This window comes from Silene latifolia, chromosome 9, assembly GCF_048544455.1.
Source record: "Silene latifolia isolate original U9 population chromosome 9, ASM4854445v1, whole genome shotgun sequence".
Lineage (NCBI taxonomy): Eukaryota > Viridiplantae > Streptophyta > Magnoliopsida > Caryophyllales > Caryophyllaceae > Silene > Silene latifolia.
In genome coordinates this window covers 121,843,890-121,915,251 of record NC_133534.1, presented here as the reverse complement: position 1 = coordinate 121,915,251, position 71,362 = coordinate 121,843,890, and the positions used below count along the sequence as shown (strand labels likewise).

Here is a 71,362-nt window from a genome sequence, read left to right as displayed (position 1 = left end):
TTTATTTCACATGTGTAGTTAGTTGAATTTAAGTAGCTTTTTATATTGTAGAAACGGCCCTACATTCCCTGAAGCCTTTAATTTGATTAATATGTTAGAATTGGAAATTTGTATTGAGGATTCTGTTGGTTTATCTGCTGAATAGACATTTATATAGCCTTTCACATGATAGAATATTAGAATTTATGTTGGTAAGTTGGACTTTTTGCCCTCTTATGGTTAAGTGGGTGTCTTAATTGACTTGTGTGGTGAGTCTTGTGTGGTGTGGGCTAAAGTATTCAAGCTGGGACTAGCTGGGACTAGGTCCTAGGTGAGTACTTCGGCCTTCATCATAGATAAGTCTTTATAGTCTTTGACGAGTATATGTTCACTGCTTGATAGCCTTTGTGTTCCTGACTAGTGGATTTATATCCAAGTTGGGGCATGACCTCAGGTACTTATTTTGATAGTATGGGGTCAGCTTAAGTACTAGCCAACCCTTCGGTGGTGTCCTTAGGGTACTCACTTCACTTTGTTTTAAAAAAAGTTGTGGGTCTTGGGTGCGGTGGTGTGTATCCGCATGTCTAGGTCTCAAGCAGATTTTAGGCTAGGGTTGTGTTGTCTCTTGGCCATGTTTTATTAATATTAACCGCTGAGCCAAGATACCGGTTCGATTACCTTCCCTACCTCGTGGTATAGACTCGAGTTACAAAGTGACTATTGACGGTGCTAAGAACTTATGCCTGTCTTTGATATATTGCCCTTTCTTGTATGGTGATTTTATGAACTCGTAATAGGTGAGATGTAAGCGGGTTCTGATTGATAAAGTTTGGATTACTACTTGTTATATGATTCACATGATAGTTTAGTTTGGTCAGTTTAGGGGTCATTTGTTAGAATACATGATAAGTAAATGGTTTATCAAATTGTTTACATGTTACATTACATGTTACATTAATTTTGACGATTCGTGGCTGGGAGGACTCGAAGTTACTCCCCATTGAATTGTGGCTTTCGTGTTTGTATAAAATGCGATTGACAGGTTGTTGATGCTTTGTTGGGGGTCACAGACGAGCTAGTGAGCAAGGAACCTTGGACCTAGTTTGGCTTTCTTTTGTAGAAACCTTTTATCTTTTGGTTATGTATATAACCTTTTAACTTTTGGTTTTGTAAATAATTTGGAGGGACATATGTCTCCCTTTTCTATTTTGGGTTGTATCATTATGTAATTTTCTTACCTTTAGCGGTGTAAGTAAGTTAGATTGTTAGCAATTGCAGGTGTTGGCACCCGTCTATTGGGAATGTTGGACTTCTTGAGTTGGATTGGTTGTGAATGGTTTAGTTAGAAAAATTTTTGAAATTGCAGGTTTTTGACTAGTTGAACCATTTACAAACATATCCTACCAGTTTTTCTGTAGAATTTACGTAATTAATTTAAGGCTAGATTTAAGGGTGTCAAACATATCCGTATCTACTCAAATCGTCCGTGAAAGTGATAAAATATCTATAGCCATCTCTAGCGGTAATTGACATAGGTCCACAAACATCAGTATGTATGAGTCCTAATAGGTCACTAGCGCGCATTCCAACACCTTTGAAGGAAATTCGAGTCATTTTGCCAATGAGACATGATTCACACGTGCCATATGTAGAAAATTCGAATGCGGGAATAGTCCCATTATCGACGAGTTTCTTACGCGTTTCTCATTTATGTGTCCCATTCGACAATGCCATAAATAGGTTTGATCTTTGTCACCAACCTTTAATTTCTTATTATTCATGTGTAATACTTCAGTGGTTTGATCTAAGATGTAAATTCCATTCATGGAAACTGCTTTGCCATAAATCATTTCATTGAATTAGAAAATACAGCTATTATCCTTTATTGAAAATGCAAAACCGTCTTTAGCAAGTACGGAAACAGAAATAATGTTCTTAGACAAACTGGGTACATAGTAACAGTTATTTAAAAATAACTCAAAACCACTAGGGAGTTGGATTACATATGTTCCCTTCGAGACAAAGAAGAACTCGTGCTCCATTCGACTCGCAGTCCACATCACCTTTTTCGAGAGGTATGATGTTCTTTAGGCCCTGCAAATGATTACACAGATGAGAACCACAACCAGTATCAAGTACCCAAGTTCCGAAACTTGCATGGTTAATCTCAATCATATGAATATAAGATGACATACCAACAGGAACGAAGCGGCCTGCTTTGATGTCCTCACGATAGACGGGACAGTTCCTCCTCCAATATCCAGTCTTGTGACAATGGTGGCACTCAATGTCATCGCCCTTGCTCTTTGCCTTGCCCTGTGAGCCACTAGTCTCACCGGGCCCACTCTTACCGTTTCCTGGCTTTTTAAACTTTGGCTTACCTACAGCTAGGTCGCCATGAGCCTTGCCCTTACCTTTACCCTTGTTGGAAATCGTGAGAACATCCTGCTTCATGCTCCCACTCAATTTCATATCCTTCTCGGTCTGTATGAGAAGGGAGTGTAGCTCATGAAGACTCTTTTTCAAGTCATTCATGTAGTAGTCCGCCCTGAAAAGGGCAAAACCATCATGAAGAGAATGAAGCATTCGGTCAATGACAATGCTCTCACTGATTTTGCAATTAAGTGCCTCCAGCTTCTCGACATTCTCAATCATGTGAAGAATGTGTGGGCTAACCGGTTGGCCCTTCTGGAGTTTCGCATCAAAGAAGCGACAGATATGCTCATATGTAACGATTCTCGGTGCTTTTGAGAACTCGTTAGTGAGCGTGGTAAAAATCTTGTTCGCACCTTGGGCAATGAAGCGTCTCTGCAAATTGGTTTCCATTGCAAAGATGAGTACGTTCTTTATCGCACCCGCTTCCATAACGAATTCACTATAAGCGAGTGACTCGTTGACGCCTGCATTGGGGCCTGGGTTTACCGGTATTGGCTCAGTTAAGTACCTGAGCTTACCGTCGAATGGCAAGATTCCGTAGTGCTGCCTCCCAGTCCGCAAAGTTGGACCCGTCGTTTTTCAGACGTGTGAATTGATTCATTTGGTCCATGAATATTTTCAGCCATGACTCGCGTCCAAGTGTGGCACTAGGCATTTGGATTGCGTTATTTCCAGACATTTTGTTGTAACAGTAAAAAACGTGTTCTACACTGCGAAAAGAAGAATAAATAATAAGCATGTGCATCGATTTTAATTTAAGTCTAATGATCTAATGTCATAACGCGAAGACTCAAAATATTTATACAATTGACCTTTCTCAAGAATTATATAAATGATCCCAAGACTCAATTATCTGTAAATTTATAAGCTAACCTTTTAGCTAATTCTACCGTTAGAATTCTTGGTCGATAAATTTCTGTAAATTCTATCTTTAGTCCATCATAATCACGAGAAACTCTTCGGACTATAATGTTGAGATAAACTAAGTCAACACAAACTACTTACCCAACGTAGAAGGGGTCATATTATGCCTACCGACGAAGAAGGGATTCATAGTTGTTTGCCCTTATAAAGACTAATCTCAATTTTCGTTTTAGAGAAAGATCCCATCAACTTTATTTCAATTCATTTTAAGTGAACTAATATCTAGCATGCGTGAATGATTAAACTAAGATGATGGCTTAATAAACATGTGACATTTGTATGTCTATGAAAACTAACATACAACCTATATGTGTCAATTTTCATGCATTTTAGTAGTAGGTGGTTTGGTTTTAGGCGGAATATGATGCATAAACTATCATGTGAATGTAAAGCAATAGGAATTAAAAACGTAAAAGCAATAATAAAGTCCTAGTGTGGCCTATCCTATCAAAATGAACATTAAGTACAAGTTTGGAATCCATCCTTGGACCCGAGATGCTTGTCTTGATGTTCCGTCTTGATCCATGTAGCGGGAGTGAGCTCCAATCTCCATCTTTAGTCTTCTTCGAAAATTACAATAAATAAATTTACATAATAAACCTATTTATTACATTCTAATTTCAAAACCCAAAACTAAAGGAAAAATAAAGGAGATTCGAGATCTCATAATTACATAAAAAAATTATGTTTCCTTCATTACGAAAACATAATTTGACTAAGGCCACACTAAGTATTACAAATTACAACCGATTGCACAAAAAAAAAACGTAAATAAATTCAGTCAACGATTCATTCAACAAAAAAATGCATCAACTAAAAATAAATTAAACATACATGACACAATTCCTTAATTATGTTGATTAATTTATCCAAACCACCTATTTAAATTAACAAATTAAGTGACAATTCTCCAATTAATCACATTAATTTCAATCTTAATTCATATTAAACTTGTAATATGAATTTAATCCATCAATATTTTAAACTGCTTTAAAATAATTAGGTATCTTTTAATTATGAACCGCTTCATAATAATTAATTGGCCAAAACAAACAAAAAAAACAAATCCCTTTTTCTTTTAATGTCTCAGCTAAAACAGAAAAAAAACAAAAAAAAACAGTTTTTTTTTCTCTTTCGGCTGAAAAAAAAACTAAACAGCCCGGTTTTTTTAAATTCGGTAATTGCAAAAAAAAAAACACAGAATTCCCTTCTTTTTTTCCGGTCATAACAGCAAAACAAAAAAATAACAGTTTTTTTTTTATTTTGTCTCGGCTAAACCTAAAAAAAAAAAAAAAAAAAAACAAATTTTTTTTTTTTTTTTTGCAAAAACATTAAGATGAACAAAAATCGTTTATAGATGCTATTAGAACGAGATTAGCATATGAATTAATGAAACATGATTAATGTATATGCCAAAACTATATAGCAAAAACAAATTTTTATATCATCAACATGACGATTCCATTTACTATTTAACTTAATCCTCATTAAATCAAACATCTACAAATTTATCATATGATTATTTTAACTGATTAAAACAACAATATGAAAAATAAAAATGGAAAAATCGTATCAAAACAAGAACAAAACCACACGGCAGGAAAAAAAAAATTTAATCGGCAAAAAAATTTCAGCCGTGTAAATGATTTTTTTTCGAAACCCTAATTTGTTTACAAACAATTTTATGAGAATCATCAAAATTAAAATTCGTGGCCTTGGCTCTGATACCACTTGTGGGATTTATCTGTATGCATCCCTTTAAATTTTAGGACTATAACGAATTATAACATGATGAAACTAGTCATAAAATAAATTGCATAAACAAAATTGTAAAGGATTAAGAAATAACCTTCGGTCCTAGCAAAAACGGCCTAAGAACAATATCAAAGTTTATATTCGCCTATCAGTTGCACCCAAGACGATATGAGAAATGCCCTTTGATTATGCTAGAATCGATCCAAAAATTAACTAATTAATTTTTAGGTTTTTGTGTTTTTCTTCTGATGAGATGGAGGCAAGAATGGGATAGGAAAAATTAGGTTAGAAAAAGATACTCCTAATCTACCTATAAACCGTGTAGGTTGAGCAATTAGGGTAGATTTTTATTTTTTTAATTTCCGGCCCATATCCGAAAATAAGAGAGTATAATTTCCTTATTTTCGGTTATTCCAAAAATGTATAAAATGTGTTATATATAAATTGTCATCTAGTGAGGATCGAACCCATAAACTCTTGGTTTGAGTACCCTCACTATTACCACTATGACACATTCATCTTGTTGATATTAAATATAACCGATTACATTTAATTACGAATTAACATATTAATTTGTCCAAGCTAACATTATATACATTTAATTAAATATAACTTATTATATTCAATTTACGAATTGACAGTTAATTCGTCTCAACTAATATTATTTAATCTTCATTAAATAATTGTCTCATCAACACATTGACTAACTGTTTAGTCATATAAGGCATCAATGTGATTATATTTTTATAACCACATCTCTCAAATACATCCTATAGGTGTGACCTTTAGGGACCAGTTGATCACCGCCATCTGTATGATAATAACGTCAAACTTTCTAGCAAGCCAACCGTTATTAGGTAATCGTTAATCAACTGATTAAAATACGAAGTATACCCTTGTGAACCTGTAAGAGATTTACAAATGTTATCACACTAATTTGTGGAGGACACTAGCTCCAACAGTAACATGGTTGGAAAAGCACTTTAACCGGGATTTCAACAAAGATGGGACTTACAAGCCGGTTAAGGGAGGCCGCCTCATTGATCTAGCCACTATGGTTCACAAATTCCATTGGGTCAAGAATGACAACCTTCACAACAAATTTGAGTGGCTTACAAAAGATGCCAAGTCCTTCATTCTACCAAACAAGATTTGTCGACTCAATGTCCGAAGCACAAACTATCTTCTTCCACTCTCCGGTGAAGCCGAGATGATCATACAACAACAAAGGGAATTCAATGCTGAATCCTCCTCCTCCATTATTGTGACTCCACCTTACCCGTTCACCTACCAAGAATTCCGACCTGAAAGTGTTGCGGTAGGTAACGATTACTTGACTCAATTAATGCAACACATGCATAAGCAAGCTTATGAAGATCGAGTCAATGCCTATAGAGCTCAATATCCGCCCCTCTTACACCTAGCTAGGCAAGGACTTCTTGACCCATCATGTCCTTTGCCTAGTTGGGCGGATAGGGAAGTGTTCTTTCCTAATGCTCTTAGGGATGCTATCATGGGTGGTAAAGAGATTGTTGTTGAGAGTGAAGAAGTTGAAGAAGAAGAGGAAAATGAGGAAGAAGAGGATCAAAGTTCAAGTGATGATGGTGAAGCCTCCGGGTCTATGGAGGTAGATGATGATGATACTAGTGAGGAAGTTGATGATGATGATGACAATGGAAGTGATGTCGCCATGGGTGACAATTGAGGATTAGCAAGCTTTTTGGAGGATGCCACAATCCATTGTGAGTTTCCTACACCTCCTTTAGCTTTGTTCATTTCTCTTGTTTTTAAATTTTTATCTTGATCATTTGTTTGAGTCCTAGGAACACTCAAAGGACTCCCACCTCGGTCCCATTGAGGTGTCTTTTATTGTTCCCACCATGTAAAATCCAAAATGACAAAATTAGTTTCATGCATAGCATTCTTGTGCATGAACTTTCCCATTTTTGACATTAGCAATAGTGTCTCATTTGGCTTGGGGAAGTTCAAGCGTAAGCATTGGGAGTTAATTCAAATTATGCTCTCCAACCAAACAAATTCATGCATCATATAGTGTAGTGTAATTTGAATCACTTGTTTGTATGTCATATAGTTTGCATTTAGAAATCATGCACTCTCATATAGCTTGCATAATTTCCTATCGTATTGGCAATTGAGGACAATGCCCATACTACTGTGGGGATAGGAAATTCTAACATGACTTTTAAAACAAAAATGATAAAAATTAAAAATATTTAAAAAAATACAAAAACATGTCTTTTTATTTCATAAACAAAAAAACCATAAAAATTTAAAAAATTGAAAAACCCAAAAACATGTTCATTTCCTTTATAGTTTAGAATTGTATATATTGTATATACTTGTTTGTTTGCTTGTTTGTTTATCTTTTTTCACATTGATCGACTACGCCACATCCAAAACATGAGGATATTGAAGACCGGATGGTATGATCTTTCCAATCTCCTTTTTCTTCTTTATGTTAATGACTATGTGGCTTTATTTTGATTGATGCGGTATAAACAATGTGATTATAGGATTGCATTTAGATTATTTGGCATACTAGTTGGTAGAAGCATATGCATTAGGTTGTATAAATTCTAGTTGCATCACGGCATATAGTTGCATTTAGGAAAAATTTTTGAAAACATCTATTTGGGAAGCTTGACAAGTGTATATAAGGCTCTTGTAGATACTTTTTCTTCTTAAGACTTTGCTCATTAGAATACTTGTAAAACACCCTAAGATGTGTCATGCTAGTATCCTTTGACCCATGGATTAAGGCCTAGTCAAGAGTACCTTGTGGTGTGATAACTTCCTGACTACCATTTATTCCAAGGTGACCCTTGAAACCATGCAACCATCTTCCATATTCTACAACATTTTTGTTATCAAAAAGGGAATGGGCACAAAAATTGTTCAAATTTGAGTTCAAGAAATGAAAAGAAAAGAAAAAGTTTGCAATTGCATCAAAAGAAAAGAGGACAAAAATTAAAACTCATATGCTTCAAATATAAGCACCCTCGCTATAAATGGGGTGACTTTGAAAATGTTCAAAAGAAAATGCAAGAAAAAGTTGAAAGTTGTCAAGTATTGAAATGCCAAACATCGAAAGAAATGGCAAAAAATGTTCTCAAAATGTCAAATGCCACAAGAAATTGGGGGAAAAACAATAACAAAAGCAAACTCCCATATGAAACTCAAAATACAAATGATCCCTTTATCCATCGAAGCCACTTTTGTGCATGGTAGAGAGGGGACGACCCTTCTTCTTGTCTAGGCAAGAAGGGGAATTCCGCGATCCTCCAGTGTTTCTAACACCATAGGGAGTCTACCCTTGACGAAAGCATTTAACGATTGAGGACAAAGGTACCCTAGCTTGACACAACTTGGAGGTGATTTATTGGAATCCTTCTAGGCTTAGCAGTTTGAAAAAACCATATCTATGAAGGATTGTGTACCCTTAGATTGCTTCCCTTTTAGATAAATTCCGCCACTTAGATGAGGAAAGTGGCTATTTATTTTTGTAGATGCATCCATTACTTGTTTTGTGTGCTTTAATGCTTGGATGTATTGCCATTTTGGCAAGACCCACCTTGCCTTGCAAGAAGGCATCCTACCTCATGGTTGTCTTGTTGTGAGTTGAAGGGGCGGAGTGAGACCCGCTAATTATCTCACAGCGGCTACATTACTAGGTTAGTTTAAACAAGGGTCCTAGTTTTTGTCACCTCTTTACTCGGGATGAGCAAAGGTTCGGTTTGGGGATGTTTGATGTGACTCATATTTGATCACATTTAGTCCCCGAATTAACCTCGTTCCTATGCTTTATAGTGCATAATTGGGTCATTTACTATCTTTAGTTTCCCATTTTGCGTATTCTTTGAGGTTTTGTCCCCTTGGTAGGTAAGGAGTGCTAACCTTGCATTTACATGGCGAAATGGAGCTAAATTGATCGTATCTAATGACCAAGCATCAAAGAGAAGACGATACTAGAAGGCCTATGTAGATAATAAAGTAAAATGGGCAATGACGAAAGGATCCTTGCATCCTCAACAAGATCCCCGTGGATTGTTGAGGAACGAAGAAAAAAGAAGCCGTCTGACCCAGGATCCGAGCGGATTGCCACCAATCCGGGGGTCTTCCTTCAACACCATCCGAGCGTCCTCCAGTCAAGACGCTCGTCTTGAAGCCTAAGGATCCAAGCGTGTCCTCAATGATCCGCTCAGATCACAGGACAGAACCCACCGTGCCAAGACTCAAGCCGCTCGAGACGAGCATATCCATACGGGACTAGCAAAACGGAAATGCTCATTTCCTTGGACAGGAGTATTTCCTCAACTTTTCTTAAGGGTCTTAATAGTCATTTAAGCCCTTAGTAACCCTAATTTTTGTACTTTATCTTTAGTATAAATACCCCTTTGTACTACCTAGATTATCATCAAGTTGTAATCAATTAGTAATCAATCTTAATGCTATCTTAATACTCTCTTAATCTTATAATCAACTTTTAATCTAGTCTTAATACAAATCTCAATACTTAATCTTTTCTTAAATTCTCTATTGTTCTTCATTTATTTTGGGTAATTAGAAGATTATTTGGGTTTATTTGGAGGATTGACAACCTTCCATCAATCATCAAGTACTTCTATTATTCTTTGCATTATTATTTGGAATCATCTTCATAGGTATAATTCTCTCTTAATCTTGTTTAATTATTGTTAATCATTTTCATTTATTCATCATGTTTTGCCTTGCTAGTATGATTGACAACCTTGTTAGCATGATAAACTTGATAATGAGTGAGTAGTTTCCTTAACTAGGGTTAATGGGGAATTAGGGGAAACCAACATGGGGATTGATTCATGCTTAATCTAATATGTTTTCATAATTAATTTGCTTGCTTGTTGTGATTTCAACTTATGCACATGTTATGTTTGATGAAATGCGAGCCTATGAATCCTTGCATTTTTTACCCATCACCTATCTTTTCAATGAGACTTGTAAGCTTATACACCAACTCGAGTCTCATTAGACCATGCATATAGTTGGATAGGAAGGACTAAGTCGACTTGTAGGTGTTGTACAATCTAATCGATTCGGCTCCGGGACCCAAACCTTCTTAGGGATTGTAAGCTTATACACCAACTCGATCCCATCATAACAATAAGTGCTTGCATCTAGTAGAGAACATGTTTCTATGATCAACTCCCATGAACCCCCTATGAACCCATGACACCCTAGTGCTTTTAATCAATTGTTTACATCTCATTTTAATCACCTTGCTTGTTTTTATTACTTTGCTTTTATATTGTTAATTAGTTTAATTGATCTCCTATCTCAACCCAAATTGTGACACCCTAAGACACAACCATTTGCAATTAAAAATCCTACATCAATACCCGTCCCTTTGGATCCGACCTTTACTTGCCTCTTTATTAAGAGTAGTTTTTAAAGTTATAAATATTGTTTTGGTTAGGTAGCTTTTGACGACGAGTTTTAACCCGCACCAATAATCAAAGCAAGACAAGTACGAAAGATAATCACTGATCATCAGCCAACTCCAACTCCCAATCACACGCCGGTGGGGGACCGCAGCCACACCCACCAAGGTCCCGCTCATCAACGAGCAATAACTCCAACTCCCAGTCACAAGCCGGTGGGGGACCGCAGCCACACCCACCAAGGTCCCGTTCATCAACGAGCAATAACTCCAACTCCCAGTCACAAGCCGGTGGGGGACCGCAGCCACACCCACCAAGGTCCCGCTCATTGACGAGCAATAACCTTGTCCCTTAATGTGCACATCCCCTCTCGTGGCGGGTTTCACGGAGGGCGAACTAGGGTGTGAAGCCACTCCTGCATGTGACTCCACCACAATCATCACAACACCAACACCAACAGATGATCACAATATCAATCGTACAACAATTACCACATAAAAATCAATTTAATTAAACAGTAAACCGAGTAGGGAAACCCTACCTTTTTGGAATCCTCTACGTTGCAATCAATCATACAAATGCATAACGAATACCACCTCGTCACCTACAACAATGATAATCAACAATCAACCCGCATATGATGACCAAACCCTAAACCCCCAGATTAACCCAAATTAAGGTTTGTTAACATATAAGAACAACAATAGGTCAACAAGGATAAGACACTTACTATGGCGATTGACATGGAATAAGATGCTAGAACCGACAATCGACGACCTTTGTCTTGGAATTGATGAAGATGATTAGAGGAGACTGAAACGTAGTTTATGTTTTGGAAGAAATGATTTAAGAAATTGACAAACGACTTATATATAATCTCTAATCATTTAATCCAAACCGCGGAAATAACACCCGTCAGACCGAATACTCGGTCGAGTATAGAGTATACTCGGCCGAGTATTCGTGGGAAGAGAGCTGTCCAGAAACACACGACACACTTACTCGGCCAAGTAAGCCATATTTGGCCGAGTAGTGGACTTAGGAAAAACTGTGGTATTACACAACTGGTGAACCTTCGTTCTTCCTAGCAAGAAGCTTTTTAACCTTTTCTTTAAGAAGCAAGTTTTCTTCTGCAATATCGTTAATTTGAACATGTAACTCCTTAAGTTCATCATTCTGATCAACACAGTTTCATATACTTCCTTGAAATGATTCAGTATTTTATCTTTAGACAATCCAAGAAATTTATCTTTCATTTGTGCAAAAGTTACCTCATTATCTTCATCGAAATCCGAATCTGTTTGACTCGGATGTGTCATCAAATGCATACCCTTCACGTTGCGAAATCTTGAGCATGAAGGCTCTTCACTGTATGGACTGAAGCATAAGTTTGGTTCCTCCTCTTCTTCCTATTATTCTTCAACATCAGATCCAAGATCTCCCCAACCACAAGACGCGAGCATAGCTTGTTTATAGTCATTTTTTATCTTTTCACGCTTGTCTTTGTTCTTGATCTTCTTCCATATCAGACAGTCTTTAATCATGTGGTTTGATTCCAACATTTGAATCTTTTTAAATCTTCTTACAAATAATCCCATATTTTCATTAACCTCTTCATTGCACCTAGATTCGGCTTGGGGTTGAAAAGGGGCATACGGGTTAGGTTTAGTCGAGTGTTTATGTTGTTAGTATTTGTACGTGTCGGCTGTTATTGTGGTGGTTGTCGTGTTGTGGTATGGTGGCTGGGTCCATCGTGGTCAGGGGGAGGCTACGGTGGTGGCTGGTGTCGGCTGTTGTGGTCGGTGGTGGCAAAGAAGGAAGGTTGTGCGTGTGTTTGTTTGTGTTGGTGTTGTTGTCGTGTCTTATTGTTGTTGTTGCCGGCTGTGGGAGCCACCATGGCAGGTGGTAGTGGTCTATGGTGGCGGTAGTGGGTAGTTATGGTGGCTAGGGTTGGTGGTGTACACGGTGGTTCAAGGTGTGGCTTTGACCGAGTGTTTAAGGCGGGTTTGGGTAGCTTAAGACGAGTTTTATTTAATTAATTTCGTATTTAATTTAATTAGATAAGTTAGTAATTATATTTAATTATCCTAATTAGGTGCCGACTTTATGGAGGAGCATATTTGTATCCGGGTGCTTTATTATTTAGCGGGATTTGCTAAAAGGTAGGTTTATCCTACTCAGTTTCGATATTGTGAATATTTACTAAAAAGGTTATTTGTCATTAATTGCATTGAATGAGTCGATAATTGACATGTTATATGGTATCTTGCATATTTGTGTTGTTTTGTATGTCGGAGGACATGGTTGGTTATTTGTTGTTGAGGAGACATGAGGTGGTTGGAAAACCGTCTCATGCTCGGGTCGCCTCTTGGAGCTTGCCACTCCAAGAGGGATGTGCAAATTAATGACTTGAGTACGGAGGGACTTGTGTAGTTGAGACACGACGTCTGTCATGGGACCCGGTTGGCTTTCGGGCCCGATACGCCTGGGCGTGTTCCGGTACCTATTTGTGAGTTGTCGTGTTGTGGGCGTGTCCCTGACACCGGTGGTTGTGGGTACGTCTAGGCGTGTTTCGGTACCGGCGTGGTGGTTATTTGATAGCGTTTCATTCATATTACAGATATGTTGCATACTCACACACTTTGAGTTGTGTTTCACTTTATTTATTGAAACTAACGTGTTGTGTGTCTGTGTAATTGTCACCTATTTCCGGGGTGGCCTATGGGTCGATTCATATGATATTTCCGATCATATGGGAAGCCGGTTGTGTACATGTTTGCTTGTTGGCGTGATCGGGATTTGGGCCGCGCCTTGGACTCGTAGTCGAGTAGCATAGCATAGATGACATAGATGGTAGTTGACTTGTTACTTGTATAGTTCATTTGTTTACATTTATGTAATCACTAAACTTGTTATTTATATAAAGAGTTTCTTAATTGTAATTCCGATTTCACTGCCTCGGGAAACTGGGACAGTAACATTCCCTAATTACCTTGGCCGGGTAAGAAAGGGGTGTTACACCCTTGCCATTGATGTTGTCGTCAAACCATCAAACAATATTTATATCCAACTAACAAGTATATCAAGTAAGTCGGAGTCGAACCCAAATGACGGGGGTATTTAAATCATCCAATCAAGTAGTAGTTGTGCTAGGGATGTCCCAATTAAAGAAAGTTTATAATCTAAACTAATGCAAGGCAAGTAAATAATAAGAATTAAATCAACGAGAAGGGAAACACTAGGGTGTGATGGGATCATAGGAGAAATCATGGTGGATCACATAAATGAGTCACGTAGAGGGTTTGTGTTGAGTTAGAACCGAGTTGGTTTAGATCTTACGGTTCCTAGGTCGATTTGGGTCTCCGAAGTCGAGTTGGTTTATATCTTACAGCTCCTAGGCCGACTTGGATCTCCCTATTCAACATCATGTATGGTCTAACAATCCTTGAGTTGGTTTATGTCTTACAAGGTTTGTTGAAGAGGTAAAGAATCATGTTAGGTTGTCAATCAAGTATTTCATCAAACATAACATGTGCATAAGTTGAAACTACAACAAATAATCATTCATATGAACTCATTAAGCATGGACCTATCCCGTAATTACTCCCATAATCCCCCAGTAACCCAGTTGGAAAACTACTCACTACACATCATGATTATCATGCTAACAATCGTGTCAAACATCTTAACACAAGTAAACATTATGATTAAGCAAGGTAATAAATGAAGGATTAACAAGTAAATAAACAGAGATTAAAAAGTAATACCAACAAAGTAATAAAGATGAATCTTTGAATAAAGATGAGGACTTGTCACTAATTTTCAAGCATAAACCCAAGAGATTCAAGACTAAATTAATTAATAAGTATTGAAAGATTAATGTAAATTGATGAAAGATTAATATAGATTGAGGAAAGATTAAAGAGCAATCTAAACTAATCTAATCTAATGTAACCTAAGGAGGCTCCCTCCTAATAAGCGAGGATTAACCCTCAAATTATTACAAAGAGGGTATATATAGTGGCTACAAGATTATGGTTGATTAGGAGTGGAGTGTTGTACAAGAAGGAGGAATCACGCAGAGGGAGCCGGTCGAGCTTTGGTTGAAGTCGAGCGGTTTCAAAACACAACTTCAAACCTGGCCTGTCTGAGAATCAGGGTGAGCTCTGGAGCAACTTGGGTGAGCTTGGACAATCCGGGCGGATTCTGGCTCAGCTAGGGTATTTGAGCTCGGACTGTAAAACATACGTCATTTCCTCATCCGGACTTCTATTAGAGTGATTCAAAAGTCTAGACCACTTGATTTTTCGACGCCGGTCAATCTATGAAGTTTTGGAGCCAAATACGCGCTTCTTAGTTTGGGTCCAAGCGATTTTCTCTTGTAGTCGCTCCCTTGTTGTCATTGTTGAACAATAACTCGAGGGGATTATCATCCTAAACCATCCCAAATCTTGATTTATTTATCTAAGGGTCTATGGTCTTTGTCTCCTCTTCATGCTTGATTATTAGATGCATCCATTTAGCTCCAATTTCCTCCGTTAAAACCACCACAAATGGGGTGTCGCGTGTCTACATGTGTTCGTACTTCTTCGACTACTGCGAACATGGTTGATGCTTCTGTGGCACGAGATACTGCTGCCAATCAAGTCTCAGTTATCACCAACAATAATCTTCAGTAACGAGAATGACAAACCGACAATCACTTGCAATTGTTGATAAAGTGACCTCAATCTCCCAACCATAAACGCCAAGAAAATCAATCAAACTTCCTCAACTAGTTCAATGACACTTACTGCATTTGCTTATCCCTACCAAATTGTTTTCTCCATATCAAAAATTCCCCAAGGTTCAACATTTACACATGCAATAAAATCATGGATTCAACTTTCTTCAGCTGCCCAAAAAAGGCTTTAACTTTCTTACATTACTTGAAATACCTAATTCAGTAATCTTCAATTCGTCAAAATAAGCAAATAATTCATATATCTAAGAACAACAACTGGAATTAAATCGAATCGAATCAAATTGAATAAACAACTGAAGAGAAATAGACCTGATTAAGATCATCGTTGGTTGTTAAGACCGGCCGATGGCGCAAGGGAGACGGCGGTGAGGGTGGTGGATGATGGTTGGTGGTTGGATCGTTGTAGTTAAAGTGAGTAAAGAGTAAATGAAAAAGAGAGAGACTGGCAAAGGGTGTATTAAAATAAAAGGAATATTATGGTCATTTACTCCATCTTATATATATATATATATATATATATATATATATATATATATATATATATATATATATATATATATATAATTAGGATCACATGAGTCCACCAAATCTTTTTGAGTCCGTGAGTCCAATGAAACAATATCACATGTTTTATACTAAACAATATCACGCGTCATATTAAACAATATCGCTCTTACTGAACCAGATTCGCCTTCTGTTATTAACTTCTTTTCTCATACTTTTTCTTACACCAATCAGTGTCAGCACCGGAGCTCCGACAAACACCATCATCCTCGCGCACTTTCCCGCCTGTGAGTCGATTTTGGCGGCGTGTTCGTCGGAGTTATCACATATTACTTATTTTATATTTTTTCCTTTATTGTTCTCTTCTTTATCTTCGTCTATTTCCTTCATCGCCAGCTATGAGACCCCTAATTTAACGACGTCAGCATTGTTCTTAGATGGAGGTTATGGAAGAAGGATCGTTGATTGTATGTTAGTGAGGGGTGGTAGCGATGGTCGTGAGACGGACTTGTGCGCCGTGGTGGTGGTTGTTATGGAGGTGAACATGTGGTGGTGGGTCGTGGGTGGTGGTGGTTGGGGAGGTGAAGGGGTGGTGGTGGGCCGTGGGTGGTTGCCGTCGACGGGTAGTGTCACTGACAATAGTTTTAAGCCTTCTTTTTACTGTTTTCATTGTATATTTTCCGTGATATTGTTCAGTATAAGCTGTGATATTGTTTCGTGTAGTGTTTGATATTCTTGTGTATAAGCTGTGATATTGTTTCATGTAGTGTTTGATATTCTTGTGTTAGGTATTGTTCAGTATAAACAATACCACTGGTTGTACTAAACAATATCACGGATTATAGTATACAATATCCCACCACTGAACCTAACTCCGCCTTTCATTCCGCCTTTCACCATCTTCATTCGGCTTTCAAGATCTATCTAATCCTTTTACTGACATGTATGTGCATGCGTACAAGCAAGAAACATAGTCATCAGACCGAAAGCCGATCAAGAATTGGGCTAGACAGATCTTGAAAGCCTTAAGTTACCTGCACACTATCATAACCCACCAATTATACATAACCAAGTGAGAATGCTTGAGTCTAAGTGAGGATGACTTAATTGTCAATAAACAGGAGTTCTAACTTATTCCAGACCTGTCAATAACCCGCCACCGTCAAGCAGGCTAACAAAACAAGCAGAAAGGAAAAATCAAGCATCATCAAGTGCAAGAACACCAGGTAGGGGTTTGCCCTCCAGAAGCACTAAGCTAGCACCACCTCCTGTAGAGATATGGCTCATCTTATCTGCAAGACCAACCTTCTCCACAGCTGCCACAGAGTCCCCTTCTCCTATGATTGCCGTCACTCCTTTTCCACTTAGCTCTGCCAACTTCTTGGCTATAGCCTGTAGATTTTATAATGGTGAGCTCAATAAAAAAATGGTTTCATATTGGTCTGCGTCCTTTAGAAATCATAGTTTTCTTGTTCACATGTGAGTTCTGAGCATCTTCCAATAAGAGGTTCTTAGTTATGTAATTGGAAAAAAAGGTAAAAAGAAAACATGTGTCCAGACTCAAGCATCCTCACTTAGGATAGGATTTCAATTAATTCGGTGACTCAAGCATCCTCACTTGTATTATCTTGAAAGTGATACAATTAATTCGGTGATGGAAGAGATGGGTAAGGAGGTTGAGATATCGTCTGAAGATTATGTAGTGATAAGTGAGCTCATGGGTTTTTCAATTGAGATGAAAAACCCTAGAAAATTCTGGAGAATTTGATTGATTGCAAAATTTGTAGTCCTTGTTATTGTTTGGTTCAAAAATTAACAAGTGATATTCTTGTGTATAGCGTGTGATACATAAGTGGACTCATGGGACTCAAAAATATAGGTGGACTCACCGGATCTTGCCTATATATATATATATATAGAGTCGAGATCCAGTGAGAACTCCTAAATATTTGAGGATTAAGTAACGAATGAAATATCACACCATATACAAACAATATCGCGAGGAAAAATTGACAAACAAAACCACCGAAAACTCCAAAATCAGACAATCGTTTCTCTCTCTAAAAAAATCCAAAATCAATCTAAAACATTTCAAACAAAAATATATCACAATCCTCTCAAAAATCTCACTGAAAATCTGCGAAAACTTAAAAATTCAAACAGGATTTCAACTGTATTTCAAGATCCTAGATTTATTCATTCATTAAATTGAATAATCTCACTAAAAATCGCGCAAAAATCGTTGAGGTACATTTGTTTCTCGTTTTCTTTTATTTTTGTGATTTTATTTCAACTTATGTAGTGTTAAATTGATTTTACTTGTTAATTTTGTTCGAAATTAGTGTATGTATGTTGAATTACATGAATTTAATAGGATTAAATCAAAAAAATTGAACTAATCGTCAAGTTATTTAGTGTACTTTCATGTTCTTGTTGTAAATTTCTAAATAGTTTACTTATAAATGATTTTAAACATTTTTCGTTCATAATATCGACTCATTAATCAATTACTATCATCAATTGAAGTTGTAGTTGTTTAAAAGATGTCTTTTTTTGTTTTAATCGCTAAAATTAGGGTTTAATATTGATTGATTGTGAAAATTAGGGTTTAGCATTGTTTATTGTGAAAATTAGGATTTCATATTGTTTTAATCGCGAAAATTAGGGTTTAACATTGTTTAGTTGTGCAAAATTACAGTTTCATATGATAGAATTGAAGTAATCGTTTGTGTTCAGGAAAATGAGTAATGTCGAATTACATGTTGGCTATGATAACGGAAAACGTGTGATACTGTAATTTGTATGATGTGATACTGAATGTGAAGATTACTGGTAATCTATTTTCAACATTTTGGCAGGTTGACTACATACTTAAGTTGTAAAATGTCATCAAGGCACTAAAATGCTATAGTATGGTGTTTTCGCTGTAAAATGTCACTGATTTGTAGTAAAATAATGTAAAATGTTGTTGTAAGTGTTGTAATATGGTGTATTTTTTATATTTATTGTATTTTCTTTTGTCTGAAAGATGATGTTTTGTACTTTATTTTCCTTTTTTTTTGCAGATTTCTTCGCTTTTGGAGGTTACTTAAGAGTATGTGTGCATGCTGGCGAAGTCTAATAGTGCATGATCAACTAAACAAATCATATTTTTTTATTCATTTCTCTTATAAAGCAAATTCTTTATTCTTAGATATCGTTTCAAGCGGTTATAAATTTGTATTTTTTTCCATTTTTGAGTTGGAATGCAAAATAATGGTAACAATATTATAGTTGTATCAGGATTTGCCTCTTTTTTATGTTATTAAATAGAAAATATATGGTTTCTAAAATATTTCATTTTTTTGGTAAACAATATCACACGTTTGTTTTAACAATATCACACTATTAGTTTAATAATATCACATGATGTGATAAACAATACCACACTATTGGCTTAACAATATCAAAAGATGTGGGAAACAATATCACAGTACTGGCTTAACAATATCACAAGATGTGGTAAACAATATCATAAAATAATATCACCCTTATTGTCTTTCAAAAAAAATATAAAATGATATGGTAAACAATATCAAGTTATTGCGCTAATAATATCACACTATGCTATTAACAATATCATATATCTATCTTTATTTGCTAGTTTCCAAACAGTTATAAGAAACAATATATATCTTCATAAGTATCACGTCATATTGTTCTAGAAGCATTACCGAACAATATCAAACTTCACGCACAACAGTATCACACTTTAGCCAAAACTATATCACATTCACAAGGAATCTTTTTGCAATTAAGAAACAATATCACAGCATATAAGATAAAATATCATTGCCGATTCTAAACAATATCACAAAATTACAACCGCAATATTAATTTATAACGACTACATCATATTACTATCCTTTCAAAATTACATCAATCAGTGCATATTCAATTAAAGTTCTGTCAACACAGTCTGAGTACAAAGATTAGTTCCTTTCTCTTCCTCTACCTTTACCAATTTCTTTTTATTATCCATTTTGGCATCTTTTTCCAACACAATCTTCAACTTCTTACTTGACGTTTGTTCAACCTCATCTTGTTTTAAATATCAGTGCAACCGTTTCATACAACCATTCATGACCATAACTTAATTTAATGCAGCCACCTGACTATCTACTCAACTTTCCGGAACTCAATTACATCAAACCACTAGAACGACACCAATGAAAAATATCATGAGACTTCATATCCCCTTGGAATATAACACTGATTCTTAGCTTCATTTATGACTTGGTTTTATCAATTAGCATCTCCGGACGCATCATGAGACTTCATATCCCCTTCAAAGTGGATTTGCCATTCCCAGTAAGCAAACATGTGAGAGATATACAGGGATCCAAAGTAAAGCTCGTCAAGAGCAATGAACCATACTGTGCTGTGGCGTCTACTTCCACTTCATCGATGATCCATCTTAAAGAAAGAAAAGGTGGCCAACACATTTACTCCGCAGGATTCTTCACCTTTAAGCCGCTTAAACAACCTGGTTTACGCAACCAACAATCTAGTGAGACAAAGTCCAACCTATTGTACCAATAGAATAAAGTGGATTAATCAAAACTCGAATCCACCAATGAAATAAGTGCACTCACAGAAAATATGAGCAAGACCACAACTGAAATTAGACAAATCCGATCTAATTTTTTTCAATACCTGATGAAAACAATGGAATCAGAAGAACCAACAACAATATTTTAAAATTTATGTTGTGCTTGCTGCTCAACAAGATGAAATGGTGATGGTCAAACAAAATACTGCAACTCATTAAACGGGCAGAATGTAAATCAGAAACATATGATGACAACTCAATATCAAATCTATACCAAAACCAAACATACACCAAACTTGGAGACTCTTTTGGCAGGTAAATTAAGCCTTAAGCCCAAAGCTTCTTAGGACAATTTGGACCAAGTCATAACTCTGTCCAATAGGCCGCTCAAAGCTAAATAACTTTCACGATCTGACAAAAAAAAGTAAAAAAATACAATGTAAACAAACAAGTAGTAATTGATTTCTGACAATCAAAGTAAAAGGGATGTAATAAAAAAATATCACACAGTATGCTAAACAATATCACATAGTTTTCTAAACAATATCACACTAGATACTTTAGCAGCAAATACGTGATATTTATAAGATGTCAAACAATTTAGAACCTAAATCGGCGAAATGTATACTACTACTAGCTAACAGTAAAGAGTAACAATGTAAAACAGATGTAAATCAATCTGACACAAATTTAAAAAGATTTGAAACAAGATACTACACATGTAAATTAGGTTTACATGACAACAAAACTCGAACAAAGTGACATAATTTACAATCGCAATCAAATAACAAGACTATGAATCAATCTCGTCAAAATTATAAATCGAGAAAAAAAATCATAACAACAGGTGAGTTGAACATAGATCGGGAAAAAATACTGAATATATAACAAATTCGCACTACTACAATTCTAAGCTAGGAGAACGGTCACTAACCGTTCTTAAAACACCTTTCAACCGTGTTGTGGCCAAGCGTTCTCTTTGACATAAGAGAACGGTTAACACGAAGTCAAACCGGTCTCTTTGTAACTACAACGAGAACGGTTCTATACTACAACCGTGATACTATCATATTAGAAAGAGAACGGTTACATATGGACCCGTTTTCTTTGTAAAGACAGAAAAAGCGCCAATTTGGTAAAATGAAATTTGGCGCCGCGCCAGTTAATTTTTTCAAATTTGGCGCCATTATAGTATTTGAGGTTCAAGGAGAACGTGTATTGCATGAACCGTTCTCTTTGATTTTTTAATTTTTTTTTAAATATTTTTTTTCGAAACCCCTACACGATTAAATCGTATAGCTTATAGGAATTCTATATATACGTGCAATTCAGAAACTTCATAGCATGTATTACGGAACAAAAACCAAACTTTTTCATTCAATTTGAATTCATGACTATAATTCCTTACAAAAATCGACAAAATCCTATCCAAGTGAAAAAATAGGTATACGTATAAATATCGAAAAAAATGTATAAATAAAAATCTTTCAATCCGCATCACTTATTCCTATCCAAGTGCAAAAATAACTATAAGTAAGTAACTGGTAATCATCGTCTTCATCCACCATTACTTGTCGGCTTAAAATTGAGTGTGAATTCAGCCCAAATATTTCGCACCTCGTCAATTTGCTCAACCGTATATGTCATTGGGGCGGTTAACATGAACTGTATACATACACCCAAAACTTCACTTAATACTAGCTTGTTACGTAAAATAATTACCAAGACGGAAAGAATAAAACAAACAGATGAAAATGATTGAAATGATAAGGAAAAATACATACATTATGGGCGACATTAACATATCTTGCTTTGATAAGCTCCAACATATATCGGCAAACATAATATCCGCATAATACGGTCCCAACCGGCTGCCGAGGACACTAAATTAAAAAACCACAATGAGTTGATGAGTTCTTTGCAAGTACATGATCAAAAGTTCAAGAAAATGTCAGAAAATCCATGAGAAGGACGCTTTTCCAATCAAGTCTAATTCAAGGCATATAAGTTTCAAATACCAACAGTGGAAGAAAAAGGTTCCAGTAGAGATTTGGTATTGCAAGAGATTTGGTCATATGGATAAGGAGTGCAGACAAAAGCAAAAAAATGAGACCAAGACACAAGCAAGCCAACTTCTCAAGTATGAAAAACTTCCCACAGTAACAACAGAATCATAGACTTGATTTGTCACTAAAATTATACTCCCTCGAGTCCCTCCATTTGATTGGATTCACTAGCTTTCTGCAAATACATGGGGGAAATTTCGGGAAATGCAGTGAATCCAAATACAGAGAGGGATTTACTAAAAACAAATTCATATGAAGTTGTGAGCTACAATAGCCATTTCTGTTGGTTTCAATTGAAGTAAAAATGGCTTTAGTATTGCTAGCCTAATACTTATATGCATCAAGAATTCAAGATTTATAATTAAAATAACTAGAATGAGCTATTCAGTTCCCTTCACCTACCAAACAAACTAAAAATTTAATAATGTAACGATTTCCATCGCCAGGATCCCTACTTTTTATCATTATACACTTGTGCAACAAAAGGACATATTCCAATTCACCTGAAATTTAAATTTGAGAAACCCAGTTTGTAGAACATCGAACAATAAGATTGAACTAAACAAATGAACTTATATAGAAACAACAATGGGGCTCTGAATATAATTAATCAACTGTGCGGCTCATGTTGTGGTATAGTCAATAAATAAATATGCACATTATAGAAGATATACCTTAATAATTTTCCAAGAAAGCGGTTTTGCGTCGAACCCGGCAAGTGGATCAATTGAGTTTCTTTTCTCGAATGCTCTGTATTTCAATTAACTAAAATAAGTACTTACTTCGAACATAATTCAAACCACAATAAGTAGTGTCTCAACCATTTTCTAACCTAGTAATTGTGTCCACGAAAAATCGGCGAGGCTCCGTATATGCAGCAGGATCACACCAATACACAATATTATCAGATGGACTAATCGCAGCCAACATCCAATGATCACTTCGATTACAACAAGGGAACAATGATAATATCTTCACGGAGTTAACAACAATAATAAATAAATATATATAAAGTTCGAGAAAATATGTATACCTTTCGTGATAAGTCAAATATAAGTTTTCGACCCACACACAGTCCCTACAAGTCATAGCTCTAGCAACATAATCTGATCGAAAATCTTCACTTTCGGATGAAAATTTTGACAACAGCTCGGGGGACAAGAATCCATATAAAGTACTAGACTTCATAGTATCACTAAGATCACTCAGATACCTACAACAATTGCAACTAAACTTGTTCAAATAGTTCATAAAAAACAAGTGAATTGAAGAAAATGGTAAACAGGAATGAAACTTACTGTTAATGCTATAAAATGTTCAAAATTCTTACCTCATAAATATAGCAATGTGAGAGGCTCCTATCTCGCCCTCGTCACACCAATGAATAAGCTCCTCATAAGAAATCAAAGATGTGTAGTTATGAAGGTGTAATACATGGTCATCAATAGGAACGTTTATATCCGCTCGTCTTCAATATGCGAGCCTCATGTAGTAAAGATTTCATCAGCGGGGTTCTCAACTTTTGCTTAAACTCAGAGCTAACTTCTACACCCAGAAAAGTCGGGACCAAAGGTTGTGGAAACCTTTGAGTCGTCTTCTTCTTCTTCTTCATTATGATCCCCATCTTTATAATTTTTTTTTCCTCAAAACAGTTAGCATTTATAATTACTTAGTATAAGATAATAATTTGAATTTAAATTTTTTTTATAAAATTACCTTAGTAGGAGTATGAATATGATAGAGAGGCCACTCGAACATATGAGTCCTTTGCATCGATAAAGACTATCAACTCATCTCTAATAGGCACAGGCAACTTAGCATTTTCCGATCCAGGAAACACTTTCTTAAGTTCGACTTTCTTATAACCATCAAGTAGTGAAGCGCCGTGAATAGTTACGAATTCCCCCTTACCTTCCATGTACATCAAGCCTGATGCCACCATCTTGTTTGGATTCTCAGGTAATGATAATTCACAGTCTCTCCAACCCTTAAAAAATTTTAGTAAAACCTTTACTAGGTTTCGCATAAATAATAATAAGTTTCGTGCAAATCAAAATGATAAATCAGAAGATGATACCTGATGCTCACTAGGTGGCTCTTCATGTGGTATTTTTTCACGGGGTATCTCTATACGGTGTGACAGTTGTTTGGATTGCTCCTCACTGTCTTTAAGGTGTGGATCTTGACGAGATTGCTCTCCACTCTCTTGTATAGAGATACTACGAGAACCATCAGTAGATTCATAAGCATTCGATCCTTGAGTACTCATAGATATTCCTTTCATGAAACATTCTATTTCTTCTTGACTTGGCTTCTCACCACTTTGCCAAAAATGCACCATCATCTTTTGCATATTTGCCACTTGTGATTGCAGAGTATTTATCTGTATGTCGTAAGAAATAAATTTTCAAATCATGCTTAAAATTAAAATATTCTAGGTATACATAATTAATTACCGTCTGTTTGAGAGAATCAACTTCTGTCGGCGGCCTTTTCGGAGGCTTCCCAAAATATTCAGTTATGCAAATGCCGTCAGGAACTCCCCGTACACGGCCACCATGTTCAGGTTTGCCGAGTGCCTTAGCAAGTATATCTTCTCGTCCTTGAGGCACAAACCAGCCTCCACCTCTTTTTCTAGTTCTTTCTACATACACTCATCCATTATATTATATAAATACATATTATTTGTCAATTCGTAGAAGTAAATAATAATTCTCATAACAATTGAAGAACTTACAATTTTCAAAGCGACTTCCTTATCATATTCTGTCAGATCTCCGTTATTAGGCGTTTGACCCTTTAGCCAAGTTAAGTGTCGGTCAACTTTCTCCAATATGTGTCCTTTAGCGGCAAAGTCTTTCTTCTATAAAAAAAAGTAATGATAACTAGCTACTGTCTAAATTTGAGCAGATATACATAATAAAAATGAACCATGAAAGCATTAAAATAAATTGCACGACAAACTTATAATACTATGAACCAGAAACCAGTACTTACAACTTTAATTTCAATCCCACGGTAACCTGCTCGAGAGCCATAGAACCTTGTCTTCTTCATAGAAGCATTCTTCTTGTTGTTTGCACTTATTACCTTACAATTTACGTATATAAAAATCAAACCTAATAATTAAGTGAATATTATTTTTGATAAAAATTAAACAAACCTACGAGAATATATTACCTTAAATGCCTCGGAGTGTGGGGACGCCACAAAGACACTCCATTCATCTGGTGTTATAGTGTCATAAATTTATGGTGGTGTCCTCCGTATTGCTCCTGTCTCGTCATATAGCCACTCACGGACTAAGGTACATTTCCACTTTCTCCATAAACTCCCCGCCTTCTGAAGACACCATTCATAATGGTCTTCTATCACGATGAAAGCGCCCTAAACATCATACTCATAACAGAAGTTTGAGAAGGCAGAGAATCAGTGAGAATCAGTTTACATTTCCATTATATACCTCATTTTAGAGCCAAAATTTGCATATTCTTCTAAACCAAAGTAACATAGCTTAAAACTATCAGAAAACTTATGACAATGCAGCCATGGTAGAGCATTTCCATTAATTGATAACTGGCAGTGCTCGACATTAGGACATTGACACTTAGACATCTGCAGCAGGAGCTAGGGACAAGGGTCCATCGTTTTCCATACCAATGAAACAGTCCATGGAACTGCTGCAAGGAAATGCCAAAGCTGAATGCTATTCAGAGGAACAAAATGGGTTAAGCATTGTTCTGAAACTTCAATGCAACATGCCCGACTTTGAAGCTTCATATCTAAAGTTCTACTCAAGAAAACCCTTTGATTCTTGTTTCATTTGGAAGATTAATGTGCCAGCTAACTATGAGCTTTGGAATAGGACCAAGAGCTATTTTATTTTGTGAGAAAAGCAATTTCCAAATGAGACAGACAATCTGAAATGCATCAACAATTTCGAGAATGTCCGTCCGAATTCGATGGCCATATCTCACGATTTAGACGGTGAGAAATTTTGTTCCTTACATGTATGAAATCTTGGAAGAGTCTACTTTCCAATGGAGTTGGAATAAACAATATTCAATGTGTGGATTTTTCACAATAAGCCTTCAAAGACTATCACGATTTAATGCAATGCTGTTTCTGAACTGACCTGTCTGTGTTCAAACTTGAATAACTCACAAACTACTGGATATTATTGGGTAATTCTTTTTGGAAATGAAAGATAACATAATTAGCTTTAATTTGATGTATGTTGGGTAATTTTATCCTTCATGATCTAAGAGATATGGATTTTTAAAGTACAAGCTGCTGCACATGAAGAATGCTGAATGTTAGAATCTGACATGTTCTTACTCAGAAATTCATATCTCCATTGCTAGGCCACTTCAAAGGCTAATTCTTTTTGTATATGGAAGCTAGCATAATTAGCTTTCATTAAAGCTATTTTTATAAAATTTATAAAGTTCATTGCATTCTGAAGAAGTGTCATTCGAGTTCTTGTCAGAATTCTTCATTTCTGTCAAGACCCCCCAGTTTACACTGCAACATCTCATTTTGAGGCAAAATATGCATATTTTTTTCATGAAAATAGCCTAATCCGTGTCCAAGTGTCGGATTCTTTTAAATGAAACATAGCTTAAAACTACTGTGAAACTTTTGGCAATGCAGCCATGGTAGAACATTTCCATTATTTCAGATTATTAGCTCTGCTTTGGTTCTGAGCTGGGGCATGTAATGTACTTCCATTTGTAATGAGCTGGTTACCTTAGTTCTTGTGAAATTTTCTTCCATATTTTGGCCCCAAAACACTAAAATTTCTGCAAATCATGACATCATTATCACCCTATTCACATTAGTTTTCTATATTCCAGTTTTGGCTCTAAAATGAGAATCACTTGCTTCAAACTGTACTGCAGACTTGAATTTTGGTCTTATTTGAGTGAATTCCACACTGAATTGTATACTTTTTTTGGTTGATTTCAGGGAATGATCAATGTAAAACAAAATTATATGTCAAACAATAAAGAGGTCACAAATGGAGTCGTCGCAAATCAATATTCAGATGGCAGAGGGACAGTAGCAGGTCTGATAAAAATACAATAAAAAACCAATTGACAGAGGGACAAAGAGCAGGTGTCCGATGGCAAGGGACGATGCTTGGTCCGATGGCGGATGAACCAAAGACTAAAGTCACTATCGAGACAAATATCGAACATCAGTGCATCACAAGTTCCTTTCAGCCTAAACATTCACACTTCAAAACCAAATGCAATTAAGTAAAAATTTTAGACTCACCGTGATATTATCCAAAATTTCTTGCCTCAGGACATCATCAACATCGTCCCATGTTTCTAGTGTGCAACTAACATGCCTCCGAGTAATAACGCCAATCCAGCTACTAAACTTTCCAGCATACGTTCCTGTAGGCAATCTGAGTTCCTTATCCCACTCCAATTCAATTGGTTTTTTCTCCTTAAGAGCTCTTGTCACTAAGTCCAACACTGTCCGACCCCTCTCCTTAGACCTCCTCTGTCTCTTCTTGATTATCCCATCAGTAGGAGAGATATTTTGTCTTTCTTAGTTCGTTTGCGCCTATGTGGGCCCATTAATCAACCTGCATACACAAATTCAATTCATTAAAATCAGTACTTATCAATTAAAATAAATAGAACATGTTAAGTTTGACAACGAATAATTTATAAAACAGTTTTAACTATAATCATAAGTAATAATCATCTTAAACCGTAACTTACTCATGTGTCAACGATGCGAGGGCGTTTTCTCGAAGGGGTATCAGTACTAATCCATATACCCTCATTGTGATCATCGCGGGTATATAAACTCGAAGTACTGACAGTATCCGTATCATCTAAATTTGATTTATTACAAGTAAAACCCTCAAATACAACATCTTCCTCAAAACTATCCACATCCTGCCTACTCCTTACAGATAAAACAACTGACCAATTTTTATCCAATGGATCGGTGACATAAAACACCTGCTTTGCTTGTTTACCTAAAATGAAAGGATCTTCCTTATGTCCAATTTTATGAAGATTCACCAGAGTAAATCCTAATTCATCCTTACGGACAGCAGCACACCATTTGCACCAAAATACAGGTATCTCAAATCAGGTAATCTAACTCCCAAATCTCTTCTATAACTCCGTAATAATGCATCTTACTTAAAACTGGATTCTTATCTTTTGAACTAGAAAAGTGCATTGCTTCAGCTTCTACACAAACTCCACTATTTTGCATCGTACTCTTGTCATCTTGCTCACGAGTGTAAAAAGTGCACCCATTAATGGCATAGCCACTATAAGAAGATGCATGAGTATTTGGACCAAAACAAAGTCTTTTTAAACGGGAAGAAATACAATCGGGATACTTTTGTAGGTCTTCTATCACTCGACCCTTGAACCAAACTCTAAATGTCTTGTTGTGCTCACTTGAAATCCACATCTCGGTTTTATTTCGATGATTCTTCCTCAACAGGCCCTTGTGTTCCTCAATGTAAGGTTGTACCTCATCCTCATTATGAAGGACATATGTGTGTGTTGTATGCCATTTATTAGCTGCCATACCTTGGCGAACATGACCCCTAAGACCTTTGCCCATCATCCACTCACTATGTCGATTCTTCGGAATGCCAAGTAACTCAGAATTTGATAAGTGTGTATAACAAAAAGAAAGAGCTTCATCAATGATAGCACGCTCGGCAATGCACCCTTCAGGACGATATCTATTAGACGTATAATCCTTGTATACTTTCATCAATCTTTCAAAAGGATATTGATACCTTAAGTAGACAGGTCCAAGATATTTAATCTCTCTAACCAAGTGTACAGTCAAATGAACCATGATTGTAAAAAATGAAGGAGGAAAATACATTTCGAATTGGCAAAGAGAAGTGACAATCAAATTTTGCAATTCATCTAACTCTGCAGAATCAATAACTTTGTTGCATATGGCATTGAAGAAAAAACAGAACCTAGTTATGGCATATCGAACCTTTTTAGGTAAAATGGAACGAATGGCCACTGCTAGTAACTGTTGCATCAAAACATGACAGTCGTGAGACTTTAGACCACTAAGCCTGAGATCTCGCATTGACACGAGGCTACTAATATTTGAAGACTATCCCTCAGGCACTTTAACACTATGCAAACACTCACAAAACTCTATTTTTTCCTTTTTGGAGAGTGTATGGGCAGCAGGAGGCAAATAAATCCGTACTCCCTCCTCTTGCGGGGCCAACTCCGGTCGAATTTTCATATCCATCATATCCTTCCTAGCCGCCGTGTTGTCTTTTGACTTATTTGGGACATTCAAAAGAGTGTTGATAATATTGTCACAATCATTTTTTTCAATATGCATAACATCCAAACAATGTCTTATGGAGAGTTCCCGCCAATATGGGAGTCGCTCAAAAAAAGGAGACATTTTCTTGTATCCACGAGATGTTAATTTTGAACCCTTCTTCCCATATGTAATTTTAATATCTTTCACCCTTTCATATACATCATGACCGATTAATATCTTAGGACATGGACGATGTTCAGGTTTTCCATTGAACGGTTTTTGTTGCCTACGATAAAAATGATCTTCATCCAAAAATCTACGGTAACCTAAGAAAGCTTGCTTTTTAGAAAACTTCAAATAGCAAGAATCTACATCTTCCCCACACAAGGGGCATGCCTCTTTGCCATGAACAGTATGACCACAAAGATTACCGTATGCAGGGAAATCAGATATAGTGCATAATAACATAGCTTTCAAATTGAAAACACTATTTTGGTAGGCATCAAATACTTCTACCCCTTCATCCCACAATGTTCTCAAATCATCAAGAAGAGGCGCCAAGTAAACATCTAAATCATTACCCGGCTCCTTAGGACCGGAAATCAATAAGGACAACATCAAATATTTTCTTTTCATGCACACATATGGAGGTAAATTGTAAATAGCTAAGAGTACAGGCCAAGTGCTATGTTGACTACTTAAATTCCCATAAGGATTCATCCCACAAGAGAGAGTGCAAGTCGAAGATTTCTTGGTTCTTTCCCGAATTCGGGATACTTGGCATCAATGTGTTTCCACTCTAAACAATCACCGGTGTCCGAATTTGCCATCATTAGGTTTTGCAGAATTATGCCATGTCAACAACTTTGCATCTTCCTTATTCGCAAAGAGTCTTCGCAACCTAGGTATTATTGGAAAATACCACAAAACTTTTCTTTGGGATCCCCTCCTTCTTTTTATATCGCCATTCATTACAAACTGGACAATGAGACAAACTCTCATATTCCTTGCGATATAATATACAATCATTAGGACATGCATGAATCTTCACATATTTCATACCAATTCCTCTAAGTATCTTCTTTGCCGCATAGGTACGATTAGGAAGAACATTATCCTTTGGAAGCATGTCCTTCAATAATTCGAGGAGGTCAGTAAAACTTCTATCACTCCATCCATTTTTTGCTTTCAAATTATACAGCTTAACAACAGCTGACAATTTTGTATAATTCTTACAATTCTTATAGAGAGGCATTTCAGAGTCTTTTAACTTTTCTAATATAATTCTTGTGATGTCATCTAAATTAGTAACATCGGAATCTTCATCTTCACCTAGAATGTCATCTTTATCAACGAGATCTAGGTCAGGGTTATCTTCTTCTACATTGTCTTCACTTATCCTGTCTCTCAATATTGTTTCTAACTCATCATCATCAAACTCGTCAGCAGAATTCATATCACAAGAATACGTATCCCAATCCGAATTATCCAATGAGCCGATACCTTTTTCCATAGGAAGAGTTTCCCAATCAATCTCAATCGCTCTTGACTGAACATCAATTTCTTCTTCCACTCTTTGTACCACTCTAGACTCCCCATGAAACCTCCAACGTCTATACTTTGGATTAAAATTATTCTTTTCTAAATGTATTTTAACTTCTGAGAAAGTCATATATTTAATATTCAGACACATATCACAAGGACATGGCATATTAGACGTGTCTTTCACATTCTTTCTAACGAATTCATAAAATTCAGCTAAACCAGCATCATATGTAGGATCACCTCTTTTCCCATCCATCATCCACGTACGATCCATATTAATTTATATAGTAGAAGAAAGTAATAAATATTACAACGAAATTTTTTTTTAAATGTACTCAGCCGTAAATACTGTGAAAAAAATAATCCCTATTAGAAAATAACGACATATTTAATAATTAAAATAAGAACTATATTGTTATAATTTGTTAAAAATCAACATTTAGTTACTCAATCCTACAAAAAATAATATAATTAACCAAAGAAAACATTATCAATATAGTATAATGACCTCAAATGTAATTTTTGATTTCATGCATATTTAAAAACTTTATATGAAAATAAATAAAGTGAAAACATGGAAGTGAAAATTAGGCTGATGGAAGAGAAAATAGCAAATAAAGTTACTTCTACTGTCTTTCTGAGGTAATGGAAAGGAGACATTATCTAGCTAATTAAAGTCACTACATTAGAGTTTACACTACGATTATAGCCACATCTCCGTCTCGAGGACCTGCTTCCTAATATTTTTCTAAGAACAAAGCATACAACTGACGTCAATGAAACTATCCTGAAGAACGGAAGATGGCACAAGGCAAGTTGCCTAGAACTAACAAAAAAATTATCGATCGGCAAAAAACTATAACTAAAGCTAGGACACGTTAACTTGGTTAAAACAGAGGATGCACTATAATTGAAATACGCTTGATTATCGATTAGCGGACAATAATATTGACCAAACTTGACCTTTTAAGACGGGATGCACTACTAACTATTGAAATACAGTTAGTCTCTTATAAGACGGAAAATATCCATTCTAATATTTAGACAGATTAAATAGCACCCACTTAAACAGATGGGACGGACTTATTATACTCGAGAAATCAGTTCAAATTGGGAAAATTAGTGTACTATATTTGTATGAATTACAACAAAATAGGAAAGGAATACTCATTCAACTCATAAAGACGGAATTGATACTACTAGCAATCATAATCAACTAAGTACAATCATATCCGCATCTAGAGACATCCGATGGCCTAAACGAACAGCAGGGCTCGCTTTCGATAGCGGCAGTGTAACAACTAGCAATCATAATCCACTTAAGTACAATCATATCATCACCAAACACTAAAAGAATCACATCATCATACATTAAACTAACATTATTGTAGTATTATCATAAAAACTTAACATAATTGTAATTCGTAAAAAACAAAAGGGCATACCAAAGAGCAACAATAATCAAAGAACGATGAAAGCAAGCGGGCAAGGTGGTCGACGGTGAAGAGCGAACGCGGAATTGGCCAATTATAAGGAAGAAATTGAGAGTGACGATTGGATTGGAATGACGGGAAGAAGAGCGAGGTTTTTTCTTTTGTAATTAAGAGGGTTTTTTCTTTTTTTGAGGGCAAGACAGACAGCAGCCTACGGGCCTTTCTTTTACATTTAGTCCGGTTTTGTCATTGGGCCGTTCTCTTTGTTGTATCAATGAGAACGGTTTCATGACTTAACCGTTCTCTTTATAATATTAAGACGGTTCGTCAAACTAACCGTTCTCGTTGTTAATCTACCAGCACGGTTGGAATCAATCACCGTTCTCTTGTGAAGTCATATTTGCGCGCCCATAACAAAAATAAGCAAGAGAACGGTTCCGTTATCGACCGTTCTTTAAGTGGCGTTCTTATAGCTTAGAATTGTAGTAGTGTCGTAACTTGTTCGAATTAAATTAACCTAGATATATGAGAAAGAAAACCAATAAATCATATGAAATCCTCACAAATTAAACCTAATTTAGGAAAAAGAGATACAAAGCATTGAAATCACGATCAATAGCTACAAAATCATAACAAACGCAGTAAGATGACTAGTAATTGCAAATATATGTAGCGAAACAACAATCACATGAAAATAAAACTGAAATTAAAAACTAAATATAAAGTAGATGTACCTGAAATTGTGATTTCGATTGAAAGAGTATGATCGTTGATAATAAATAGAAGAATGACAAATGATTGAGTTGAGATTGAATTCGAAACAAAAAAATCACGAAAATAGGAAAATTAGGGATTGCGTTGAAGAAGATAGAAGGTAGAGAGAGAAAGGCTTTGGGTGAGAATGAATGAACTAGGTTTGTTTCGATGGAATAACGAATATATATGTGCACCCGCGAAATTACCATATTACCCTTACTGATCCGCACTAAATCATGGACGTTGGATCTCTAGATTTGACAGCTAGTATTAATCCTCAATCCTCAAATATATGAGTCATACTCACATGATCTCATTCATATATATATATATATATATATATATATATATATATATATATATATATATATATATATATATATATATATATATATGGTTTTTCTAACCTATGCCCACTAGGCATAGGATAAGAAACCAAAATAGGAAAGAATTAAATGCTATTTTTATGGGAAATGGCAATGTCCCATCATTTTTACTTCAATTTACAAAAAACACATTTAATTCTTTCCTATTTTAGTTTCTTATATATATATATATATATATATATATATATATATATATATATATATATATATATATATATATATATATATATATATAGAGAGAGAGAGAGAGAGAGAAGGGATCAACTAAGGCCACCTTATATATTTGAGTCCATAAGTCCTTCTAAGGGTCATTGGATCAAGGCAATGAAAGGCTAGGATTTGATGTCAATATGTGGCTACAAATTAATCCCTCCACCTTTTCTCTAATTAACTCATCAATTCAATAAACCAACCTCACTAATCATTCATCATCTCATTATCACAACTCATTCTCCTCTCTCTACATATCACTTTTCTCTCCTCTAAAAAAAAACCCAAAATCCCCCAAAACCAAAACCCAAATAAATCACCCACTCCTCTCATCTTCATTCACCACCACCCACCACCACCCCACCCCACCCGACACCAACTCACCACCCACCACCCCTGCCGCCGCCGCCACCTCGGTATTTTTTTTTACATTTTTTTTTTGGTGTCTTTTAATTGCCCATAATTTTCTTGTTGTCTTTTATTTTCTTTTAATTGCCTTTTATTTTGTTAGTTCTCGTTTTTTTAGTCATTTTCTCAAATCTCTTCTTGTTATACGGTTTTTTTAAGATTTCGGGTTTTAAATCTCGTTTTTTTTTGTGAGATACTTTTTTTTCATCTAAGATCTACTAAAATGTTTTTCATAAAATTTGTTGTTTTAATCTTAGCTATATAAAAATTCTTATAATTTGTTGATTTTAATCTTATATTTCACATTTTTATATAAAAATGATATAAAATGACTAAAGTTACATAGTTATGGACTAAAGTTATACCAAAATGGACTAAAGTTATACAAAAATTGCCTAAAGTTATACTGTTATGGACTAAAGTTATACGAAAATGGACAAAAGTTATACAAAAATTGACTAAAGTTATACAAATATGGACTGAAGTTATACAAATAAGGACTAAAGTTATACAAAAACTGACTAAAGTTATACAAATATGGACTGAAGTTATACAAATAAGGACTAAAGTTATACAAAAACTGACTAAAGTTATACGAATATGGACTAAACTTATACAAAAACTGACTAAAGTTATACGAATATGGACTAAAGTTATACAAATAAGGACTAAAGTTACACAAAAATGGACTAAAGTTATACAAAAATGGACTAAAGATATACAAATACATTAGGAATGTGTTGAACTTCTACTCAATGAATGTATAACTCTAGTAACGATATGAATAACTTCTACTCAAGGAATGTATAACTCCAGTAGAAATGTGTATAATTTCAATGACTTTAGTCAATTTTTGTATATCTTTAGTCAATTTTTGTATAACCTTAGCCTATTTTTGTATAACTTTACTCCTTATTTATATAACTTTAGCACATTTTTTGTATAACTTTAGTCCATTTTTGTATAACTTTAGTCCATTTTCGATAAATTAATTGGAATTTATATAAGTACTTTTTGTATAAATTTAGTCCATATTTGTATAACTTTAGTCCATATTTGTATAACTTTAGTCCATTTTTGTATAACTTTAGTCCATTTTGTATAACTGTAGTCAATTTTTTGTATAACTTTAGTCAATTTTTTGTATAACTTTAATCCAAAAGCGTGTAACTTTTGTCCAAAATCGTATAACTTTAGTCCAAAATCGTATAACTTTAATCCAACAAACTTATAACTTTAGTCCAATATATAACCGAAATCCTAAATACCAGCAATACTAACTTTTCACCAACAATACTAGATCTGGAAAAAAAAAAGCCATTTTCTAAATATCAAAATGTAAAATAAGACATATTTGGAAAAAAAAAAACAAGACAAGATTTTAAATCACAAGCAATCGTATTTGGAACACCAACTCATTTTTTAGTCTAGTTCAAGGGTATAACTTTAGTCGTAATGAGTAATATTTGAAGGGTATAACTTTAGTCGTAAATAGTGTAACTTTAATGTTTCAAGGGTATAACTCTAGTCGTAAATAGTATAACTTTACTGTTCTAAGGGTATAACTTTAGTCGTAAATATGGTAACTTTTATGAAAACCAAATAAATCATACTACAATAATAACAATACATAAGATTTAACAAAAAAAAAAAAAAAAAAAAAAAAAAAAAAAAAAGCAACAACATCTCCATCACCAACCATTACTTAATTTAACAATAACAACAAAAAAATAACAATAACAACAAAAAAATCAAAACATAACACAAATCACACTACAATAATGACAATAAATAAGATTTAACAATAACAATAAGATTTAACAATAACAAGTAAAGTAAATCTGAAAAAAAAAAAACGACGAACACCGACAGCAACAATATCTCCATCACCAACCATCCCTTAATTTAACAATAACAAAAAAAACAATAACAAATAACAATAACAACAAAAAACAAAAAAAAATCAAAACATAACACAAATCATACTACAATAATAACAATAAATAAGATTTAACAATAACAATAACAATAACAATAAGATTTAACAATAACAAGTAAAGTAAATAAATAAATTAAAAAAAAAAAACGACAAACACCAACAGCAACAATATCTCCATCACCAACCATCCCTTAATTTAACAATAACAAAAAAAACAAAAAACAAAAAACAAAAAACAATAACAATAAAAAACAAAAAAATCAAAACATAACACAGATCATACTACAATAATAACAATAAATAAGATTTGAAAAGAAAAAAAAAAAAAAAAAAAAAAGAGATCTAAGTAGAAGAGGGAGGTCGGCTGGTGGTATTGTTGCTGTTGTCGTGGGGCGGCCGGAGGCGGTGGTGCGGTTGTGGGCTGGTGGCGAGTGGCGGGTGTCGGGTTGGTGGTTAGTGAGGGAGGAGGTGGGTGTCGATGATGATATGGTTTTTTTTTATATGTTTTTTTTTGAGAGGATGAGAGGAACAAAATGAGAGAGAATGAGGGATGAGAGAAATGTGAGAAACTGAATAATGAGGAATTGAGTAGGGAGGATAGAATAAGGAAGGAGTTATACAAGATTAGAAGGAGTTATACAAGGATTAGGGAGGGAGATTTGTGACCCTTCAATGAGATGTAATCTCATCCCTCCATCCCTTCCATCCAAAGGCCCTTATAAGGACTTAGGGACTCATATGATATGAGGGCCTTACTAGAACCCTTCTCTTTCTTCTTATGTTCATTATTTTTGTTCATTTGTTTTTAGGCCTGAGGATCGTTCGCTCTGATACCACTTTGTAACACCCCGGTTTATGAAGGAGCCTTTAGCAAGACATTCCCTAATAAACCGGACGGTTACCATCTCGGTTTCCCGAGGTAGTGAATAACAAATAAAACTCCAAGGCAAAATTATATAATTACTTTAACTTAATTATTACAAAACCTCTTTTACGTCAAATTACAAGAACTAACATAAATAAAAGTGAAAGTCTTCTAGATGATGATCTAGCTACTAAGTCTTCTGATCCAGTGTCTCACGCCCACCAAGCTCCCATTCTATCTCTTAAACCTGTCAAGTCTGCTCGCCAATATTCGGGTCATCACAGGTGTTCACGAATACACAGGGTCAACCACGAGGTTGAGTAGGGAAAACAATGAAACAACAAAATATGATATGCATGCTCCTCCGTCACCTCCATCTCCATCTCAACTCATATCTCATAACACATAACCCGGAACGCCCAGGCCATACCGATCCCCGGTAGACTATATATATCGACCGTAGCCGATCTGCCAGCTCGCAGCTGAGGACACCAGGGCAAGTCCTGCAGAACCCGCCTGGGCCTTATCACAACATCATCATCACCACACCACATCACCACAACATCCTCCATCTCCAATGCATATGAATGCTCAAAAGAAATTAATGCAACACAATATATATATATATCATTGAACTGATAAATCATAAAATCATGCCGATTACTCGATGTTGTGATGTCATACTCAATACGATCAATTCAGTCAATCACCTTCCCGTATATGAATCATAACGTAAATCAACAACCATGAATCAAGTCAACACAATTCAACAACAACGATAATAAGTCAAGTGTATTTCCCTACCTCGGTACTGCAGTCAAATGAACTGATGCTCAATAATATTCCACAACAAATTCGCCCTCTGAAAGACAAATAAATGATAAGGGATTACTTAACTATTCCCGTTCCCAAAATAGAAGGTTACTAAAAATAGAAACTTCCTAACATGGAAAGTTTCCTTAAATGGAAACTTCCCCGATATAGCAGTTTTCCATTTTAACCAACCCGACTCAAAACCCGTCTCTAATTATATAAACAATTAAAAACTATTGTAAACCCACTAATCAAACCACGTCATATCCACGCAACAACAAAACCTCATACACGATTGAAACCGTGTTCAACCAACCCCTTTAACCTCGACCATTCCCACACCACAGACCACCATTCATACCACCGAAGCCCGCCACCAACAGCCCGCAACACCACGACCCCCGACAACCTCCAACCACCATCCAAACCGTCCCCTACAGCCTCCAAATTCACGCCCTAGCTACCCTACACACACGCACACAAACTCCCTCTTCAACCCGCCGCTAAAACAACCCATTACCGACCTCCACACAAACCTACACCACCTCTGACCACCACCACTTCCACCAATGGTCCACGGGGATCCCAGAGGCAGCCCCACACTCCCCTCGACCCATCTAACCGCCACCAGAAACACCCAACAACGACGGCAGCACACACGCATACCCCTTCCCCTGTTTTCCCCTGTTTCTCGTTCCTCCGGCCACCAACCGCACAAACCACCACCAACGACCATCCCAAAGTGGTCGACTAACCACCAGGAACACGGCCAACCCCAATTCGAGTCTAACGAGTCAAGTAATTGTGTATAAAGCAGTGCCAACGTGTTCAGCAACTACTAAGCCCTATCGCGTGTTTTCCGGCAACCACCGTGCAAAACAGAAATTCCGACCACCCATCCCAACCCATGGTGGTCTACTCATAACCCAGGAACCACCCTACCAACCCCAGGTCAAGGCGTGCTCATTAAAGGGTCAAAACCCGTGTAAAACCATATTACAACCCCTTCGAACCACCAGCATAAACACCCAGAAAACAACCCCTTACCGTAGGTCAAAGTTGGTCAAAAGTGGGTTCGGTCAATCCCTGGTGTCCCACGGTCAAGGTGATGGTCTTAGTTCGTCATATGGTCGTCTAGTTTACGAGTTATATTAGTTACAAAATCAATACATTAAATTGTGAGACGGTCTTACCTTGTATCGCTAATTGTTCTTCCGTCTTCTAAATCTCTTCTCTTCTTTTCACGGTTGTCACCATAGATTAGGGTTCTTGTTTAGTTTGGTTTAGGGGAGGCGGATGAGGTGATAGAGGAGTAGGGTTTCCAATGTGAATGTCGAAGGTTACAACTTTGTGAATGTCGATGGATAGGTGAATTAGGGTTGTATGACGTGTAGTGTGTTGATGGGTTAACGGGCCTATGGTTGTGTTACACGGTTCATTGCTACCACCATCCAAGTCCAAGCCCATCACTAAAAGTCCGTCACGCATCTCTAGGTAATTGACCTCTATTTCCCGTCCTCGACTCGTAACTTAAAATAAACGAGTACATATAATTTATTTATACTAATTAAATTAATTATGAGAATATAATTTTATTAGAACTAACATAAAATATATAAAAATTAGGATTTAAATATAATTATGACTTAAATAATAAAACAAGTATAATTGAGAAATAAATATAAATATGAAATATATTTAATTATAATATATTATCAAAATTAAAGAAATACGAATGAAATGTCATTTTATGAAATAATCGTCAGATATAAAATGATTATGAAATACGAAATAATCGTAGGATTACGATTTATAAAATAGTAATGTGATTTACGTAAAATACTTTATACACATCCGTTTGAAAAAAACGCGTATAAAACAAGGTTTGACTATCGTTGACCGAGGCTAAAATACGGGGTATTACAGTCTTCCCTCCTTAAAATGAACTTCGTCCCGAAGTTCGCTCCCGCACTCAAACATCAGAAGGGTATTGTATATCGTACATACGGACGTCACGCATTTTTAACACGCTTAACACACACTTTTGACACATCAATTAAACATAACAGACACGAAATGTTACATTCTGCCCTCCTAAAAATAAACTTCGTCCCGAAGTTTAACTCATCTTCACTTAACCCAACTAACTATAACTAATAACTACCTGAGAACACAAACGTATAACAACTAAATAATCATCTGAGAACACCGTCATCTTCCATCTAAATTCCGATCTCAAACTCAAGTAACTCAATAACCATGGTCACACTGGACCGTAAACGTAACTCGGCACAAAGGCCCCACAACTCAATACTAGTGGCCAATCTCAATCTCAATATCAATAGTTTAACTACACTCTCCTTTTACACATCAACCAACTAACGGAAGTAGGAACAAAACATATAGAACTCATTTGCATAGGTACCCCACAACGAAACATCAACTTGATCAAAACTACAATCGACAAACAAGTGCAATATAAACATTAAGATTTTACAATCCTACCCGACTAGAAACATGGTTACGTCCTCGTAACCCCATTATAAAATTCCACATCCAATGTTCAAGAAGATTACTGAAACAATAGACACAAATCATCTGATAAGCTAATTACTCTATACTGGCAACTAGCATCCGACTTTTCGAGCAACAAAACACACTTGTCAATTTCATGCTACGCATTACACAAAATCAAGGTAACAAATACTTGGATGCTTTGACACCAAATTAACACATTTACATCAATGTAGACAATCAACTAACTCATAGTTCATACTTGACGAATTAAAATATTTCATATCAGTAATCATATCATAGAAGTAAAATCCATATTTCTGCAAATCTGGTTTAGAGAAAGACACTAGGCAAAGTTCAAGCAATGTAATAGCGTTTGTATAATTGAGACTACTTTACATAAAACTCACCGAAACAAATAAGATTGTATTATCATATAACAAGGTTCATACTCATATCATATGCCTACCGTTCATGCTACGAATTCATATCGAGTATTACATGGTTACATCACATAATTCATATTTGATTAAACTTTTATATGGAACTCACATAACTTACAATTTCAACAATCAAACATCATGCAACAACCTTCAAAATTCATAATTAAATAACCGCTTAGCTATTTTGCGAGCTATTATCGTTTTTTTTTTTTTTTTTTTTTTTTGGAAAAAAATAATGAATTAACTAATCATAGGAAAGAGAATCAATTGCAAAGCTTAAGGAATTTATTTATAAGAAATTTTACAACTCAGTTGGTCGAACAAAAACTTTACAAAGAATTAGACAAAAATTGGGCAACTTGCAAAAATCACTATTAAATAACGACTCGTTAAGATTTTACGTGGCTTATCATTTTGAAAACGTGAATGAACATTCTAAACAGTAGAGTTGGAATTATGCGTATACAATAAACACGTTTTAAATGGTTTCTTTCTCAAAAACATGGGTCGAAACAGAACTGTGCAGTAACAATCTGACCACTGTCAACTAAAATATTTATTTCTCTCAAAATATAATTCATATTAGCATGAAACTAAAAGCATTGAAAAGCTAAATCAGAATGTTATCACACATAAAATTTTCACCATCATATAGAGAACACATTTTAGATGGCAGCCTGTACAAACGAGGTAACATTCCGGAATTTATTAAAATTCTTGGTTCCTTTAAATTACTTCACATTATCACACAACCATTCTTCCTCCAACACATGTTACATATCATTTGAAGCATAGAAATCACGTTGCACCATATACATGTAATTGCCATCTAGAAAACGGTAAAGATTGCGAAACCGAAAATAAAATCAACTAAATAACTCAATAATCATGTATGTATAGACAATGCATTAGTTTCTCATCGTAACAATCACAACTTATTTAAATACGAAAATATATCCTAGAAATCACTAAGGTGTCACTTATTGAATACTAACCTTATAACTAAATTAAATGTATATACTTAGACGTAAAAATTGGCATGAAATTTTCAACACACAACTATATAACATTCATGGCTTAGGGCAACACATTCCACATACCACTAGACATGGATTGCTAAGGCAATTAGAAAAAAAAAACATAAATCTCAAAATTCGATCACATTTGCCTGGTAAGCAAAACAGTAAACTCTTGCAAAGAATAGGACATTCAACAAGAAGTATATACACACTTAGAATAACAGCAAAACAATTATCAACGGACACGACACCCGATTCGGTCTACTAGCTTTACACATAGGACTTAACTTGATTCTTCATCCTGTAACAACATAGCCTGGTTGGCTCTACTAACCATTCCAGTCAATCATGGTCATATCCCTCCTACATCTAACCTCTTAGGTAGCTATAGCTTATGGTGCCTCTATGATCAACTCATTAAACATATCATTATATTATATCTCTACCTAAGGATTCAGGGATCAGAAAGCCGCATGCATATCATCATATAATTCATAATTCACAACTCATGTCATCCATACACTAAAATTTCACTCAATTATTCAAATAAGTCAGCATGCCAATATCAACCATATTCTTTCATTGCACATCTTTAACCATGTATCACATCATTACTTACCTCATTCCGCTCCTGCAAAACTGTTAGTATAATATAGGCAAGGTCTGATCCTTTATTTTGTTACTACCCACTCTCTGCATCACTCAAGGTTTACCAGGTTAGACTGAAAGGGCCAGTGGCTTGGTTTGAGGGGGCCCCTAACTCATTCCAATCCTGGGGCTCCTAACAGTTACTAGCCTGGGTTCATTTTATTTGACTCTTCCTATGTTCATTATTTTTGTTCATTTGTTTTTAGGCCTGAGGATCGTTCGCTCTGATACCACTTTGTAACACCCCGGTTTATGAAGGAGCCTTTAGCAAGACATTCCCTAATAAACCGGACTGTTACCATCTCGGTTTCCCGAGGTAGTGAATAACAAATAAAACTCCAAAGCAAAATTATATAATTACTTTAACTTAATTATTACAAAACCTCTTTTACGTCAAATTACAAGAACTAACATAAATAAAAGTGAAAGTCTTCTAGATGATGATCTAGCTACTAAGTCTTCTGATCCAGTGTCTCACGCCCACCAAGCTCCCATTCTATCTCTTAAACCTGTCAAGTCTGCTCGCCAATATTCGGGTCATCACAGGTGTTCACGAATACACAGGGTCAACCACGAGGTTGAGTAGGGAAAACAATGAAACAACAAAATATGATATGCATGCTCCTCCGTCACCTCCATCTCCATCTCAACTCATATCTCATAACACATAACCCGGAACGCCCAGCCATACCGATCCCCGGTAGACTATATATATCGACCGTAGCCGATCTGCCAACTCGCAGCTGAGGACACCAGGGCAAGTCCTGCAGAACCCGCCTGGGCCTTATCACAACATCATCATCACCACACCACATCACCACAACATCCTCCATCTCCAATGCATATGAATGCTCAAAAGAAATTAATGCAACACAATATATATATATCATTGAACTGATAAATCATAAAATCATGCCGATTACTCGATGTTGTGATGTCATACTCAATACGATCAATTCAGTCAATCACCTTCCCGTATATGAATCATAACGTAAATCAACAACCATGAATCAAGTCAACACAATTCAACAACAACGATAATAAGTCAAGTGTATTTCCCTACCTCGGTACTGCAGTCAAATGGACAGATGCTCAATAATATTCCACAACAAATTCGCCCTCTGAAAGACAAATAAATGATAAGGGATTACTTAACTATTCCCGTTCCCAAAATAGAAGGTTACTAAAAATAGAAACTTCCTAACATGGAAAGTTTCCTTAAATGGAAACTTCCCCGATATAGCAGTTTTCCATTTTAACCAACCCGACTCAAAACCCGTCTCTAATTATATAAACAATTAAAAACTATTGTAAACCCACTAATCAAACCACGTCATATCCCCGCAACAACAAAACCCCATACACGATTGAAACCGTGTTCAACCAACCCCTTTAACCTCGACCATTCCCACACCACAGACCACCACTCATACCACCGAAGCCCGCCACCAACAGCCCGCAACACCACGACCCCCGACGACCTCCAACCATCATCCCAACCGTCCCCTACAGCCTCCAAATTCATGCCCTAGCTACCCTACACACACGCACATAAACTCCATCTTCAACCCGCCGCTAAAACAACCCATTACCGACCTCCACACAAACCTACACCACCTCTGACCACCACCACTGCCACCAATGGTCCACGGGGATCCCAGAGGCAGCCCCACACTCCCCTCGACCCATCTAACCGCCACCAGAAACACCCAACAACGACGGCAGCACACACGCATACCCCTTCCCCTGTTTTCCTCTGTTTCTCGTTCCTCCGGCCACCAACCGCACAAACCACCACCAACGACCATCCCAAAGTGGTCAACTAACCACCAGGAACACGGCCAACCCCAATTCGAGTCTAACAAGTCAAGTAATTGTGTATAAAGCAGTGCCAACGTGTTCAGCAACTACTAAGCCCTATCGCGTGTTTTCCGGCAACCACCGTGCAAAACAGAAATTCCGACCACCCATCCCAACCCATGGTGGTCGACTCATAACCCAGGAACCATCCTACCAACCCCAGGTCAAGGCGTGCTCATTAAAGGGTCAAAACCCGTGTAAAACCATATTACAACCCCTTCGAACCACCAAAGATAAACACCCGAAAAACAACCCCTTACCGTCGGTCAAAGGTGGTCAAAAGTGGGTCCGGTCAATCCCTGGTGTCCCACGGTCAAGGTGATGGTCTTAGTTCGTCATATGGTCGTCTAGTTTACGAGTTATATTAGTTACAAAATCAATACATTAAATTGTGAGACGGTCTTACCTTGTATCGCTAATTGTTCTTCCGTCTTCTAAATCTCTTCTCTTCTTTTCACGGTTGTCACCATAGATTAGGGTTCTTGTTTAGTTTGGTTTAGGGGAGGCGGATGAGGTGATAGAGGAGTAGGGTTTCCAATGTGAATGTCGAAGGTTACAACTTTGTGAATGTCGATGGATAGGTGAATTAGGGTTGTATGACGTGTAGTGTGTTGATGGGTTAACGGGCCTATGGTTGTGTTACACGGTTCATTGCTACCACCATCCAAGTCCAAGCCCATCACTAAAAGTCCGTCACGCATCTCTAGGTAATTGACCTCTATTTCCCGTCCTCGACTCGTAACTTAAAATAAACGAGTACATATAATTTATTTATACTAATTAAATTAATTATGAGAATATAATTTTATTAGAACTAACATAAAATATACAAAAATTAGGATTTAAATATAATTATGACTTAAATAATAAAACAAGTATAATTGAGAAATAAATATAAATATGAAATATATTTAATTATAATATATTATCAAAATTAAAGAAATACGAATGAAATGTCATTTTATGAAATAATCGTCAGATATAAAATGATTATGAAATACGAAATAATCGTAGGATAACGATTTATAAAATAGTAACAGTTTACGTAAAATACTTTATACACATCCGTTTGAAAAAAAACGCGTATAAAACAAGGTTTGACTATCGTTGACCGAGGCTAAAATACGGGGTATTACACTCTCTCTCTCTCTCTCTCTCTCTCTCTCTCTCTCTCTCTCTCTCTCTCTCTCTCTCTCTATATATATATATATATATATATATATATATATATATATATATATATATATATATATATATATATATATATATATATATAGAATTAGGATCTCGTGCGAACCAAAATAGGGTGCGAACCTACGAACTCAAGAAGAACCGTTCAGATAAAAAAACCAACGGCCTAGATTACACGCCCTTTATTACATCAAACAAAACCCAAACCCCATTCGACACTCCCCTTACTCTTACTAACACTGATACATCGACTCTCTAATCACCAACACCCACCGCTATCCGACGACTCTCCGATGACGACGTTTGATTGACGGTGACGGGGTCTCTTTCTTGGTTGATTGATGTATGTTTTCTTAAATTCCTAACCCTAATTTTTTCTATTTTGTTGTTTATATGTTACTTCTGAATCTGTGATTGGATTTTTGCTTAGAAAGCTTTAGAATGTTTGTTGTTGTTGTTGTAAATTTTGCTACTTTGTTGTTTATGTGTTACTTGTGCATTTGTGATTGGATTTTGTTGGAAGTAGCAATAATAATGTGAATAATAATAATAAGGATCTTGCTTTTGGTTTAGTAATTTGGTTAGGAGATTGTTTGTTGTTGTTGTGATTAACATATACGGTGTTGGTATACAATAGTAGTTTTTCTGAAATCATATTAAGATGTTCTGTAATACTCCGTATTTTATTTTACTATTTAAGTCGGGTAATTGTTTAGACGATAATTATGTTAAGTTATTTTACTTGACTCGCGTTGTATCGTAAGATCGAGTTGTTTCGTAAGTTAATTGAGACGGGTTTACATGGAATTCGAGATGTGAGCTAACCCATTTACCCTCGACCCATTGGAGTTTACCCAATAACATGTTTAACCCAACACCCAACATCATGTTTTTACCTAATTCTTAACCTAATTTTTACCCTAACACTACACAACCCTCATCTCACCCGCCTCCCTCTTTTCGACGCACACCAACACACACACACACGATCCTTGCATTTGATTGAAGATTGCTCATCGATTCCAACCTAATTCGATTCCCTGTTTGTAAGTCGATTTCATTCCATTGTTTATACTATTTTTAAAGTCGTTTTTTTCGAAAAGTTTGAAAAGAGAGTCCTGTTTATTTGATGTCTAGTTTATGCATATAAAATATCATAGTCAAATTCTTTGTGGTTTGTCCTAGGTGATTTATTTATTAACATGTCGCTGAAAAGTCCGCGAATCTGATTTGGTTGTGGAAAATGATTTGAAACCTTAATTTTTATGTCGATTCAGTTATGAGGCTTCTTCATACATAATCTTTGTATAGTCTAGATGATAATAGGATTTGGAATTTCTGAAAAATAATGTTTTAAACTCGTTTTATGAATCAATACTTTTTATGCGACGGTTTCTGTCAGGTTTTGGAAATCAGTCTGGAAACCCTTGATAAGTATGGAATTTGGGAAAAACACGTTAGATATAATTTGTAGCTAAGACTCATGGGGTTCCAATTCAATTGGCCTTGTATCAATTTGATTTTTCTGGAATTAGTTATGTATTTTATTCCGAGTCTGTCATGTGTTGGAAAATCAGGAAAAATCGTGTTTGTTCTTTAAGTTGATATTCCTACTAAGTTATGGTGAGTCTAGGTTATGTGCATGATTATTTGATTGAGTAGGTGGTAATTATATATAATTATGTTATGTAGGTGATGGATATGTGAAGGTTCATAATTGATTGCTTGTGTGAGCTTGGATTTGCTGGCACTTGGAGGTAGGGAAATACACTTGACTTCTTATCGTGTTATTGAATTGTGTTGACTTGTTTGTGTTTCATATGACCAAGTTGTGAACGTGACTTGATTCGTGGTTGTTGATTACGCTATAATATGGTCGATCAATGGTTCGTGTTGAGTGTGTTATCACAAAATTTGGTACCGACATGATTTCATTCATTGGTATACATATTGTATTGCATTGTTTATCACGAGCATTCATATGCATTGGAGATGGAGGATGTTGTGGTGACGTGGTGTGGTGATGGTGATGTTGTGATAAGGCCCAGGCGGGTTCTGCAGACTTGCCCTGGTGTCCTCAACAAGCGAGTGGCGGATCGACTACGGTCGATATATATAGTCTACCGGGATCGGTATGGTCAAGGGCGTTCGGGTTATGAGTTATGAGATGTGAGTTGAGATGGAGATGGAGGTGACGGAGGAGCATGCATCATACATATCATATTTTGTTGTTTCATTGTTTTCCCTACTCAACCTCGTGGTTGACCCTGTGTATTCGTGAACACCTGTGACGACCCAATTATTGGCGAGCAGACTTGACAGGTTTAAGAGATAGGACGGGAGCTGGATGGGCGTGAGGCACTGGATCGGAAGACTTAGTAGCTAGATCACTATTTAGAAGACTTTCACTTTTATTCATGTTAATTCTTGTAATTTGATGTAAAAGAAGTTTTGTTATAATTAAGTTAAAGTATTCATATAATTTGCCTTGGAGTTTAATTTGTTATTCACTACCTCGGGAAACCGAGTTGGTAACAGTCCGGTTTATTAGGGAATGTCTTGCCTAAGGCTCCTTCATAAACCGGGGTGTTACAAAGTGGTATCAGAGCGAACGATCCTCAGGCCTAAACCAATGAACCTAATGAACGTAGGATGTGTCTAAATAAAATGAACCCCAGGAATAAATCGCTAGGAGCTCACGGTGCGGTTAAGAAGGCGCCCTTAATGCGTGCTCTTTTGCCCTCTCAGTTTTGAACCAGGTAACCCGAGAGAAATTGAGTGAATGGGGTAGTTAGAAGGAAAACCTTGGATATAATCGAGTGGATGTACACCTTGAGACCCATATATTCTAACCATGCTGCAGGACAACGTTACGGTAAGTATTTTGTATGAATGATGGCCTGATCATGTGATGTTGTGGAGATGAGAATTAAAATTTTCGTGTTCAAAGTTGATAATTGTTGGATTGTGGTAATCGTGAGCGTGAAAATAATTGCGAATTGATGATATTTATCTGGATGGATGTCGAATGACGTGTTGATAGTGCTATTATGTCTCGTGATATGCGGTTATGTGATCCCGAAGCCATGCTAGTATAGTATTGTGATAGTAATGAGAAACACTATTGAATTGCATGTTCTAGTCATAGCAATAATCGTGATTTAGATGTAAGGAGTATATCGAGATGCTTAGGGATGCTATGGGATAGATGTTTACGTAAGTACAAAGTGTGAGATTTAAGTTAGGATGGGTTAGTATCGATAGTGTGGTTGTAAGAGCTTGGAACATAGTAAATGAATGACCTAGTGCTGAAACACGTTTTGTTTGATTTTACTCTCTAATTGATCTTACTGCTATTCGTTTTCTGTTTGTCGCCTATGGATGAAAATTTTCTGAGAGATAGCCTCGTGAGTTAGTGTTCATTTGGCGTTGGTTTCATGCTTATAGGATATACGGATTAGGAGTAATAAATATTTTAGTGGGCTGTGGTCAGGAAGTTCCTGTGCAGTGATGTTTTGACCAACGATTTTGTAAAAATCCTCATTTAAATTGTATTAATAATTTTTGCATAATTCCAACTCCATCGATCCGAAGATTCGCATATGTTTTCAAATTGATAAGCCACGAAAATTCTTGATATCTCTATATTAAATGGTAAGTTTTGCAAACTGACCCAAGTTTCGGACCAATTGCTGTCACATACTTGTTTGGACCAACTGAGTTGTAAAATCCTTTAAAAATTGAATTCTTGAGCTTTGGACCTCATTCTTTTTCTCACGAATTATTAACTCTCTGTATGTTATAAAAATGTAATATAACTCAAGTTTTCGTTGAACGGTTATTTATTCGTGATTTTCGGAAGTTACCACGTGAATCATAACTTTTAAAATGTGAATTCTATGTTGAGTTTTCATACAGTTGTTCGATTATTTCATGAGCCTTATTAATGTGAAATTATAGTGTCCTTATAAGATGATAGTAGCACACATATTCATTGGTTATGTATCTTAACAAGTGATAAAAAAAAATTAAAGTTTAGTTTATAACATTGTTGGCATGATAGTATGAGTGAAATTGAATAGCTTAATCTGATCCTTAATCGAGGGTGAAATATTTTATACGAGTCCAGTTGTTGCATATTTTATATATGTTTGGCATGTTGTAATATCTCTGGTGTGTTCATCATACTTGTATAGTGGTCGGATATATATAAATATAAAACTATATTGTCATATCTTGGTAAAGTTGGTGGCGTTAAATGTTAACTTGACTGTTCTAATATACTCGCGTGAATATTTATAATAATTATGTTTAAATGTTTACACATGGATGATAGTAATGAGTATGTCTAAATGTTCACATGTACGATGTCATCCGGGTTCTAATGTCTTTTATGTGAGTCTCTGTGCCTATAGTTATACTTATTACTTTCATTGCATTAATTTATTCAGTTGAACCTAAACTTATGATATGATAATAAAATAGTGTCGTTGTTCCTTATTGGATATGTTCATAGTTGTATTGTCACGAAATGCTAAGGTGATTATTTTGACGGAAATTTTCTTACGTCGCCTATGTTGGCCAATTATGATGGAATAACCCTTTTATGATTCACATGATATGCGTTGGTTTAAATGATAGTCGTTATAGATACAATTAGTTGAGCCTACGAGTTGCCTAATTATTCAAATTGTGCAAATCAGAGAAGTTGTTCAAGTTGCTAATCTTTTATCATAGATAATGTCCTACAAAGTATATGAAGGCAAATGTGTATGTTTAAGCTAATTATGCGATATCTTTTGTTTTGCTGAAAATGAGTTATACTACGTTGCTGGACACAATTGAACGATAAGGTTGCTAAAATGTTAAACACATGTGTGATATGGAAGTAATGTTGTTGTTGTCATGGATCATATGTTGTTACTTTTATTGGGAAATATGTTTTCAGAATTTACATCATGCAAACTGACTAATTCGTGTTGCATAGCTGATGAGTCAAATGGTTTTGATTACATGTTATGTTTTCTGTGGTTTCAAAGTGTTTAAGTAGTGCGTATGTGCAGCATGTTTTAATACTCCTGGTGATTGTTAGTGGTAGGGCGGAATGAATGCGCATATGGATCAATTGTTCGGAATTAGTAATAGTTTTGACTTGAGAGAGGAATTTGGTGGGGTCAATGTTAAAATTGTATGCTGGTATATGTATATCCTTATGGTTGATCTTTCTAAGGTTGTTGTTCTCTAGTAGATAATGCGAACTGTGATAATCTTGAGTTGACCAAAACCCTGGTACTACAACAGCTACTCTGAAAACTTGTTATATAACTTTCGCACACTTAAACCACGTGAATGAATCCTGTATCTTAACACCTTCTACGGTATCACCCTTGTGTCCTAATTTGTTTAGCTTTCAACTCTGTAGGATGGATCCCTACAATGTACACCCGCGAGACTCGTTACATGTCACTTGATACCGACTTCAATGAGCATTGTGAGAAACTTTGTCTTTGCCATGGACAAGTATGGCCATAATGGGCACCCCGAGTACTTAACTAATACTCGCTTAAGAGCGTATACCCTTATTGATACTATCCCCGACTGGCATACTAAGGGACAAAGAAAACACTTCTATATGAGAGAGTTGTCCACCCATTGCATGAGGTTATGCCGTGACCCCACTTATCACAAGGGGCCAATTACCCGCCCGAGCATACCTTTGACTTTATATCAGGCGACCTGAGATACGAATTTTATGCTAATGTACCTGATGCCGAAAGTACGACTGAACCATCCAAACCAGACTTTGGGGAAGAGGTGAACCAGGAAGGGAATGACATAGAAGTCACCAGAATCAGAGTAAGCACGACCGACTCGTTAGGTTAGAGCTAGTAACACCATGATCGATCTGTTATGAAACCGTGTAAACCTTTAGCTCCTTTCTTATTGTTCTTTTAGTTTGATGTTGTGTTTTTAAGTTAAGCATGAGCTAAGTAATAAGTGTTACTTGTTGACAATCAGTTAATTCCATAATAAAACCTTGTTTTCGACTTTAATGTTAAGGCGCAGTCTCTTATCATGTGTTCTTTTCTGTTACATGTTGTTGACAAAGATTTTGTTGCATACGTATATGAAAGTTGAAAAGAGGTTACGAGGACGTAACCATGTTTTTAGTTGGGTAGGATTGTAAAATCTTAATGTTATGTTGCACTTGTTTATAGATTGTGGTTTGATTAAGTTGATGTTTCGTTGGGTGTACCCATGCAAATGAGTTCTCTATGTTGTGTTCTTACTTCTGTTAGTTGGTTGATGTGTAAGAGAAGCGTGTAGTTAAACTACTGGTATGGTGCTCTAATAGGTCGAGGTGAACAACGGTAGTAGGATGATGGAATGATTCGTGGTGATATGTTTGCATGAAGTAAGTTCCGGGACGTAACTTTCTTTTTAGGAGGGTAGAATGTAACATTTTGTTTTATGGGCCTAAGTTAGTTCTTGAGTTCTTATACTAGAAAATCTGTTTTGGTACCCACGGTGATGCTTGGAGGTTTGATAGATGAGCGAACTTCGGGACGAAGTTCATTTTAAGGGGGAAAACCGTAATACTCCGTATTTTATTTTACTATTTAAGTCGGGTAATTGTTTAGACGATAATTATGTTAAGTTATTTTACTTGACTCGCGTTGTATCGTAAGATCGAGTTGTTTCGTAAGTTAATTGAGACGGGTTTACATGGAATTCGAGATGTGAGCTAACCCATTTACCCTCGACCCATTGGAGTTTACCCAATAACATGTTTAACCCAACACCCAACATCATGTTTTTACCTAATTCTTAACCTAATTTTTACCCTAACACTACACAACCCTCATCTCACCCGCCTCCCTCTTTTCGACGCACACCAACACACACACACACGATCCTTGCATTTGATTGAAGATTGCTCATCGATTCCAACCTAATTCGATTCCCTGTTTGTAAGTCGATTTCATTCCATTGTTTATACTATTTTTAAAGTCGTTTTTTTCGAAAAGTTTGAAAAGAGAGTCCTGTTTATTTGATGTCTAGTTTATGCATATAAAATATCATAGTCAAATTCTTTGTGGTTTGTCCTAGGTGATTTATTTATTAACATGTCGCTGAAAAGTCCGCGAATCTGATTTGGTTGTGGAAAATGATTTGAAACCTTAATTTTTATGTCGATTCAGTTATGAGGCTTCTTCATACATAATCTTTGTATAGTCTAGATGATAATAGGATTTGGAATTTCTGAAAAATAATGTTTTAAACTCGTTTTATGAATCAATACTTTTTATGCGACGGTTTCTGTCAGTTTTTGGAAATCAGTCTGGAAACCCTTGATAAGTATGGAATTTGGGAAAAACACGTTAGATATAATTTGTAGCTAAGACTCATGGGGTTCCAATTCAATTGGCCTTGTATCAATTTGATTTTTCTGGAATTAGTTATGTATTTTATTCCGAGTCTGTCATGTGTTGGAAAATCAGGAAAAATCGTGTTTGTTCTTTAAGTTGATATTCCTACTAAGTTATGGTGAGTCTAGGTTATGTGCATGATTATTTGATTGAGTAGGTGGTAATTATATATAATTATGTTATGTAGGTGATGGATATGTGAAGGTTCATAATTGATTGCTTGTGTGAGCTTGGATTTGCTGGCACTTGGAGGTAGGGAAATACACTTGACTTCTTATCGTGTTATTGAATTGTGTTGACTTGTTTGTGTTTCATATGACCAAGTTGTGAACGTGACTTGATTCGTGGTTGTTGATTACGCTATAATATGGTCGACTGAATGGTTCGTGTTGAGTGTGTTATCACAAAATTTGGTACCTGACATGATTTCATTCATTGGTATACATATTGTATTGCATTGTTTATTCTTTGAGCATTCATATGCATTGGAGATGGAGGATGTTGTGGTGACGTGGTGTGGTGATGGTGATGTTGTGATAAGGCCCGGGCGGGTTCTGCAGACTTGCCCTGGTGTCCTCAACAAGGAGTGGCGGATCGACTACGGTCGATATATATAGTCTACCGGGGATCGGTATGGTGGGCGTTCGGGTTATGAGTTATGAGATGTGAGTTGAGATGGAGATGGAGGTGACGGAGGAGCATGCATCATACATATCATATTTTGTTGTTTCATTGTTTTCCCTACTCAACCTCGTGGTTGACCCCGTGTGTATTCGTGAACACCGTGACGACCCAATTATTGGCGAGCGGACTTGACAGGTTTAAGAGATAGGACGGAGCCGGATGGGCGTGAGGCAATCGGATCGGAAGACTTAGTAGCTAGATCACTATTTAGAAGACTTTCACTTTTATTCATGTTAATTCTTGTAATTTGATGTAAAAGAAGTTTTGTTATAATTAAGTTAAAGTATTCATATAATTTGCCTTGGAGTTTAATTTGTTATTCACTACCTCGGGAAACCGAGTTGGTAACAGTCCGGTTTATTAGGGAATGTCTTGCCTAAGGCTCCTTCATAAACCGGGGTGTTACATGTTCTGTTGAAGCTCTCAAACTCTTCCGTCAAATGACACTAGAATCCATGTCTCCGGATGCAGTGACATTGGTCAGTGTGATCTCTGCTTGTGCTTCTCTCAGTGCTATTACAGTCGGTTCTTCTTTACACGCTGTTGTAATTAAACAAGGATTATCACGCAATAACACTCGTGTTGGAACTGCTCTTGTTAACTTTTATGCAAAGTGTGGTCATGCAATATCCGCGCGTAAAGTTTTTTATGAGATTGGGGTAAAGAATGCTGTAACATGGAGTTCTATGATTCGGAGTTATGGAATACAGGGTGATGATGAGGAATCTTTTGCATTGTTTAACGATATGTTGAAGGAAAACGTAGAGCCAATTGAAGTTACATTTACTGTTATCTTATCGGCATGTAGTCATGCTAGGAGGGTTGGCACCAAGCACCATTTCATTTGTTTTCAAACAAATATCCTTGATTCCACCCTACTGCATTTCTTTTTTCAACCATGATACATGAATTTTATTTGCTAGAGTACTAAATTTTAGAATATACCAATAAGTATAACGGAGTTTTATATTTATACTCCCTCTATCCCAATCATTTGTTAGTTACTTGGTGGGGGAGAGGCGACGGGATGACATTGTTTGATACGGAATTATTAGTAATCCCCCTATGTGTTTTTCTTAGTAATTTCCAACTGTGTTTGCGTTGGGTATAAGAAAGAAAAAAAAATTACAAACTATACTCTTGTTAACGCGCCAACCCTAAACCCTTTCCCGTCCTAAATATAGGATATCGGCCTCCGCGTTTAATCTCTTTCCCCTCGGAAAGGGGTTCACCCTTCCCCTTTTAGGCTAGGTACCTACATCTAGCTATGTAGATACACTCGAACCAGTTGCTATATACGTACCTCTTTCTAGGTAGATACACTCCTTAATGTTGCTAAATAACACATACCTCTAGCTACCTAGATAGATACCCCTCTTTAAGAGCTAGATACCTACCTCTAGCTATGTAGATACACTCAAATCAATTACTAGATACATACCTCTTTCTAGGTAGATACACTCCTTAATGTTGCTAAACACGTACCTCTACCATGTTCAATTCTTCAAGTTGATGGATACATGAGGAAAGGGATTAATTTCAGAATTAATAACATGAGGAATAATGAAGATGGAGCCATTGATCATGTCATGCTCTGGAAGAACATACAGGTTGACGGAGAGGAGATGGGTGATCTACGTGAAATGGTTATAAATAGGCCTCTTGCCAACTATAAATCGGCCTCTTGCCAACTATAACTAGCTCGTCAAAAACCATTTGTCTAATAACATCATTCTACATACAAATACATTTCTACTAATCTAACATTTAAGTGAAATAACATAAATATATACATTTACAAAAATTAGAATTAGCTTATTTGAATATGACTACTCTTGCTCACTTCTTTCAACACCTTCCATGGGTTACTATTTTCGCTCTCTTAGGTATAATATCATTATTTTTTCTCGATACAATTTTTATTTTGGATTAGATTCAAGTGTTATTCATTACTATTTTCGGTCTCTTAGGTATATCATTATTTTTTCTCGTTGTAGTTTTATTTTGAATTAATTAGATTCGTGTGTTATTCATTACGAATTGGAATTATCTTATTCTTATTTTTATTTTTATTTTCATTTCGGTCTCTTGGGTATAATCATTTATGATTTTGTTCTAGGCAATACATATAAGTTTATATTTTTTAGAAGGAGAAGAACAAATAAATACTTCTTCTAATCTGTTCCATTAACTTGTTTACATTTTTTTCAAAATCCTCTTCACATAATTTAAAAAAAAACGTAAACAATTCAATGGATCATAGGTAGTATATTATACTCCGTACTAGTGCCTCACATTCCTACACATATTCTCTACTAGTTATTTGATATCACTTTTACGTACAATCATGTGTTAACCTCACAAAAACATAGAAACCCACTCGTGGAATTTAAAGGCAAAAACTATAAATAATTATGTTTCATATACGATATGATTCATGCTTGTAAATTTGTAATTTTTGTATTATACTTTTAACTTATTTCATGTTCTTATTTACATACTGTAGGTAACACGATTTCCTTCATGGTCTTCCTTTCTCCAATGTAAGTTCTTATATCTATCGTACATTCGTACTCGATTTGGTTTATAAGAATTATATTAAGTAATGTCTCGTCTATTGCGAGGTAAAAATAAAAAAAGCGATCAGATGTTCGTAACCTTACCTCTATAAATCTCGAAACTAATATTACTCCGTTTATTTTGTTTACAGCCCGTGTGGTTTGCTTCAGGTGGGTCTGTGTGGAAAGAGGTAGTCGGAGTGGGTGGAGTCGGGGTGGAAAGAGGTTGCTTGTGGCGATGAGAAGGCGGTCGACGCTGATATCTTTTGTGGCCGGCATCATGCCGGTGATCAAAGGGGGCAAATATGTTGGTCGGCGGCGATGAGGCTTGGGTGTAATGTTAGTTCAGAGGAGTGTGGTGTTAACCTGGTGGCGGCAGTAGGTATGGGCGATGGGGCTGAGCGGCGTGATGGTGGTGGTGAGCTTGGTGGATCATGGTGGAGCGGTGGATACACAAAATATCAGCCGGGATACGCATGGTATTAGTACTAGATCGATACACATATCGATTTGTGTATCCGGCAGTAATACCATGAGTATGCGGTAGTAATACCATGTGTATCCGGTTGTAATAGCATGTGTATCCGGCACCATTTTGGGTGTTCGTGGCGTGGCTGAAATGAGTTTAGGTGATCATATTCAGGTCTCTCTTTGTAACAAGGCCTCTACTACTACTTTTCCTGATATACCTTTTCAGGCTAACAAGTCATTGTGCATGAAGCTAGCAAGTAGGCTCAATGTTAATCCAACCTTGTGAGACTTCTATATATCTGGGCATTCATCACAAAGGGGACATCACCAATTCACCATCATGGTGAAGAATTGTAGTGTTTCTGTATATTTTGTGGCGTTTTTGTTGAACATTTTTTAAACCATACAAACATAACTTGTTATTAAAGTTGTGACTCAGGTTTCGGATTAACGTATAGAACAGAACTTGTGTTTCAGTGTCCAGTAATCTGGTTATTTCCTACGAAGTATTTAATAATAAGTGGAAGCGTCTTGTACCTTGTCTATGAACATAATTTTGGGCTTTAGGCCTGCAGTGTTGTGTATTTAATGAAATGCAATGAGGTCGTACAGTGATGGCAAATTTGGCAGTTAGAGTAGCTGAAAGTAGTAAGGAATACACTTCTCTAGTGTAAATACATTTTCAAATTTTTGTAGATACACTTCTTTATATTGCTAGATACACTATTATACCTTGCTAGATGCACATCTCTCGAAAGCTAAATACACTCTTATACCTTGCTAAATACACATCTATGGCATGCTAGAATGCTAGCTACACTCATTTACCTGGCTAGATACACTCATTTACCTTGCTTGATACACGTATCTAGAATGCTAGATACACTTCTTTAGAATTCTAGATACACTCATTTAGTTTGATTATAGTTTTCGCTTCCGAAACTACTACAAACATGTACATTTAACTGTGTAATTAGGAATTGACAATTTAAAACAAAACAAAATTCATCATTTCTTAGATACTAAAACATACAACTTGCAAAAATGCTTGAGACGAACGCTAAATTTAAACGAGTTGCTCTTAAATAGAACATACGACTTGCAAAAATGTAAATTTAGCATTCTCGCTTACATTTTTTAGCATTCAGAATTCCTGTCAGTTGAAACAGGCAAACCCATTTCCTCATTATTTACCTTGTTACATGTCGAGTTTACTTTTCAGATGTTACAGTAGCGTAAATATGTCATTCTGCCTTATATTTTGTAGTTCAGTATATGGTTCCATAAAACAATGAAATGTATCGTTTGCATAAAATATCAACTTGAAACTGATGAGTGAAAGTGATGAAGAATTCTTGAACAGAAGCAAGCTGCTTACTACATAGAGAAGATCCACGGGGCTGTTCTCAAGTATGTAACCGTTTAGGGTGGAAATTTCGATGATTAGTGTTCTTTCGCAACCATCTAAGTTTAAATTTATCATTCCATCTTACTTGTGTAATGAAATGCTTGAGACAGAACAAAATTCATGCTTTTGCTCTTAAATAGAACTCATTTTGTTATCATTATCATCATCTCGAAAACGAGTTGATATCGAGTCCTCCTTATTCTGTACCGTATTAAGAAAATCATAAATACTCTGGAAATTTGGTCAAGTGGAAGTTTCTACAACAGACCCTTTCCCTTAAAACCGAGTAAAATATCTCCCACGCCAGTTGAACAGGACAACAACTATATAAAAAGTCAACTTCTTTCATACCTCTTACCTTAATTTCTCCCTTAATCATCTCCTTATTCTTATCCTTGCGTTTGTAGATCACAAAATTAACAAAACAGGTGTCAAAACCTTGCAATTAACTCTAATTGGCAAGGTGGAAGTTTATGTTGTGCTTCCTGGTTGCGCTCTTGATTCCAGCTGCATTATTTGCAGGTAGATGGGTACCTTACACTTGAGAAAATGTGCATTTTCAGGTCTAATAATGTACGTTTTACACAAATTATTGATGGCCTTGTGTTTCTATTTGCTTTTGATTATTACTCCGAATAGAAATCGTCGGCACAACTCAGAACTGTAAAAACCAATGTTCTTTTTCCGGAATTACAATCACTACTGAAGCTAATTCATTTGAATAAGATGAGAAACATAATCGACCATCGTTTGCCTATCGATTTTCCGAATTTGCAACATCTAACAATACTCTCGCTTGAGAAAGCCACAACTTGCATCCAGAACCAATAGCTTGCAACTTGCAAGCCAAAATGCTATTTGAGCTTGCAACTTGCAAGCCAAAATGCTATTTGATATGTTCCGGTCAACGCATTCATGTGATTTCATAAATTAATACTCCAGATACACAAGTCGATTTGTGTATCTTGTAGTACTAGCTTGTGTATCAACAGTCATATAATATGCAACCACCATTCACCACCTCACGACCACCGTCACTGATGACTGACCAACCGTACCCACGACTAACACCTGACCCACCACGCAACACCGTTCACTAACGTCACCTATGAACCATCACCACCAATATGAACGCCGACCCCTCAACGACGCCGTCACTACATCACCGGCCTTTACACCACATCATTGTTGTCGTTCTCCTTTGTCACCACTAATTGGTCGCGGGAGCAAAGGAATGCGTGAATGATAGAACGAATAGAAATAAAAAACAAGAATGGAGAAGATGAAAAGCAATACCGTCGGCGTCGGAGTTGCGTCTGCGTGATCGGCGTCGCTTTTCCGTCGAATTGGTCGCCGTAGGTGGGTGGTGGTCTGGGGAGGTGGAGGGAAGGTAATGGGTAGTGGTGGTGGACTGGTGGTGATTGTTGAAAGTATACAGGAGAGATTAATGTCAGGGGGTTGGTTTACGTCAGTTTGAATCTTTTATTTTATTTATTTGACATAGTTCGTACGGTTCGTACTGAACTCTAGTTCGTACGGGATCCCGCCCCTATATATATATATATATATATATATATATGAACGCTGTGGATACGCCACGTGTCATATACAGCCTTAATGACAAGCATTAATTACAGCTAATCATTTAATATAAACGTAATAAATGCTGTACAAATCTTAGCAAAATATTAATTATAGTTAAATATATTTTATTATAAGATTATATTAATAATTACGGTGATTTGATTCTAAATTTATTAAAAAATTATTTTGAATTCTAAAATGTAAATAATTACGTTCATTGCGAAAAATGCTTTCAATTGAGTATAATTTTCATTACATTTATTGAAATATTTTTATATGTAGAGATGATTAAAGTGGGTGTCGATCACAATGTTTTACATTTACGTAAAAAAAACATTTTGAGAATGTTATAAAAATTAGACCATGAAATCTTTATGAAAAATATATTTGGAAGAGTCATTATATTTATTAAAAACAAAACTTAAAGTTAACTACTAAGAGATAAGTTTTTATAGTGTGGAAATGAAAATAATTATATTTCGAGAAGTTGAATATGTATAAGATTTTGATAGGTTTAAAAAGTGTCCTAACGAGTATGGGTACGAGTATGTATGTACACAGTGATCGAGAGTGCATTTGAATAATTAAAACAAAAGTAACGATTATTAAGTAATATAATTTTATAAACGACATGAAATAGTAGAAAACACGTTACATTTTTCTTTAATATCTTCAATTAAATATGTATACATCAAGTATAAAATATTGGTCATGACTAACTAAATATTACTTTTAGTTAAATATTTTATATATTATCTTTTAAACACTTTGAAGTTAAACCTCAAAAAATAATATTTGAGAAAGTTCAACCTATTTTATTTACAGACCAGTACTCTCTTAAACATCATTATATATATATATAATTGTTGTTTAAAAAAACAAAAGGTGCAAGTTTCTTATAGATATGTTTGACAAAATGCACATGCAAGACATAATCAAATTATTTGAATAAGTTGAGTTTGTACCATGTATGTTTGATACATAAATATCACTCATTATACATAAAAAATTAAAAATTATATAGAATTATATGCACATCATTTTGAACAAATATTAATTGATTTGGAACATAACGTATCATAAAATGATTTAAGAACTTAATATTGATTGTTGCATTATTCGAATAATTTTTATTTTAAATAATATGATATTTGATCAGTCATAAATTTATTTATAAAACGTTGATCATGAATAATTAATTATCACTTATTAATTTTAAGTAAGATTATATGTATTTTATTTTAAAACATTGAAATTAAACCTAAAATATTAAATTTGGGAAAATTAATTTATTTTTATTTATCAAAAAAATATTAAAAATCATATATGAAATATATTATTTTTTTCAATTATAATAATAAAATTTTAAAAAAGGTCACGCAAAAGCTAATAATAATGAGTAGAACTCCTACATGAATAATGACCCACCTGGTTTAACACACACTCTCTTGTTCCCCATCTCGCGTTTCTCAACTTCATCTTCTCTCTCTCTCTTCCTCAGTCTTCTCTCCCTCTCTCTCAGTGTCTCTTTTCCTCCGCACTGTAAGTCTCTCGCTACTTTTATTTCCTTTCCCTTTTTCTTCTTAATTAATTCATATAATTTACTTTTTAATTATTCATCTATTCTTAGATCACTTCTTATTAAATATTAATATTAATATTAATATTAATATTAATATTAATATTTCCTCTGATTTCTTCATCTGTAGCATCTCTGTTTGTTGCATCTTACTCATTTTCATTTCTAGTTTTATTTTCATTTTTCATAATTGTGTAGCTCACACTGTCAACCGGTAGTTTTACTTACACAGTTACACACTTAATGTGCACAAATTCTCATTTATCCATCTTAAGCTTAAGACGGTCTAATACATACCAAATCACCCCACTTGTTGCCTACAAAATGCCAAAAGTTTTGTCGATGCACTTTGGCAGATCCTGCCATTTTGACGCACTACCTCAATTGTTTTTTTTTAATCTCCCTCACTGTCACAAGGCTTTTCTTTGGTTAAAATTTTGAGTTTTTATCCTCTTATCAGATTTTTCAGGGAGCAACCATGACTGACGAGGTTGACAAGACCTGTCCTCTCTGTGCTGAGGAGATGGATGTGACTGATCAACAACTGAAGCCGTGCAGATGTGGCTACGAGGTTAAGCTGTTTCTGATCCACAGAGACTTCTTTTGTTACTCTAATCTTTTGTATTTAAGTGATTGTGACTTACTGCCATGGATTTGGTATCCTTTATTTGACATAGATTTAACAACCATGCCTTAAGCGTGGCATTATGGTTCTGATTTCATTACAAATTACAATGTTAACATTAACCAATTGGCTTTCGGGCTTGAGCTCTTGTAGGTTTTTTTTTTTTTTTTTTTTTTTTTTTTTGGGCTGTTAAGACAAAGACACATGCGGGGTTACCGGGTTTCCTCAAATCCCAGTGAATTATGAACTGATTCCCTTGTATTGGTACTCTAATGTATTACTCCCTCCGTCCCGGTCAATTGTTGTCCTTTGGTTTTGGCACAAAGACCAAGGAAAGAGGAGGGGGCCAATTACTAAATGACAAGTGGAACAAATTGACTGTGAATGATCAAATTGCTCATCAAGTTCATTCTTAAAATAGAAAGGACAACAATTGACTGAGACACCCCAAAATGGAAAAGGACAACAAATGACCGGGACAGAGGGAGTATGATTTTTTGTTTAAAATGTATATTACAATGTAAAAAGTGCATATCATGTATGCCTATTACGTATTCGTTTTGGGGTGTTCTACGATTTAGACAACCATGACCAGACACATGGAAGCTGTTTTGGGATGATCCGTTGTGAAAATTCTGTTGAGAATAGTGACTCCCTTGTGTTGATATTTGTGATTCTCTTGTGTTGAGAATAGTAGTCTTTGGCTAAGTTGGACATGGAATTGCACTTCCTGGTTCGACATTGATGGAAAAATGCATCTTTCCAACTTGTCACAATAGCTACCCAATGTTTAATATGCTTTTGTACGCATTTTTGTTAAATAAGCGTTTCCCATTTTTCTGTGTCTGTTTCCCAAATAGCGTACTAAATTCATGTGTGCAATAGAAGTTAAAATTTAGCTATATTTCATTTTTCGAATATACATTTTTTTTGTTAACCTATTAAACTACAATGTGAGGCCGTAGTTGATAAATGGCTTACATTTAAAATATCACGTTTGATCTCGAACATTCAATTCTTGAGCTAAGTTGCATTGCTGAAGCTGCTACTTGTTGGCTTGATGGTCTGTCAGCTTTGAACTCCTGTTCTTTCTACCCTTACTGTTTTACCTACTCGCCCTTTTCTTTGTTTGAATCACGTGCTTTCCTCTGAGCTCAATCGTACCCTAGTTTCACTTCTGCAATCCTCTCCTTTAGAGTTTTTCCTGCTTTCTTGGTTATGTATATTTGCATCGCAAGCCAGAACGACAATTATATTGTCATAGGGAGTTTCTTGCAGAGTTGCCAGCCAAATCTCATTGAGGTGATGGACAGTACTGCTCATTCTCTCCCGTGAGGCCTTATTTTCTTCCTTCCGCATTACTCCATGTGGCTGAAGAAGGGCAGACTGCAGAGGTCGTGGGAGATTGAAAAGTGAGTTTTGGGGAGGGGATTATTCATTTTGGGTGGGTAATTGGTTACCAATTACTATTCATGCATGTAAAAGTAGGAAATTTGAAGTGACAACTTGGTAATCTTACATGCAAGAAATTGTTAAATAGGTGGGATGCTTAAAGTCAGTGTGAGACTCCAAAATAGAAAAAGTAGCAAGTTTAAAATGAGTTGGGAGGTCTAAATGCCTTGTAATTGCAGTTGGCGTGAATATTGATGTGACTGAATGGTTATTAGTGTAGTTGTAGCGACCTTGGTATATGTGAACTGCACTATATTCATCAAATATCTTTTGATCTTTTCCTCTAAATTCTTAGCTAACTCTTTTGACGTTGGCTGAGATTGTCTTGGCATTTAAGGTGAGAAAATGAAGATGTAGATTTTCTTTTAGATATATAAACTTATTTTTTCATGATACTCAATGAGGTCACAAAGTTTGGTCCTTAATAGTTACTCCTGCTTTTGGCGGCATTTGTCATTCAGTTTGTCCCCCTTTTTCTTGCTTGTGTTGAACTGTTTTGAGGCCATTTCTGGCGTAGGTCCAGTACTTGTCAATTCTAATCTATTTTATTTGTCATGTGACATAATTCATTTGTTCAGGTTTGTGTATGGTGCTGGCATCATATTATGGAAATGGCTGAGAAGGATGAGACAGAAGGACGGTGTCCTGCCTGTCGAACTCCGTACGATAAGGAAAGAATAGTTGGAACAGCGGCGAACTGTGAAAGGTTGTACTTTGCTTCAGTTTCATGTGGGCTGTTCTTCCTAGCAACAGATCTTTCACCATGTATTGATGGTTCTTTCTTCAATTTTTTTTGCTAAAGGTTGGTTGCAGAAGTTAGCATTGAAAAAAAGCACAAGACACAGAAAGCAAAGATTAAAACATCTGAAAGCAGGAAACAGCTAACTAGTGTTCGTGTTATTCAGAGGAATCTTGTCTACATTGTTGGTTTGCCACTTGATCTTGCTGATGAAGATGTAAGCGCTTTGTTGGTGTTTCATCTCAAGATCTTCTCCCTCCCCTTCCCTCTGATTTTTATGGTCCGTTGTAAATTTCGTAGTTAATCGTGTCTGTTCTCTAATGTTATATATTTGAGCAGCTTCTGCAACGTAAAGAGTATTTTGGCCAGTACGGGAAGGTCTCTAAGGTGTCCATATCCCGTACTTCAGCTGGCACTATCCAACAGTTTGCGAACAATACGTGTAGTGTGTAAGTCATAAACTATGTTGTCTGTAGCTCTTTCTTCTTTCTCTCTTTTTTTCCCCTCCATATTATATTGTTTATAATGTTGATGTTGTCCACACGTATGATCTCTTAGGAGTTTATGTATAGTATCGGTCTGACATTCTAGTAAGTTCGTAGTTTCTAATTCCGTTTATCAGTCTGCATGTGTTCTTTCATGTATTGTCTACTTCCACCGTGAGAAATTCAGTGCCACTTTCCTTGGCTAGGATTAGTGCTGCTTCTGTATGTCTTGCTTTTTAGAATCCGTTCATCTCTTAGGTTGTCACTAAATTTGTTTGTGTTTGATTTAGAGTGAGAAGCTTCTATGGATAAAGATGACGTCACACATTGAAACTCTATATTAAAGAAAGGGGTTAAAAAATAAATTTTTTCTTTCGAGTTTTAAATCCCCACTGTTTGTCTGATAACCTTTCATAAATCCTCAAATACTTGAATACTCACTGTTTTTATTGAGAACCTTTGATAAATCCTCAAATACTGAAATATTTTTTTGTAAAACTCTAATATTAAAGAAAGAGGCTTAATAAATCGGGCCAGACGCAGCAGAGCGGCAACCCGTCAAATACTCCTTCCTATTCAGGGTTTTCTTCCCCTTTCTTTTGTGCACAAGGAATAAGGAAGTGAATTTGGACCACACAAAACACACTACCCCACATGCAATTGAATTTGGACCAAACAAAGCTTCCTGAAAAATGAAATAGGGAAGAGAAGCTGAATAAGCCCAATAAGGAAATAGAGAAGAAAACCTTGAATAGGAGGGAGTACTAAAATACTCAGTGTTTTGTTTTAGGCCAGATGTTCTTATAGGTGATTTCCTAGGCTGAGCCCACTATTCTTGAAGTGGCTATGCAAAGCTGTTGAATGTTATTATTGATGAAAAATGATGTTGAACATTTATATGCCATGTATCATATTGGTGTTCAGATATATAACATATGCAAGGGAAGATGAAGCAGTTCGATGTATTCAGTCAGTCCATGCATTTATCCTGGATGGTAGACCATTAAGGTAGGTTGCAACTTGCAGGTGACGTAACTTCAGTAAAGGCCTCAGATATAGTGTCTTTCTTTGTACATTTGTACAGTTTGTTTGTTCTCGTTATGAAAGTAGCTTTGTTTTACAGAGCATGTTTTGGGACAACAAAATACTGTCATGCATGGCTGAGAAGTGTGGTATGACATCTACATTTCCTTGGAAGTTTTAAGGAATTGAATGTTGTTTCTAAAATTCACACGGTTATATTGTTTTACCAGCCCTGCAGCAATCCTGATTGTCTGTACTTGCATGAGATTGGGTCAACAGAGGATAGCTTCACTAAAGATAAAGATGAATTTATATCAGCATACTCAAGGTGTGTAATGGTTGCTAGTAGTACATTTACAGTTTTGATATAAGGCACATCTTTTAGGATATTTGAGCATAGTGATTGACGATTCCAATTTCAATGGGGCCAAGGTTCACCATTTGTTGGCTGTGGCCTGCTGAGTATGACAGAACAAATGGTGCTCTCAAACTCTGAGTGCTTCTGTAATATGAAATGGTTCTTTTTCAATGCTATTCCTTCACCATTAATTATGGGTCATCCAGAAATAGCGTGACAAGTAACAATCTCTGAGCTATTTGCGTACATACAACCCCTTACCTTGCCGTAGGCGGTAGCCCTTTAAAGGGTAATTCCGATGTTCTTAATACTTTATCGTTGACCGGGATATGCTTGTAGTCCTCCCCTTTGAAGGATAATTTCGATGTTCTTAATACTTTATTTGATTTGAATGGGATATGTGTGTAGTCCAGTGATTTCCATAGGTCTTACCTTATTTGTTGTCTAGTCTAGCTCTTGTAATTGTGTACTTCGCAGTTTCATTCATTTAGTGCTTACTTAAAGCCATAAGAGAATTAGAGAAGCATTTGGACATGTATTGTGCTATTACATTTGTGCCGCAGCATTTCTTCATGGTCATTTTGTAAAAGTCTTGAAGGTTACCACAACCACATTTTGTGGCAATATCAACCGTATTAATGCCATAATGACCAACATCAGGAAATGGACGACCACTCCAGTGAAATGATATTTGATACCACTGGCGGGGTGGGGGATGTGGCTAAACTATCTGGTTATTACTCCCTTTTATTTTATTTTGTGTAATAAATTGCCATAACAAATGTTGGCCTTGTTGGATGTACCCGTCTGCTGCCAGAGCTTTTTTAATTAAACGTTTGTTTTATTTTTCGATTCTTTGGTTGTTTCTTGCCTACTGCATACATTCTGAGGCATTTACATTTTTCCTTTTATTATAACCTCTTAATTTGCTTTGACTTGTGTTATAAATTATTATAGTTTTGTTCTGCAGAACTCTGCAGCTGGAATGATTGAAACGTGTAGGCATACATTTTAAGAACCAATTGTATACCTTGAATTTTTTTTTGCCCAAAGTGGTCTTGGTGCCATTTTTTATTGTGGTCTAACTCCCTGTTTTATTTTTCCACTATAATGAGCAGAGTTCAACAAATTACTGGGGTCACTAATAACATGCAACGACGTTCAGGAAGTGTTTTGCCATCTCCAGCTGATGATTATTGCGATAATAGTTCTACTGTGACAGGGAAACCTGTGGTCAAAAGCTCGTCAAATGTAAGGATTTCGCCTCAAGGTTTTAGCTTTGCTTTTTCCTCATTATTCTGATCTTTGGCTGTGGTCTAATTTTCATGAAGGCAATTGTTTGCGGCATACATATTGATATATTTTTCTGTTTTATTCTTGTTTTTTTAGCAATGGGACACATGTCAGTATTCTATTTTTTGCTGTTTTAGTCAAAAGTTTGAAGATGGTGCCATAACTTTTGCACAACACAGAAAAAAATAATCTTGATTGATACACGGCTTGCAGAGTTCAGTCAACATCACAAAAGGTTCGCTCCCCTCTAGCAGTTCTGGTAAATCTGGCGGTCTTCCCCCGGCAGCTTCATGGTACTCATTTGTTTGTACGAAATGTTTGTCATTGGCTTTCCTTTGTTTTTCAATTTGTTGTATCCCCAAATTTTTGTCAAGCTTTCGGTTCGTACAAAAGATATGTTTTGTCAGGGTAGCTTGACGAAGATTTCGTTCACTGTTTAACATAATTATGTTACATTTTGCTTGTGGACATTTATTATGCATAAGGAGTGTTGGTTTTGAAATGATTTTCTGTGAGAGTATAGTCCGTAGCATTTTGTTAATTTTCATTGTTAAATATCTGCTGAACAATAAATAAAATATTTATATTTTCATTTATCTTAAATCATGAATTACTACAACAGGACAAAATCTATAATCGACTGATTAGTGTATTGCTTGTAATATCAGGGGAGCACGGGCGTCCACTTGCAATACGCCTGCCGTATGTTTAGCTACTTCAAATGGACCAACCAAACAGAAGGCTCAAATGTTGCTTGGCCAACCCGTGATTGATGCAGTTGTTTCTGGTACTCCACAAACTTCTAACGTAGCCAGTGATCTTGGGAAGAGCAACGATATTGATGAAGAAACTCACACAAAGCATACCAAATGTAAAATGGATGCTTTGGCTAATGTCAAACAACGCTCAGGTTTTAATTCTAAAACAAGTGTTTCAGAGACATCTTCTACAGCTCCAGCTCCAGCTGTGAAATCAACAAACCAGCAGTCATGCTCATTAGAAACAGTTTGTTATGAAGGGGAAGGTAGTATGCCACAGAATACTGCATACTCTTTTGATAAACAGCCTTGTTCGTCTATCGAGTGTGAACAGGAAAGTTCTACTGTAGATATAAATATTCAAAATCTTCCGAATGGAATGTCGTCTGTTAGTGTTGATAAACAACCAAATGGTGACTATTCAGCAGTCCTTGGGCCTATTGGTTTGAGCCTGGAAAATTTCATCTCTCATAGAGATCTGGGTTTACAATGGCATGAATCTGAGAAACATCAACAATGTTCAGGTGCTTCTTTGACTGCTACGACAGAGTTGCTCAATTTGAAATCAGATGTACAAGCTCCTACCATAGTGCAAAATATGACTTCTGAAACTGAAGATGATTTTGATAATCAAAGACTAAGAGATGCTGTAGTTAGTCAGGCACCTGGACAAGCATCATCTCATATTTTAAATCACTTAAGGGCTCCTTTACAACTGCAGTTAGATGCCAAGTGCACAGGCAATTCTACTGTAAATCCACCAATTGTAAATACAGTTTCAGAAGATATGTTAGAATTAAATCTACCCAATGCATCTGTCTCATCCAATGGATTTCTCCAGCATCTTGTGAATGAATCTTTTGCTCTGGATAATTCTTTGCTAAATGGCATACATAGTAATCATTTGGGGCGATCCAATGACGAGGTAGTCCGCATTGACTCGAAACTGGCTTTGGACATGGGAGAGAGCAACATAATATCAAATATTTTGTCCTTGGACCTTGATTCCTGGGATGATTCTCTGACATCTCAAAATCTTGCCAAGTTGTTCACTGATAAACAGGAGTACTCGATCAAATCGGCAAATTCTTGGAAAAGTCAGATTAGCAATCAGTCCAGATTTTCTTTTGCAAGACAAGAAGACTCCATGAATCATTTGTTTCATACTGAGCCTACACTTGTCAATAATGGTCACACTACAATCAATCCCGCTTTTGGTCAGGGGTTTGTTGAAAATAGAGATCCATATCTAGATAGACTTGGCAATGGTTTTGGAATCCCTCATTGTAATATGGAGCTTTCAGATAATCTTGTAGGTGGGCCTTCTGCTTTTCCGTCCAGCAAACTCTCTTGTGCGTAACATCCCTTGTCTGGTCGTGTTGCACTGTAGTTTAATTTTATTGCATGCGTACCTTGATTGAAATTAGTTTGTTGATAGTATAATGATATACTTGGACTTGCATCTGCTTTCTTATTTTCTTACTAATAATAAAAGAGTCTGACAACTGTTCCTGCTTTTGAAATCAGCGTCCAGATCTCAGATTTCAGCTCCTCCGGGATTCACTGTATCAAGTATGCCTCCTCCACCAGGATTTTCATCACAAGAGAGAAGTGATCGGAGTTTTGACTTTTTAGACCCGGGTTGGTATCTGCATCTTCTTTTAGTCTTCCTTATCAATTTTTTTTATTATTATTTTTATTTTAATCCCAACTCTATAGGTATTTGCCCTTTTTGGTTTCTATCTTTGCAGGAAACCAAATGCACGAATACCCGTTCTTTAGAAATTCTTATCAGACCCCGTCTAATGGAAACATAAGTCCTGCAAATGATATTGAATTTATAGACCCAGCTATTTTGGCAGTTGGTAAAGGGCGGCTTCCTACAGGAGCTAACATTTTAAGCGCAGACATGAGGCCAAATTTCCATTTACAGACTCCTGGTTTTGAGGAGGATTTGAGACTTCAGTTTCTGATGCAAAGATCTATATCCCCTCATCAGAATCTTAGATATACCGATGTTAGAGATAACTTATCTCCTCCTAATGAAGCTTATCGTTTTAACTATCGATATATGGAGCAGCCACAAGCTAACAATGTTACCCCCTTCTCACAATATTCACTTCAGCAACCTAGAAATACCGTGGTCTCCAATGGTCTTTGGGATGGATGGAGTGAAATGCAATCTCCCAATGACATAGGCATAGCAGAGCTCCTTAGAAACGATAGACTGGGATTTAACAAGTTCCATAGTGGTTATGAAGATTCTAAATTTTAAATGTCAAATTCAGGGGATTTATATAATAGGAATTTTGGGATGTGATCATCAGCCTATTCTCCTGGCTTGTGAGCTAACTTCCATTGATGGATACACTGGATAGACTTGTATAAGGGAAGAAAGCTGATGTACAGATGTCCTTCGAACAAAATCTGACTGTACACTGGGTTTTAATGGTACCTACAATTGACAATTGTCATATGGGAGTGCTGACGTGCTGTGCACGGGAGGCCACTTTACTGATTTCTTTAGTATGGTGTAATGAAGTGACTTGCATTCAATTATGGGTAGGAGGGCATTATTGTAGAAGTGATTTGTTGGGACCTCATTTATGCTTTGGTTCAAGCGGCACAAGATTGGGCTGAAGCTGGAAAAGCAGCCGGTATCTGCTGTAGGAGACTAGCAGGTAATGTTCTGAAATTCGTTGCATTTCTGTAATTGCGGTGAAAAAACCTAGGCTACATATCTGTGGACTTTTTTGGTTTAAACAGTTTCTCCGTACTTTTCATCTCCCATATCCGCTTTACCATTAATGAAATGTCCATTATGAAATTGATGAGGTTATTGTATGTCTTATCCAGTAGATTTCTGTTCTGTTTCAAATATTTCGTGGTCTATTGTTTGCTGATCTAAATTGCACACATGATATGTGAATGGTATCTTTTGAGCATATAACTTGATTTTTCAAATTAATTTTTTGTTTATTCTAATATTTTGGTTACTAATTTTTTTCCCTATGTTTTTTTGGAAAACTTGTGAGCTTCATTCATTTGAATTAAGGACTAGAAATACCTCTACTTGTTTTTTCGTCTGCACACAACTTTTGGAAATTTTACTTGCCCACACGCACACCCACGTGCGCATGCACATGCGCGTGCGCGCG

The 71,362-nt window shown here is 36.0% G+C and overlaps 1 protein-coding gene and 2 long non-coding RNA genes across 11 annotated transcripts in view; 2 read left to right on the top strand and 1 right to left on the bottom strand.

Moving 5' to 3' along the window:
* Positions 1 to 22,017: 22,017 nt before the first annotated feature.
* LOC141598263 (uncharacterized) lies at positions 22,018 to 23,189 on the bottom strand. Its single transcript, XR_012523380.1, has 3 exons — positions 23,112 to 23,189; positions 22,152 to 22,254; positions 22,018 to 22,036 (listed from the first exon to the last, which is right to left on the bottom strand). It is a non-coding gene; the product is annotated as an uncharacterized LOC141598263 (long non-coding RNA).
* A 23,379-nt stretch (positions 23,190 to 46,568) lies between these two features.
* Positions 46,569 to 48,190, top strand: LOC141598261 (uncharacterized). The gene is made up of 3 exons (XR_012523379.1): positions 46,569 to 46,803; positions 47,450 to 47,514; positions 48,071 to 48,190. It is a non-coding gene; the product is annotated as an uncharacterized LOC141598261 (long non-coding RNA).
* A 13,153-nt stretch (positions 48,191 to 61,343) lies between these two features.
* LOC141600034 (uncharacterized) overlaps positions 61,344 to 71,362 on the top strand; it is a 10,886-nt gene continuing 867 nt past the window's right edge. For 2 of the 9 annotated variants that reach the window (XM_074420199.1, XM_074420200.1), the window contains exons 1-13: positions 61,344 to 61,434; positions 61,932 to 62,042; positions 64,127 to 64,254; positions 64,351 to 64,504; positions 64,627 to 64,736; positions 65,697 to 65,780; positions 65,896 to 65,944; positions 66,026 to 66,123; positions 67,272 to 67,404; positions 67,660 to 67,739; positions 68,115 to 69,520; positions 69,732 to 69,845; positions 69,956 to 70,885. In XM_074420199.1, coding sequence (XP_074276300.1) covers positions 61,950 to 62,042; positions 64,127 to 64,254; positions 64,351 to 64,504; positions 64,627 to 64,736; positions 65,697 to 65,780; positions 65,896 to 65,944; positions 66,026 to 66,123; positions 67,272 to 67,404; positions 67,660 to 67,739; positions 68,115 to 69,520; positions 69,732 to 69,845; positions 69,956 to 70,479 — 2,973 coding nt within the window. In that variant the 5' untranslated portion in view covers positions 61,344 to 61,434; positions 61,932 to 61,949 and the 3' untranslated portion in view covers positions 70,480 to 70,885. Of the gene's footprint in view, positions 61,435 to 61,931; positions 63,509 to 64,126; positions 64,255 to 64,350; positions 64,505 to 64,626; positions 64,737 to 65,696; positions 65,781 to 65,895; positions 65,945 to 66,025; positions 66,124 to 67,271; positions 67,405 to 67,659; positions 67,740 to 68,114; positions 69,557 to 69,731; positions 69,846 to 69,923; positions 70,886 to 71,362 lie in introns of those variants that run through there. The other 7 variants (XM_074420197.1, XM_074420198.1, XM_074420205.1 and 4 more) reach the window with 6 other exon arrangements.